General features: G+C 37.7%; 11 protein-coding genes and 1 pseudogene across 15 annotated transcripts in view; 5 read left to right on the forward strand and 7 right to left on the reverse strand.

Moving 5' to 3' along the window:
- The first annotated feature begins 699 nt into the window (after positions 1 to 699).
- On the forward strand, positions 700 to 3,986 carry LOC125196088 (annotated as a pseudogene).
- Positions 3,987 to 4,101: 115 nt separating this feature from the next.
- LOC125196087 (mitochondrial-processing peptidase subunit alpha-like) lies at positions 4,102 to 8,177 on the reverse strand. 2 transcript variants are annotated; one of them, XM_048094454.1, is made up of 13 exons: positions 7,992 to 8,177; positions 7,108 to 7,305; positions 6,688 to 6,984; positions 6,442 to 6,609; positions 6,161 to 6,328; positions 5,960 to 6,040; positions 5,750 to 5,834; positions 5,384 to 5,481; positions 5,154 to 5,226; positions 4,930 to 5,000; positions 4,789 to 4,838; positions 4,541 to 4,653; positions 4,102 to 4,461 (listed from the first exon to the last, which is right to left on the reverse strand). In XM_048094454.1, exons 1-13 carry the CDS (start codon positions 8,028 to 8,030, stop codon positions 4,409 to 4,411), a joined length of 1,494 nt encoding a protein of 497 aa, XP_047950411.1. In that variant the 5' UTR covers positions 8,031 to 8,177; the 3' UTR covers positions 4,102 to 4,408. The 2 variants fall into 2 exon arrangements, with proteins under 2 accessions (XP_047950411.1, XP_047950412.1); XM_048094455.1 differs by having other exon boundaries at positions 5,160 to 5,226; positions 7,992 to 8,175.
- Positions 8,178 to 9,052: 875 nt separating this feature from the next.
- Positions 9,053 to 11,781, forward strand: LOC125193365 (AP-4 complex subunit sigma). Its single transcript, XM_048091136.1, has 4 exons — positions 9,053 to 9,269; positions 10,149 to 10,235; positions 11,319 to 11,387; positions 11,460 to 11,781. Exons 1-4 carry the CDS (start codon positions 9,129 to 9,131, stop codon positions 11,592 to 11,594), a joined length of 432 nt encoding a protein of 143 aa, XP_047947093.1. The 5' UTR covers positions 9,053 to 9,128; the 3' UTR covers positions 11,595 to 11,781.
- Positions 11,782 to 12,182: 401 nt separating this feature from the next.
- Positions 12,183 to 14,699, forward strand: LOC125196789. Its single transcript, XM_048095413.1, has 7 exons — positions 12,183 to 12,315; positions 12,380 to 12,505; positions 12,627 to 12,682; positions 13,050 to 13,173; positions 13,268 to 13,374; positions 14,200 to 14,269; positions 14,357 to 14,699. The coding sequence occupies exons 2-7, from the start codon at positions 12,424 to 12,426 to the stop codon at positions 14,434 to 14,436; spliced, it is 519 nt and encodes a 172-aa protein (XP_047951370.1). The 5' UTR covers positions 12,183 to 12,315; positions 12,380 to 12,423; the 3' UTR covers positions 14,437 to 14,699.
- A 772-nt stretch (positions 14,700 to 15,471) lies between these two features.
- Positions 15,472 to 16,434, reverse strand: LOC125196790 (probable calcium-binding protein CML13). The gene is made up of 2 exons (XM_048095414.1): positions 15,873 to 16,434; positions 15,472 to 15,648 (listed from the first exon to the last, which is right to left on the reverse strand). The coding sequence occupies exon 1, from the start codon at positions 16,313 to 16,315 to the stop codon at positions 15,878 to 15,880; it is 438 nt and encodes a 145-aa protein (XP_047951371.1). The 5' UTR covers positions 16,316 to 16,434; the 3' UTR covers positions 15,472 to 15,648; positions 15,873 to 15,877.
- Positions 16,435 to 17,378: 944 nt separating this feature from the next.
- LOC125192070 (glutathione hydrolase 3-like) lies at positions 17,379 to 20,328 on the reverse strand. The gene is made up of 7 exons (XM_048089524.1): positions 20,117 to 20,328; positions 19,479 to 19,801; positions 18,890 to 19,408; positions 18,584 to 18,819; positions 18,169 to 18,436; positions 17,953 to 18,090; positions 17,379 to 17,734 (listed from the first exon to the last, which is right to left on the reverse strand). Exons 1-7 carry the CDS (start codon positions 20,244 to 20,246, stop codon positions 17,489 to 17,491), a joined length of 1,860 nt encoding a protein of 619 aa, XP_047945481.1. The 5' UTR covers positions 20,247 to 20,328; the 3' UTR covers positions 17,379 to 17,488.
- A 2,400-nt stretch (positions 20,329 to 22,728) lies between these two features.
- Positions 22,729 to 36,124, reverse strand: LOC125191828. 2 transcript variants are annotated; one of them, XM_048089248.1, is made up of 23 exons: positions 35,141 to 36,124; positions 34,782 to 34,897; positions 33,678 to 33,886; positions 32,951 to 33,070; positions 31,961 to 32,089; positions 31,747 to 31,872; positions 31,251 to 31,306; positions 31,067 to 31,166; positions 30,808 to 30,925; positions 30,317 to 30,526; positions 29,400 to 29,721; positions 27,884 to 27,977; positions 27,553 to 27,661; positions 27,210 to 27,326; positions 27,055 to 27,122; positions 26,820 to 26,947; positions 26,409 to 26,643; positions 24,879 to 25,067; positions 24,480 to 24,766; positions 24,222 to 24,405; positions 23,871 to 24,113; positions 23,221 to 23,306; positions 22,729 to 23,106 (listed from the first exon to the last, which is right to left on the reverse strand). In XM_048089248.1, the coding sequence occupies exons 1-23, from the start codon at positions 35,968 to 35,970 to the stop codon at positions 22,959 to 22,961; spliced, it is 4,224 nt and encodes a 1,407-aa protein (XP_047945205.1). In that variant the 5' UTR covers positions 35,971 to 36,124; the 3' UTR covers positions 22,729 to 22,958. The 2 variants fall into 2 exon arrangements, with proteins under 2 accessions (XP_047945205.1, XP_047945204.1); XM_048089247.1 differs by having other exon boundaries at positions 27,055 to 27,326.
- A 3,198-nt stretch (positions 36,125 to 39,322) lies between these two features.
- On the forward strand, positions 39,323 to 42,614 carry LOC125195682 (asparagine--tRNA ligase, cytoplasmic 1). Its single transcript, XM_048093829.1, has 6 exons — positions 39,323 to 39,842; positions 40,598 to 41,206; positions 41,428 to 41,681; positions 41,787 to 41,916; positions 42,043 to 42,101; positions 42,184 to 42,614. The coding sequence occupies exons 1-6, from the start codon at positions 39,354 to 39,356 to the stop codon at positions 42,365 to 42,367; spliced, it is 1,725 nt and encodes a 574-aa protein (XP_047949786.1). The 5' UTR covers positions 39,323 to 39,353; the 3' UTR covers positions 42,368 to 42,614.
- A 678-nt stretch (positions 42,615 to 43,292) lies between these two features.
- Positions 43,293 to 50,598, reverse strand: LOC125193602 (zinc protease PQQL-like). 2 transcript variants are annotated; one of them, XM_048091432.1, is made up of 20 exons: positions 50,351 to 50,598; positions 50,155 to 50,285; positions 49,863 to 50,000; positions 49,630 to 49,764; positions 49,256 to 49,513; positions 48,939 to 49,076; positions 48,757 to 48,826; positions 48,459 to 48,672; positions 47,850 to 47,955; positions 47,193 to 47,426; positions 46,342 to 46,506; positions 46,114 to 46,263; positions 45,942 to 46,033; positions 45,674 to 45,755; positions 45,432 to 45,515; positions 45,238 to 45,354; positions 45,060 to 45,170; positions 44,360 to 44,440; positions 43,999 to 44,175; positions 43,293 to 43,765 (listed from the first exon to the last, which is right to left on the reverse strand). In XM_048091432.1, exons 2-20 carry the CDS (start codon positions 50,194 to 50,196, stop codon positions 43,688 to 43,690), a joined length of 2,472 nt encoding a protein of 823 aa, XP_047947389.1. In that variant the 5' UTR covers positions 50,197 to 50,285; positions 50,351 to 50,598; the 3' UTR covers positions 43,293 to 43,687. The 2 variants fall into 2 exon arrangements, with proteins under 2 accessions (XP_047947389.1, XP_047947390.1); XM_048091433.1 differs by lacking the exons at positions 49,630 to 49,764; positions 49,863 to 50,000; positions 50,155 to 50,285; positions 50,351 to 50,598 and having other exon boundaries at positions 49,256 to 49,324; positions 49,407 to 49,473.
- Positions 50,599 to 52,718: 2,120 nt separating this feature from the next.
- On the reverse strand, positions 52,719 to 57,383 carry LOC125193604 (histone acetyltransferase type B catalytic subunit). The gene is made up of 10 exons (XM_048091434.1): positions 57,250 to 57,383; positions 57,115 to 57,156; positions 56,446 to 56,555; positions 55,301 to 55,369; positions 54,678 to 54,716; positions 54,511 to 54,587; positions 54,332 to 54,419; positions 53,899 to 53,974; positions 53,662 to 53,813; positions 52,719 to 53,553 (listed from the first exon to the last, which is right to left on the reverse strand). The coding sequence occupies exons 1-10, from the start codon at positions 57,326 to 57,328 to the stop codon at positions 52,912 to 52,914; spliced, it is 1,374 nt and encodes a 457-aa protein (XP_047947391.1). The 5' UTR covers positions 57,329 to 57,383; the 3' UTR covers positions 52,719 to 52,911.
- A 1,254-nt stretch (positions 57,384 to 58,637) lies between these two features.
- On the forward strand, positions 58,638 to 61,496 carry LOC125193605 (deoxyhypusine synthase). 2 transcript variants are annotated; one of them, XM_048091435.1, is made up of 7 exons: positions 58,638 to 58,909; positions 59,167 to 59,334; positions 59,698 to 59,916; positions 60,227 to 60,313; positions 60,689 to 60,794; positions 60,869 to 61,104; positions 61,211 to 61,496. In XM_048091435.1, exons 1-7 carry the CDS (start codon positions 58,703 to 58,705, stop codon positions 61,298 to 61,300), a joined length of 1,113 nt encoding a protein of 370 aa, XP_047947392.1. In that variant the 5' UTR covers positions 58,638 to 58,702; the 3' UTR covers positions 61,301 to 61,496. The 2 variants fall into 2 exon arrangements, with proteins under 2 accessions (XP_047947392.1, XP_047947393.1); XM_048091436.1 differs by having other exon boundaries at positions 58,768 to 58,909; positions 59,171 to 59,334.
- Positions 61,497 to 61,696: 200 nt separating this feature from the next.
- Positions 61,697 to 66,731, reverse strand: part of LOC125193601 — a 5,435-nt gene continuing 400 nt past the window's right edge. The window contains exons 2-7 of the mRNA XM_048091431.1: positions 66,591 to 66,723; positions 65,570 to 65,673; positions 65,137 to 65,308; positions 64,918 to 65,037; positions 64,577 to 64,787; positions 61,697 to 64,484 (exon numbers count right to left, since the gene is read on the reverse strand). Coding sequence (XP_047947388.1) covers positions 61,942 to 64,484; positions 64,577 to 64,787; positions 64,918 to 65,037; positions 65,137 to 65,308; positions 65,570 to 65,673; positions 66,591 to 66,723 — 3,283 coding nt within the window. The 3' untranslated portion in view covers positions 61,697 to 61,941. The remainder of the gene's footprint in view (positions 64,485 to 64,576; positions 64,788 to 64,917; positions 65,038 to 65,136; positions 65,309 to 65,569; positions 65,674 to 66,590; positions 66,724 to 66,731) is intronic.

A 66,731-nucleotide genomic window follows, 5' to 3' on the forward strand; every position in this document is an offset into this window, starting at 1 on the left:
AAAAAGCCTAGAATAAAACTTTAAAAAGTAACTCAATCTCCAAGATTCCACCAATAGTAAAAACCCTCACTAACAATAGTACAAATTAAATACTCCCAATTACTCCCTCTGTCCCAGATAATTCGACCCAGTATTCTATTTCGGACCGTCCCACATAATTGGTCTCACTTCACTTTTACCATTTTTGGTAGTGGATCTCATATTCCACTAACTCATTCCTACTCACATTTTATTATAAAACTAATACTCCCTTTGTCCCCGAATACTTGACACAGTTTGCCATTTCGGTCCGTCCCCGAATACTTAACACAGTTCACTTTTTCCATTTTTGGTAGTGGACCCCATATTCCACTAACTCATTCCTACTCACATTTATTAAAAAACTAATACTTTAAAAGTAGGACCCACATCCCACCAACTTTTTCAACACACATTCCATTACATTTCTTAAAACCCGTGCCGGGTCAAACCGTGTCAAGTATTCGGGGACGGAGGGAGTACTTTAAAAGTAGGATCCATATTCCACCAACTTTTTCAACTCACTTTCCATTACATTTCTTAAAATCCGTGCCGAGTCAAAGTGTCCCAAATTATCTGGGACAGAAAGAGTAATAAACTAACACGATATCACAAGTGGACTCACTCTATACATATCGTGCCGAGATATCGAAAATGATCATTTCTAGTTGCATCCCTTCTCAAGCCTATAACTATTCCACTTTCACACATCCCATTTCATACACACATAAAAAGAAAAAAAAACACACACACATTCATAAATTTCTCCGAAACCTCACCAAAAAAACACACACAATTTTCCAGCCATGGATCCATGCCCCTTCGTCCGCCTAACCGTGGAATCCCTCGCCCTCCAGCTCGCCGCCGCCGCCCGCCCCTCCGGCTCCGGCATCCACCCCTCCTCCACCCCATGCTACGCCACCCTCAAAATCAAAAACTTCCCCTCCCACCATTCCCCCCCCCCCTCATCACCTCCTCCGCCGCCGCCGCCGCCGCCGCCGCGCCGGAGACATTCTCCGGCGCGGCGGCAGCGTCGTTCGACATCGGGCCGGAGGCCCTGCGGGGCCTCCTGGCGTGCGGCAGGCCCGTGCTGGCCCTGAAGATCAGGGTCTTCGCGGGGCGCACGGGCCGCACGTGCGGCGTCGCCAGCGGGAAGCTGCTGGGGACGCTGCGGCTCCCCGTCGACTTGACCCACGCGCAGGGGCGCGCGTGCGCGCACCACGGCGGGTGGATGAAGCTCGGCGGGGGCGGGGAGGCCCGGCTGCACGTCGCGGTCCGCTCCGAGCCGGACCCGAGGTACGTGTTCCAGTTCGGGGGCGAACCGGAGTGCAGCCCGGTGGTGTTCCAGATTCAGGGGAATATTCGCCAGCCGGTTTTCAGCTGCAAGTTCACGGCGGACCGGAGCAACAGATCACGGTACGTAGTACGCACCTCCGGCGCACTTTTTCTGTTTTAGAGATTAAGTCTGCTAACGTGGGCCGTGTTGTGTGTTTGTGGGACCCGCTGCCGTTGCATGCCTCTCTGGCAGTTATTATTAGTATAATCCTATCTGGAATTTCTTTTTATTTCCTTATTTTTCAAGAAATGTTCGTGGTCCCACTTTAATTACTCCCTCCGTCCCCTCGGATAATTCCTCTCACAGCTTTTTCATTTCTATTCCGCTCCACATAATTTGTCCATTTCACTTTTATCATTTTTGGTAGTGGATCCCATATTACACTGACTCATTCATACTCACATTTTATTATAAAACTAATATATTTAAGTAGGACTCACATTCCACTAACTTTTTTAACTCACTTTTCATTACAATTGCTTAAAACTCCGTGTCTAGGCCAAAGTGACCCGAATTATCTGGGACGGAGGGAGTACTTTTTTGTGTTAAATTCTCCCCCCGTCCACGATTAAGAGTCTCATTTTCTAAATGGCGGCATTACGATTTTAAGAAATGTTAAGAAAAGTGGGTGGAAAAAGCTTATTGGATTGTTCACACTTGTATATATTAGTTTTAAATTATATGCGAGTGGAATGAGTTAGTGGAATGAGTTAGTGGAATGTGAGGTCCCTAAAACGGGACTCTTATTCGTGGACGGAGGGAGTAGCATTATTGAAAAATTAGAGTGAATATTCATATTTTTTTTGGTGAGAATAAATGTTCATGATTTAGTAAGGGATTGTGTTAACACAGAGAATATATTTCTGGAATTTTAATGATTTTTTAATTATTTCTTAAGCTTTGAAATTTTTATCAATTTTATCTCGATTTTTCGATGATAAAAATTGACTAAAACTGAAGAGTTTGTGATAGGATTAAAGAATAAAATGATAGAATTGGAAACTTGACAAAATTGAAGCAGTGCTGATACAATTATTAAATGTTAGAGATAGATTTGATAAAAATTTCAAATGTTAAGATAAAATGACTGAAAATTGGATAGATAGATTTAATTGTCTACTTTTTATTTAGATATACTGTTAGCTATGCATCACATTAGCTACTTTTTATGTATCTAAAAGTTTCAAATATATATATGAATTTGGTTTATGGAAGACAGACAAAATCGATTAATAAAAAAAAGAGTGGTGCTACTAGTTTTAATGAAGATTCTGAAGCTTGCTTCATCGCTAAATCTGCTAATTAATTTGCTGTTGGGATCTGATAAATGTGTGGTCAAACAGACAAAAATTAAAGGCTTGTGGTTAGTTAATTAACTGTCTTAATATGCAACCACCGTCGATTCTCTTTTTCCATGTGCAAAGATCTTGTCCTAAACTCAATCTTCTTTTAACTATTTTACCTTCATATGCATTTATTATTATCTAACTAGTGTACATTTTATATGACTTGGGTTTGTCGTCAGCAGCGGACGCAGAAAATAATATTATTGTCTGACTCATTGGGGCCAGGCACGTAAGATTTGCAATTGCTAATTTGTGATCCTTAAGGACAGGATAAGGATCACAAATTAGCAGTTGCTTCATTTATTGTGTATCGTTGCGTTCGTTTGTGTGCGCCTTTTTCGTTCCGAAAGCCGGTACTAACAGTTGCAATCATTGTGTGGAAATTAAATTTCAACAGATCGCTTCCAACTGATTTCAACATTAACAACAACAGAGGGTGGCTGAGAAGAACCCTCTCTGGCCACAAAGACAGAGTAGGCAGAGAGCGCAAAGGGTGGATGATCATAGTCTACGACCTCTCGGGCTCGGCCGTGGCGGCCGCTTCCATGATCACCCCGTTCGTCCCGTCCGCAGGGTCCGACCGCGTCTCCCGCTCGAATCCCGGGGCGTGGCTGATCCTGCGGCCGAACGGGGTCTCGATCAGCAGCTGGAAGCCGTGGGGCCGCCTCGAGGCGTGGCGCGAGAGGGGGGCCACCGACGGCCTCGGCTACAAGTTTGAGCTCGTGGCCGAGACCGGCGGGATCCCCATCGCCCAGGGGACGATGAGCGCGAAGAAGGGCGGCGGGTTCTGCATCGACGACTCGAGCAAGGACTGCGCCCTGAGCGCGATGTCGCCCGTGAGAGGGTTCGTGATGGGGTCGACCGTCGAAGGGGAAGGGAGGGTCAGTAAACCGGCGGTTCAAGTGGCCGCGCACCACGTCACGTGCATGGCCGATGCCGCTCTATTCGTCGCGCTCTCGGCCGCAGTGGACCTCAGCGTGGACGCTTGCCGCCTATTCTCGCACAAGCTAAGGAAGGAGTTTAGTGGCGACGGCGATGATTTGTTCCTTTGAGTACAGTGTCGGACGCAGAAAATAATATTCGTAGAGAGAAAAAAAAAGATTGTGTGTGGAGGACAAAATAGTCTTTTTATTCTTCAAACGGTTCGCACAATGAAGACTTGTGAGTGAGGAGTAGGTTTTTTGGAGGTTTATTTTGTATTCATTGATTCTTTGGTGAGAAAGGATTTTTTTTCTTGAAATGATGTCACACATACTCAAATTGTATAGATTCTTTTTGTTCTTTCATATTGATTTTTCATTCATTTATTTATTTGATCACTGGTTGTAAATGTTGAATACGATGTTTTATTGGATGCTACATTGATTGTTATGCCTCATCAAATATGATGCAATGCCAATATCCAGAAAAATACAATTACTTAATTGTATTATATAAATGTTTATTCCATATGACAAGTTAAGACAATGAGAGATCAATCACTCAAAATCATAAATTTTCTATGTAAACTACAAATCATGTAGTATAATGAATCAGGAACAACAGTGATTTATGCAAATATGTACGCCAATTATTGTTTCAGCAAAGCATCCTTATTTTCTCTTATATGGTAAGGCCGTTCTTCGTCTTCAAAAAACGCCACCAGAAACCGGGGACAAGGGGGAGCTTCTCCGATCAGTTCTCTGATCTCAGCATTAACAAGGGTGACTTAAATGCGGCTGAACCTTTTGCTAACAGCATCGTAGCATGGAAGGTGATGCACTGCATATACGAGGAGGGCATGAGATATATCGAATGCTTAAATACAAGGAAGAAGAAATATTGAGAAAATTTTAGTTACCATCGCCATAACATGCCAATGTAAGGGGAGAACTGAAAAGCTTTTTTGCAACGGTAACAATATCATTGGCCGTGATTTGATCAACAGCGTTCAGGTATTGCTCCACGGGTTTTCTGCGCATAAAGAGAGAGATACTCTTAATGTTTTACAAAACCAAAAAAAAAACCAGAGACAATCAAGCAATTTCGTGGAATTGAAGCAAGCTATAAGTTTGAAAGAAACTACTGTAGTTACTAATTGACACACACCTCTCTCCATATGTCAAAATTTGTTTACCGATGTCTTCAGATGCGTTCACCTGCAATGATAACCCGGACAAATAAGTTGAAAATTTGGCACACATCCATATGAAAGGTTTAAAAGCACTGATGCAAGGCGAGATCGCATACTCTGGATTCCAAGTTCATCAAAATGGCAGATTTTGTTGCTTGTTTTGCACGAGTTAGCTTTAGTTTATCAACTACGATACTCAAAGGAAGATAAGTTCAGTGTGAATACATGATGCATAAGAAAACAAACATATGAACTGGAAAGCTTTCACAATCAGCAGTAATCATAAAACAAGGGCTTTGATAAATAGTGGGATTCGTTCCACTGAATGAAAGATATTCACCATCACCTGGAGAAGTCACAGCAAGTAGTTCTCTGCAGACAATATCCATAGCCTCTGGCGCAGATTTAGTTTCCTGTACTCAAAGGCGTAGTTTCATCAGTTTAGCTTCAAAATTGACCAGAAACAAGAAATCTACCACCCAAAACACAATACAAGTACTGAACAAATAAAGCAGTTTCTTATATTCCTTCAGAGCTTAAAAAGACTCGAAAATCAAAAATATTCCTTACAGCAGTAGCTTGAATTCCAAATAGTCCAGTGTGATTGTAGATACTGCTGAAAGCAGAAGATGATCGGATCTGAGGATGCTCTTTCAAGGGACCGAGACCTGCTTATCATTAAAGATGAGAACGCATGAAACTCTATTTGAAATAAAAGTGATTACAGAAAAATTTAAGACAACTTATTGGTGTTTTATTGGCATTTCAATTGACCTAGACACATAACATTATAAGATGTTGCCAGAAGAGTCTTTTTCAGCACACAAAGTAACTAAACAACACATGCATCTAAAGTTTAAACACGACTCAACTAAAGATTTTTGGTTAAACAAGAGTTTCCCAACTTAGTTTCAAAGTATTAAGAGCAGATAATACCTGATGTCAGGTACACCGCCTTTCCAGGACCACTAGCTGAGAAAGGGCTACCAGCTGAGAAAGATCTACCTCCGCCCATGAGCATCTACAAGATTAACACAAAAAGGGTCTTCTTACAAGATGAAAATCAGAATTATCCCATCGCCCATTTCTTCTGAAGGAAAGAGCAGTTGAGGTTAAATTAAGGATAGTCCAAATGAGCAAGCGAACCTTAAGAACGGTCAATGTCATAGCATCCTTCTCCTTAGTCCAGCCACCGGGAAGTTCAAAGGCCATAGCAAAGTGAGTCAACTGCTCATGCATTCAAAATGATGTATTAAAGCCTTATTTCCAAAATCGACAGTCAAAGAATTTGGCAGGAAATAAAAAATGAAAAATACATAGGTTATCCAGGATATTGCTGGTACACACCCCTGAATCACCTTGACGGCGAAAATCTCCTCCGGTGTATGTTGGCTTTGCAGGCACAGACTTAGAATCTTTAGGCATATCAGATAGAAGTGGTTCGGCATATTCTAACAGTTTTTCATGCTCAACACCTGATGCAGCAAGAACAATCCTAGGGGCAGTGTAATGTTCCTAAACCACATAAAATCAGATATGTAAACCAATTAGAGAAAAATAAAATCAAATGCAAACAAATTACGATCAAAGGGAGTGAAAGAAGAAAAAATATGATATTCAGGACTTACAGAAACAAAGTTCTCCAAAACATTGCTATTCAACCTGCTAACTGCTGCTTCTGAAGCCAAAAGGCTATTTGCATACGCACCAGAGTAACCAGTTGAATGAATAGCCTCCAGAAGCAGGTGGTGAGGGTTTTTGGAGCATTCACTAATCTCAGCACGCATCTTGAGGAGCTGTGGAGGGCATATCAGTATCAAATTGCAATATCCAAACAGAGGGGGCAGTGAGCCTAAGAAGACAAACAAATATACCTGTTCATTAACTTCCCAATCCAACAAAGCTTGGTTTCTAACACAGTCAACAAGAAGCTCAACCATCTGAGGTACATATGTTTTTAGTGCACCAAAGGTGTAACTCATACGCTCCCGAGAGGAGGATGCAGTTATATTGCCACCGATTGCCTCAACTTCTCGCACAACGCGCAAGTGGCTCCGATTAAAGGTAGTTTTAAAGGCCATACGCTCCAGGAGATGTGTGGCTCCATAAGAAGCTGGACTTTCATAGATTGATCCAGCATCGACATATAATCCAATCGAGGCTGCAGAGCTCTGATCAAGAAGCTTAATTGATCACCATTCACCAGAATTTTAAAATGAAGAAAATGGGATGGGGAGTGGAAGGTGGATGAATAAAACCCGATAGAGATGAATAAACACAGTATCAACCCCTACCGCTGATGTTTCTGAAGCAATTCTGAGGCCATTTGGAAGAGTGGTTATCTTGGTCTTCCCAAGCTCAACAGAGTCTGGCAACGGAGGCGGAAGTACAATACTCTCAAGTGGAACGTCTAGTGGTGGAAGTGAAGATGACTTAATTGCAGAAGCACTTGTACTTGCATATCTAGCCAATCCTCTACACCCTGTTCTGGCCTACCATGTAAAAAACGAAAACTAAATCCATCGATTTTCTTTGTAGATGATTCGGAAGTACTAACAACCTCCTCTAAATAACACTTAACACAAAGAAAATGAAGCAGCAGGACTGTAATATTATTGAAAATACATCCTAGCATCTCTGTGCATGAAAATATAACACTGTCGGATAAGAATTTTTCGCTATAAAGGAATTTCATATTTCTAAAAACTAGAAAACCAACAGCACTTGACACAGCAGAAAACTGAAGATTAGCTTTTTATTCTAAGCAATTGAATTATTGAGATAAATTATCCATTACTAGGCAACAAAATCAACTTTAACAACAGAATCAGCTAATTTATTGTAAAGACTATTTCTCTCCCAATATCATTCTGTTTTAGGAATCTGGCGCATATAACATGATCAAGCTATTAGCAGCTTAAGGGAGCTAAAACTAAGCACAAATCATAAAGTTCCAATCAATTTTACAGGCAGCTGGAATTTTTCATCTCCAAATTCAGAGTAAAACGCGATCAGCCACAAATTAACATCTGTGATTCATCACTGAGCAGTTTTCAGATCTAAACAATAGAACGGGGGGGATAACTAACACATAACGAAAAACAATCAGCGAATGCGGGGCATTGTTTGATGAATTGGTGATCGGGTTAAAAGAGGGGGAGAAAATGAAAATGCAGACCTTGATAGCCCTGAGTCGAGACGACGCCGTTCTGTACATGCTTGGAGAGGGGATGACTTCGATCGGTGGGAATCGAAAAAGGTGAAGATGTGAGAGAAGGAGAAATGGTGAGAGTTTGAGAAGAATAGCTCAAGCGCGACGACGGAGAATCAGGATCCCCGCACGTGACAAGTTCATCTTTCTCTCTTGGATTTACACGTGCGACCTCAGATAATTAGACAATTCATACAAAAAAAACTTATTCAATAAATTTAATTCTATCTCAGTGTTATTATTATACATTCAGTCACTAAATGGGATACTTACACAATTTTTACAAAAGATTTAATCATTATTTCATGAAAATTTCAAGTTAACCTATAGTAATGGATACAAATTGATTCAAGAATTAATTACTGTCTACATGGCATTATGGCAATCGAGTTATCGCCTATGTGATATTTGGGTCATCAATTTAAATTCTCCCAACACGTTATAATTACACAATTTATATATTAAAAAAAATAATCTATAACGTATGTTGGTTAAAAAAATTTGATATAGCTAAATGTTTTATCAGGTTCTCGTTGTGATACATTACATTTTATTTTAGAGCAATTTATTGATAACTCAACTAAGACATGCATCTATGATGGCCTTTTAAAAAAATAATTCACAATTGCATAATTGTAAATCAAAAGATTCATACGAGTAAAGTACATGTGGAATACGATTGATGATTTTAAAGAGCAAAACAGTCTTTCATATAATAACGGTAGAGAGATTTTTATTCGTACTCGCATGTCTAATCGACAAGAGCGTCGTATTTATACATTTCACTTTGAATATCATAATCATAGAGTATTTAGATAATAAACCTCTAGTTTTATTATTTTAAGTTTCATTCATAAAAATATTATTCAAAAGGATATCTACACAAAAACTATAAATATTTACTTGTATAAAACAATTGTATAAGACCAAATGAGCTAATTCCTGATTTATTTGGTAAATACATGAATAAATGAATAGTTGAGGGGCTGAAACCGAAATTACAAAATATGGAGAAGAAATAGGAAGCTCAAATCTGGCTGGGAAATTTCTTTCACCTGTGGCAGTAGAAAGATTTGCAGAAATTGGAAGAGGAGAAGGCCAATAATGGGGATCAGATTCGTATTAATGGTGAACAAGCAAGGGCAGACTCGTCTAGCACAGTACTACGAATACCTTAACATCGAAGAGCGACGAGCACTCGAAGGCGAAATCGTTCGCAAATGCCTCACCCGCAACGAGCAGCAGGTATCCCTCTCTCGTATTTTCTCCTGAATTTTTAATCGTTATTATGTATTCTGGTAAATTCCTTCGCAATTCCGAGTTTATGATTTCCTTTTCCCGATCAGTTAGTGAAACCGTAGCTGAATTTAATGAATTTGCCATTTGATTGACTTTAATTGATATGTCACCGGAAATTGCTTGATCGAGGCGATTTGTTAGAAACCACATCGATCGGTGGAAGTTTGATCGGTTGAATTGATTTTTAAGTGGCTGTGATTGGAGATTTTGTTGCAAAGAAGATTTTTTTTATTAGTTTGACATGTAATTCTCGAGGCTTGATCAGTATGAAGCTGCATTTTGAGTTGCCTTAAATTTTTAAGCGATCTAATGTAACTGAATGAGGTCTGTTTATTGTATATACATTGAAAAACTCAACCATGAAGCAGCTTGGTAGGAGATCTAGATAGGTTAAAGTATAAGGTTGATTGGTGGCTATTGCATCATTACTGGGTCTTGCTAAAGGCTAGAGTTGTTTCTGGGGATTAAATTTCATCTTTGCTGAAGGGATTTATTCCTATGCGACTTTCGCAGTTTAAAATTTTCCATCAGATATAGTTAATTGTTAATTAATTTGTGTCATTGTCTGCTAACGAAGTTGCCCTTGTTCTTTACCTCAATATGTACTGGAATTCTCCTGCTGATTGCAGAACATTTTTGTATTAGAAAAAAATAAATATTTTCCCTCATGGGTTGTTGATATTGCATAATTGGAGGAAAACACAATTCTTTCGATTTCTTATTCTCATTCTTCCTCTTTGCTCTCTCTAAATTTTTAAAATTTTTTTTCCTGTGTGTGACTTGGGTTCTGTTGCTGCAAGCTTATTTTGTTTCTGTATCAAACAGTGTTCATTTGTTGAGCATCGGAACTACAAAGTGGTGTATAGGCGATATGCATCACTGTTTTTCCTGGTTGGAGTAGACAATGAAGAAGTAAGCCATTCTGTCTCTTAACTATAAAAAGAAGTCTTATTGTCTGTTTACTAGAAAGTCTTACTGCCTAGCCTTTATTTGCTTGAGCTTGTAATGCCTTTGTCTTCCAGAATCGAATTATATGATGCAACTGAATGTGAAGATAAAGTCTAAAATTTTATGGTTGCTCAATTCAATATATATGAAGTGTGTGGACTACAGTGAGTTGTTTGACTTGAATATTAGTGGAGATGTAGTTTGCGTATCGAGTGGTCTATTTTCTCAAAGAAAGAAAATAAACGGAGAGTAAGTGGAATCTGATGAAGGTTGTTTCCTCATTCTTCTAGGATATCTGAGTGAACATCTGCATATAACTTTGTTGATGATTTAGAACATGAATTGCATTTCTTCCAGCTAAAGTTATGGTTCTTCACCACGCTATTTATCAACTAACAATTACTGGCTAATAAAGTACCGAAAGAAAAAGTCTCTTGGTTGTTATGGACAGCTTTCTGATGTAATCATGTAGATGATGTGAAAGCCCCAAATGTGGTTACTACTATTGATGGTATTACGAAGCATCATCTTAGACTTCATACATAGGATCTTTATCCACGTACCAAGGTCATGTAATTTGAGAAGCATTTGATACATGTCAGAATAACCATGTGTTTGTCAAGTTGTGTGGCTAACTTATACCCTCAGCACAATAGTATCTTGTTTATTTTTATTGCATTTTATTCCTTCAGAGAACAAATAATATAGACAATGAAAGACATGTGGAATCTCAGATTTGTGGAAGTAACTTTATGCAACTTGAGATGTACATTAGTTTGCTCTTGTTACTTACTCTAGGTCTTTTTGTGTTTACATTTTTCTAGTAATCAAAACAAGCTCAAAGGTATTTAACTACATTGAGAAACTCCATCAAGCTTCGGAAACTGTTTTCTCTGGCTTGAGTAAATTAACCTTAAGTTTAGAGACGGCTCACAGAATTTGGTGCTAAGCTCGTGTAAAACATTACATCTAATATGTGAGTGAGCAACTTTGCTTGTAACTATATCAAAATGAACTCATCTCCTTGTTTGGTTATGTTTTTTGCAGAATGAACTCGCTATTTTGGAATTTATACACCTCTTAGTCGAAACTATGGATCGTCATTTTGGCAATGTGGTAAGTTCATAATCCCCCCTAAGCAGATTATGTTGTCTCGACTCCTCGTCACTGCATTTGGACTTTTTGCAGTGTGAGCTGGACATCATGTTCCATTTGGAGAAAGCACATTTCATGCTGGAGGAAATGGTTATGAACGGTTGCATTGTGGAGACGAGCAAGGCGAACATCCTCTCTCCGATACAACTTCTGGACAAAGCATCATAGTATGCAAGTTAGAACACCTTGGCTTGGAGAGAGTCCTGACAATACTCTGCTTGTAGCATTGCCATCTTTGCAAATTATGTTTCACCAAAAACAAGATTTACTACGTTTCTTGAGCTTGTAATCATTTTTCTTTTATATACCTTTGTGATCATGGAATTTTATTAATTTAGAGAAACGTTACCCTAAATATCTTTGTTATGACTTGTAACGTGACCCACCCACACAAATAGATCAAACTGAAAATAAAATGAAAAATGACATTTAATATATGTACTACTCCTTCCACATCGTTAATTGGGTTTATTAAAAAAATGGTAGTATAATAACAATTTTAAAATTAGTTTTAATTAAATAATTGTTTCCCTTTTTCTTTTTATTTCTTTCACTTTCCCTTTTTATTTTAAATAAATAATAACATTAATGAAAAATGCCGTTCTATATGTAAACAAGATAATTGAAAAAATTAAAATTTTATTACTTAATAAGTATTCTTTTCTTTTCTAAATCGTAGTTTGAGAACCACAATTTGATCAAATTTCTGAATAAATGGATTTTATTCATAGAAATTAACAAATCACATTAAAATAACTTAAATTCAAGAAATTGTATAAAAATAAAATTGTAAAATGCAACACTTATATCATCAAAATCGGAAGAAATCCACAGAATCAGATCGATCTTCTTCCTCGCGCGATTTCTGCTTCAAGCTCTCTTCATCACGGTATTCATGCTTTTGAATATATACACATATACATACAGATTACTTGATATATTTTCAATTGCAGTTGAAGATCAATTAGAGTAGTTAAACCGCACAAAAGGGGAAGGAATGAGTCAGAGAAAATCTGTTAATGGGAGGCCATCGGGGACCGACGGCTCTGATTTTTCATATCGAATGGTCGTCGATTCCAGTAAGCTCACATTTTTAAATCATTCACCTTTTTTCCTGGTTGATTTTCTCGAAAATTTTGGGAATTGCGTTTTTGCTGCTGTGGAATTTTAGTAATCTCCGATGCTATGTTGATTTTGAAGGATACCAAAGAGTAGCTGAAGGAAAATCTCGCCTCAGCAAACTGATATTTATCCAGGTAATTTCAGGGTTTTATGGTTTTAGCTGATTTTATTGTTTAATTTTGAGTTATAGAGTAAAATTGGGGGAAATAGAAGCCAAAATTCAAACAAAATTTCTCCTTTTATAATTTTAGTTATGTATCTGTGTTTCTCCTTTTTTTTCATAAAGAATTAATGGGTTAAATACAGTACATAATTTTTACAAGGCAGCTAATTGTTCAATCCATTTGCTTAAGCAATAAGCCTACAATTCTTATTCAATTAGCATTAGATTTATGTCAGCAACATTGCATCTTTTGCTCTTTAATGTTGTTTCTGTTCTTGTTCTTGTAGATTTGTAGGATTTATTTTTGTCTGTGATTTCGATTTCTGAATTTGTTGCAGGGCTTTATTCAATTGCTTGCTGCGGTAGTTGTATTTTTGCCTACGATGGAAGGGGGAGCTCTTGATAGGCTTTCAGTCTCTTCGAGTGTCATTTTCTTTGTTTCTCTATTGATAGGAGAATTAGGTAGGCTGAAACATCCTTTGTTAGTTAGTAATTCCCAATGCAGATGCCGGGGTCTAATTTTGATTTTTTTTTTGTCTCAATTGATGTTGTGAAGGTCGAAAGCGTAGCCTAGCTAGCCTTTTGAAGCTGTACTTGTTTGGATCTTCGGTTGCTGTTATTATCTCAGTTTTCTCTGTGCTTCAGAGTAAAAATTCACTTAAGGTATGATATCTTCTTCTGTATCCTTTGTTGATATGTTGTGCTTATGAATCTTTTAGGAAGAGAAACTAGCTACCTATCCAGATAAAATTGATGGTTATGCTTGAGTTACAAAACTCCATTTCTCCACAGAAAAAAACTTTCTTTTCCGCTGTGCTTGAGTTATTTCCTGGTGCGTCTATAGACAAAAAAGTGTGCAGTAAGTGTGTACAGCCATCCTGTGGTATTTGAGCTTTTTGAAATCCAGATCTCTACAAGTCAATTTGTTAAGGAAGTTGCATGAAACTTATCTGGTGATGAGGAAAGTCAGTTGAAGCTGAACTCGTATAATAACCATGAAAAATGGCCAAGTCGACACCCCCCCCCCTCCTAATATTCAAGTCACTTTTCTGATTTGGAGTTGATTTGTAGACACTTATCATGATTCTTAATATCCATATGAATTTGAGCAATTAGTTTCACAAAATTCACTTTCATTATATTTGTGGCCATGCATGAATAACTGGATCACTTCCGTACAAAGGGATAATATCTCGACAATCTTAAGTCTTTTCATGACAAGTAGTATTTGGCTTATGAAATGTTTCAATAATCTATCTTGGTGCCTCTTTCCCTCTATGCACATAAGGAAACATGTTGAGTCCTCTGTCAGTTGAAATTCGAAAGGTTTCTTAAATACATTACAAATTATTATTCTTGTAAATTGAACATTACATGTGACTTTTCTGTATAATTATTTCAATAATCGTTGAGTGTAATCGTCTTGTCAAATTGTATCCAGCTTCTACAGAATATATGAAAAACGTTACTTATGGCGCATGTGAACAGGTTATCAAAGATTTGAGTCGGTGGGCGACATCAAAGCTGGAAGTTTCACATATCGGTGTTGTTTCACTTGGTAAATTTCTTTAATGTGATGTAGAATGCTGAAAACAACGTGGAAGTATAATAAGTTGTTTACGCGTATTGCAAACTATGGATGCAGGACTAGTGGTGCAAGTATTTGCTTTTGCAGTGACGACCTCCCTCATCCACAACATGGCTCCTCCCAAGAGGTCCTCGTGATCTATTTCTTTGGTTTTAGTTCTAGAGGAGAGCAATCACATCTGGTTTCAACTTCAACATCATCCAAGGCGGAAACGGACTCCTTTCTTGGAACACAAAGGTGTGTGTATCGGATGTTCACGGTTCTTGTACTGTGTTTTCTTATTAGTCATGCGTCCAAGCTAGATACTGTGTGGGTCAGAGTATGGGATCATTTGACGGGTCGGGACTCGACTTGTCCCACATTTTATTTTACTATATATTGGAAAAGATTTTGACCTCCATCTCTTTGGGACATCTTCTTACTTGTGAACTTTCCTCGATACGATATGAAGTCTAGCATATAAGGGCATGAGCAACGGTGCGCAAAAAACACACACACACACACAGTGTAACAGAGATTTGCTTGTAGCCTCACGCAGTAACGCACATGGCTCAGCCCCACGACCGGGCTTCGTTTTATCCTTTAATTTAATTTTTTCGTACGCCGATTTTTATTTATTTTTGTAAAATCGGCTAATCAGCCATTTGAAAATTAGAATTTAAATTTTTTGGGCAATTAGTCGTTGCCAAGGGCCATTTCATTTTTTTTTTAATTCCTTTTCATATCTCTAAATACCCCTCACAATTCATCTCAGTTTCACACTACAATCCCACCTATTCTTCAATATCTCTCCAATTATCATGGTTATTATTATTTTCTTCCCTATGAATTCTAGTCTCAATAAGAATGTTATTTCTTAATGTTCATATATTATGATATGAATATACCACACCAATTCGTTATGTGTGGGTGATGAGATTCCATTAATGCAGAGCCAATTCCAATAGACTTATTGGAGGGTCCCATTGGCGTCCCATTCAACCATGGATGCTTAACAGGAATCCTCGTACGTGGTGAATAACTAAATTCCAATTGAAATGAAATCTTTAGGATAAATCAATGCAATTTAGGAGGAATCAATGAAAGGACATCAATTCCAATCGTGGATTTTCGATGCCTAGCCAAAATACGATGTTGTGTATAGTTAGTTGCCATTTTGTAGACAATTTCGATGAGAACAGTTAAAAATATTCATCAATCGATCTGATTATCTTAGGACTAGGTGATGAAATGAAACAACGTCACAAACTGATGTAGCAAAGAACTTCTAAATCATGTAAAATCAATAACTAAATAAAAAAATTCACATCTTCAAATATAGATATAAAACGAACCACCATTTCGCTCACCTGCAAAAAACAGCATAGATGTGCATCAGCTTAATCATACCATCAAACAGTTTGTGAGCATCTTCACTTATAATAAGAAAGAGTTTTGCACTGTTTTTTTGATCAATCTGATTCACAATTATCAAATTTCAACAATTCGATTGATCATATCCTAAATCGGACTCTGAATTGCGAAATTAGGCAAAATGCAAACAAATCAAAATTCGTGAAAATTAAGTGCACACCTTCCTCATTTGGCGAGCATTCGCGCGATGAAATCGTCGTATTTGATCTTGCCATCGGATCCGACGTCGACCTCCCGGATCCACTCGTCGAACTCCGCCGGCTCCAGTTTCTCGCCGATGTTGGTGAGGATGTGCCGCAGCTCCTTCACCACCACGAATCCGGTGCCCTCCTTGTCGAGCACCTGGAACGCGTCGCGGAGCTGCTTGTCGAACGGCTCCGCCTTGAGGTGCTTCGCCATCAGGTCGAGGAACCTCTGGAAATCGAACGGCGCCGTCAGCTTCTCCTCCGCGATCACCGATTTCAGCTGCGCCTGCGTCGGATTGCCGCCGAGGGAGCGCATCAGGATCCCGAGCTCCGACGCCGCGATTTTGCCGTCGCTGTCGGCGTCGAAGAGGTTGAACGCCTCCTTCATCGATGCTACCTGCTCGTCGCTTAGCCCCATTTTTGCGATTGGCTTTGATCTGATTTTGAATTTCTGATTGTGGTTTTTTTGGATTTTGGGAAAACGATCTGATTGAGCTGCTGATTAAATGCGAAAAGTGTGTTGCTCACCACTACAAAAATGGGCTATCACTACACTCTATGACTAATTCCACAAATTATATTTCTCATTATATTTAATTGAACCTAAATAAAATCAAAATTTCATATAGTATTATAGTATATATGATTAACGGGATGTGATCAAATGAAAACTCTAAATATTTTACAAATTCAAAACTATGATTTGGACCATTGAAAAATGTCAACAAATCATAAAAAGGCATCAAAAGGAAAATATCAACGTAAATTTCAACGGTAGTCAATAATTGATGTTGTGGTGATATTAAAATATTGAAATTTTACATGATATTGATACTGTATTGGAACTGTGTTGAAGCTGTGTTGAAAGTTTTGAGTTTGTACAATATATAAGTTTGCATTTTGAATAAGTCTAAAACAATATTACTATATGTCTCTTCACTCTTGTTGCGTTCACCGATGAAGTTCGTTTTGGCATGAGGTTGTAGAGACGGTGCAAGATAGAGATTTATTGGTTGTAACCATAAAAATCAACTAAGGGTCGGAAATAGTTGCTACTCCATTTTTAAAGGACGGAGGTAGTATAATAATAAAGGGTCGTGTTGTGATATGGACACCCTATGTGCCGACCAACGTGTTTACCCTTTGTTTGCTTTCTAGTTTCTCGTCGAAACCTTTTTCAACCCATTAATAAATCTTACTACCTCCGTTCCCCAAATATTGGCATACTTTGACCCTGCATGGATTTTATGAAATGTAATCGAAAATATGTTGAAAAAGTTGGTGGGATGTGGGTCCTATTTTTAAAGTATTAGTTTTATAATAAAATATGAGTAGGAATAAGTTAGTGGAATATGAGGTCCACTATTAAAAATGATAAAAAGTGAAGTGTGTCAAACTTTCTGGGACGGACCGAAATAGTAAACTGTGCCAAACTTTCAGGATTTAGGTAGTATTTCAAAAAAATGGAGGGAACCCAAACATAGGAAATTGAAAATTTTATGAATATACTCCATTTTTTAGTAGCAATGCACCACCTTCTTTGTGGAGTATGTACATTTTGTATCCAAATGTGGTAAAATATGAGTATGATTCAGACAGCCGCCGGCCAGCCGCCCTTCCTGGGATCACTTACGCCGGTTAACATTCCGTTACTGTTCTTCACTTTTCTCCCCAAATTGGTAATGTTTTGTACAACAAGCTGACAGATTGCTCCCCCTGCTTTAGCTTTCACTTGGTGCCCTCTGTCTCTCAAGAACTGCTGTCTCTCTCCAGACAGTTCAATGTGCTCGCCGTCGATCACCGTCCAGTTCTCGTAGTATACGATATTCGGAATCAGCTGCACCACATCATACACGTTCACTATTAGTGAATTAAACAATGTCACCTATTCATAAAATAAGTTAGATAACATCATCGTTTAATTGAAAAATGTCAAGAATATTATTACATTTAAGTTACGGAACAAATCAGAATTTGACTGAACTTCATGGATTTTCGGACAATTTGGCGATAAATGAAATATTTTTATATGTTGGGGTGAATTTATATACTAACCTTGTGGTACACCCTTGGGCTTTGAATAGCTGGTAGAGGTTCCATTTTCAATATAAAATGGTTGAGGAAGACTTGTGTGACTGCTGGAATGATATCCATACCACCACTCCCACCAAGAACTCCAACTAGTTCATTATCCTAACATACAGTATATGAATATTAAATCAAATATCATGAATCAAATAAAATATGATCCAATTTCAAATTTGTTGTTACCTTGAGGACAATGATGGGGGTCATGGAAGACAGGGGTCTTTTGTTTGGCCTAATGAAATTGGATGGAGAAGGTGGGAGCTCATCAGGTGATGATACCTCACTTGGTATTGAGAAATCATCCATTTCGTTGTTGAGGATTATGCCGGTGGAGGGCGACAGCACCCCTCCTCCGAACGCGTAGTTCACTGTCGATGTCATCGACACCGCGTTCCTCTCTGAGTCCACCACGCAGAAGTGGCTCGTCCCTTCGTCTCTCAGCTGACTCCATCTGAAAAATAAAAGGAATCGTCATCTGCATCGCTAACGATTCTTTGTCAGCTGCTAAGGACATGCTTGGTATGACAGAATGAAATGAGACGAAACTAGAAAATGAATGACAAATGTATCATGACTAAGAGAAAAATGAATCACAAACCTAGGCAAGTAGTATTCGGGCGGGAATGTGGTGTTGTCGAATATCCTCTCTCGGATCCTCTTGGCGAAGGAAGGCGAAAGCATGTCTGTCACAGTTCTGCTTACGTCCACGAACTCGGGGTCTCCGAGGTTCATCCTGATGGCGAACATATGCTTCAAGGCTTCCACTAGTCGGTGCAGGCCTAATGGACCTTCAGCAGCATGGCGATTCCCATAGCTGTTGAAGATGTTTAGAACCTGCACCGACCAAAAAAAGTCAATATATGATGAATGCTCTATTGATTAATTCAGTCGGGATTTGGCTCACCAGAGCAAGCCCGACCGTCCCACTAGAAGGCGGGGGCATTCCAAAGATCTTATACCCCAATGCCTCAGCCTCCACCGCAGGAGTCACTCTTGCTCTGTAGTTCCTAAGATCCTCCATAGTCAATATCCCGCCCGCTTGCCTCACGTCCTCGATCAGCCTTTCGCCTATCAGGCCGTTGTACAGGGCCTCCGGGCCCTGCTCCGCAACGGCCTGCAGGGTGTTCCCGAGCTCCACGTTGTAGCAGATGTCGCCATATCTGAGCAGCGTGGAGTTCGGGGCAAAGACCCTGGTCAGACCAGGGTCAGCCCTGATCTTTTCTTCATTTGCCTTAATCTTCAGCCCGAGATACGGGCTCACCACGAACCCGTCTCTCGCAAGCTCGATCGTGGGCTCGAACAACGCCTTCCAAGGCAAGCGCCCGTACCTCACCCACGCCTCGTAAAGCCCGGCCACCTCGCCCGGCGTGGCCATCGCCAATGCACCCAAGAGCTTAGCATCCTCATTGCCCTCATACATGTCCTATATTAATTTTAAAAAAGCGTTTGATAAGTAAACACTAATTTCAATGATTTTCGCCAACCGAGCCTACCTCCGAAGCAGCGGCCGGGGCGGTTTCCCTCATGTCGAAAGCGACCGCGCCCGGCTCGGACGAGGACCGGACCACCATGAAGGCCCCGCCCCCGATGCCGCTGGACATGGGGCCCACGACTCCGAGGCAGAGCGCGGTGGCGACGGCGGCGTCGACGGCGTGGCCGCCTTTTTCGAGCATGGAGACGCCGATTTCGGAGCAACGGCCATCGTCGGCTGCAACCACCGCTTGCTTTGACTCTACAACGTCGTCGTTTCGGGCAAAATGTCTTGATTTTAACTCCCATGGATGATGACCATCATCATCACTTCTCAAAGCAAAAACTGGTGCCAATTTTTATTCAAAATATTTAATAAGCTAATTAAGAATCAAGATTTCACACAGATCATGATCAAATTGATTGAATCTACCATTTTCTCCCCCAAATATATTTTTAAAAGAGGATTATTAATGGTTCCATTTACAGAAAAAATCAGACATGTGATACAAATTTTGTTCCATCCTAAATTTACTTTGATTGTGTGTCAGAAATAAAGTGGAGTTGTAATTTGTTGTGGAAATGTGTAAGAAGAAACAAGAAAAAGGAGAAAACAAAAAAAGGGAAGAAATAGGATAAAAAAAAATTGAATAAGACTCACAGGTTAGAGTTGTGGCTGAGAAAGCAAGGAAGATGAAGCAGAGAGCTATGCTTCTTCTTCTTCTTCTTCTCTTGCAGTTTTCATCATCACTAAATAGTAGAGAAGCATCCAATTCATCATCTCTCCCCATCTCTTTCTCTCTCTAATGAAACTGAGAGTTATGAGTGATGTTGAAAAGGGAATGATTCTGAATCAGTAACTAGAATCGTATCGTTACAAAACAGACGGAATCTTGTCTGTTTGTTTTGTTAAAAATATGTACTAAAGTACTGCTCCCTCCGTCTCCGATTAGGAGTCACAATTTGACCGAGCACGAATTTTAAGAAATGTAAAGAAAAATTAGTTGAAAAAGTTAGTGGAATGTGAGACTCATTTTTGAATATTGGTTTTATAATAAAATGTGAGTGAACTGAGTTAGTGGAACGTGGGACCTACTTACTATTTATGGTAAAAATGAAGTGTGACTCTTAATTGGAGACGGACTGAAATGGAAAAATGTGATTCTTAATCGGGGAACGGAGGGAGTATGTACTACTACTATGTAGGTATAAATATTGCCCAAATAAGACATGATGCTCAAAATTTAAATTAGTAACATAGACTTTGTGTATTAGTGTATGTGTATATATAAAAAAGAAGTCGTCACACTCGAGGATTAGGTTGCGTGCACTTAACCTTTTTTATATTATTAGTATCCTATTTTATTTGTAGTTTTGGACAAAAAATTGTATTACTATTATACTTTGCTGAACCAAGTAAACAAAATAATTTCAGGCTTTTTTGATGATAAAGCGTAATTTAGTTGGCGTTGGTTATTTATTTTTTAATTAATAAATTAGAAGTTCGAGTTATGAAGAAAAATAAAGAATTAATCTTAATTTTTTTTATTACAAATTAAAGAAAAACGATTATTAATGTTTTACTTTATTCCACGTATTAATTGCATGATAACTAATCTACCCTTGGTTAGTAGGTTATAGACATAGTGAGGGTAGGTGATGAGAATACTTTTCATAAAACTAGAGGTTTGGATAGACACGTTTATTAAATTTGAATTTTAGAATAACAAATAGTAGTAGTAGTATTACATTTTTGTATACTAATTTATCCTTTTTCACAAAAGGGTGGCCAAATGAAATTACTATACCTCTTTCATTATTCAACTCAACTCGTGCATTCTTATAAAAAAATAGTTAGGAGATCAATTTTTACCTTTGGATATGAAGCAATTTTAAATTTTTAGGACAGTTATCTTACTCATAAAGATGCCTATAAATTATTGCAAGAAATACATGTATACTCTTATTCTTATAACCCAAAGAACACAAAAAAAAGTTGTTTGAAAGTCACCTTTTATAGCATGACACCAAATTAATTTTAGTGGGGCCCACAATTAGTGATAAAAAAACCCCACCAATATAAAGTCCTTATCTTAAAAAATAGATACTGGTACGTCTTCTTGTTGTTCTTTAACATAGTCAGCGAACACTATTTTTATTTTTAGTATTATCATGTTATAATTGATTTGATGGAATAATACATAGTACTTATAAAATTCCATATAAAATAGAGTTTACATACTTTTGCCTTCCCCACATATAAATTTGAAGCGTTTAATTCATGTAATTAATTTGGTAGGTCCATTGAATGGACTAATTTGTTCTTTTTCCTCAACATGATTTTCTCATTTATATCATTTTCATGAAAATACATATGCTTTCTTAAACTTGCAATTCAATTAATGCTTATTTAAGATGATAAGAATTGAAGATGGAACTATTCTCTTTCTAATAAATTAACTGAGACGATATTAAAAAACTATATTGATTTCAAATATTTATAATGGCAACAATAAAGTAGGTAGGACATGTGGAATCCACCTTAAAGGCCCATGAAAATAAAACTCTTAAAATGTATAGATGGTAGTTGCATTTTATAGAAGCTACCTATTTGAGGTCATTTGTAGAATGGGGCTGAGTTTTAATTTTTCACGAAGGCTATAAAAATAGCCTGATTTTGAAAAGTATAAATGGATGATTTGAACTCTTATTGAAGTTGATAAAAGCCATGAGCTTCGAAAAATACAAAACAAATCTTGAACTTTCAAAATTTGTGACATCCCTTCAAACATATACAAATGGATGATTTGAACTCTTATGAAGGTTGATAAAAAGACTTGAGCTTTGAAAAATACAAAACGAATCTTGAACTTTCAAAAATTGTGACATCTATTCAAACATACATGTGTAATACTCCCTCCGTCCCCTATTAGGAGTCACTCTTTGACCGGGCACGGGTTTTAAGAAATGTAAAGAAAAGTTGGTTGAAAAAGTTAGTGGAATGTGGGACCCATTTTTTTATATTGGTTTTATAATAAAATGTGAGTGAATTGAGTTAGTGGAATGTGGGACCTACTTACTATTTATGGTAAAAATGAAGTGTGATTCTTAATTGAGGACGGACCGAAATGGAAAAGTGTGACTCTTAATTGGAGACCGAGGGAGTATGTGGGAGAAAAATTTGTGTGATTGTGTTATGTAAAACTCCACTTTTTCATGATTATTTTGCACTTTGAAATGGCCCCTTTACACAAAATGTATCTGTACTATATCTGTATCTGAATTTTTCAATGTATATATATGAAGCTTGAAAATATACTCTAATCCTGTTCAATTAACAAAATTGCTGCACATATTCACAAGGCAGAAGCAGCAATAAAAATGTGTGAAAAAAATATAGTATTGGTTATATACATCTCCTACCCACCATTTGATAAAATCAGGGAGCAATGAGACTTAACACAAAAACAAGAAAAGAGTGTTCAATTTGATGCTTCAGCCATTCATCCCTGCCAGAAAACATTAGGATCACTGCTGTACAATGACCTGTCCTGAACCTCGAGGTTTGCGACGTGATAATCTATCAGCCGCGCTTGGAGAGCTTTACAGATGAGGAGTCCACACGGCAGCATCCACCAACCACTTTCGTCCCTGCAAAGTGATCACGGGCCATATGATATGTATACATGATCGGAGCTTGAGATTATAAAACTAAGGTTTTGATAGTGGAAAAAGCGAAAAATAGAGGTGGATAAGGTTTCTTACATGCTAATATTCCAAACCTGAAGGTTTGGATGTTTTTTATTTGGTGAAGTTTTGAAATGAACTAGTCCACAAATGAAGGCCACAACCTGTTTCAGTGTATTAGAGTAAGCAAGTAATGGTGAAATATTACTGTTCAAAGAGCGAACTCGAGCCCTTAGCATTATCCTTTTTGCTCAGGAAGAAAGGATGGCAAGAACAATAACGGGTCCCTTCTATATGTTACACGGACAGTACTGATAATATTTATCTAAGAGTGGGTGGTAGAGCTGCCACACATTAATTAGGTAATGTCGAGTGATTTCCCTTTAAAGAAAAGCTATACAAGAATGAATACTGGTTCCTACTATATACGATTCCACCTCATTATTGTCTTCATCATTCTCCAACAATATTTTAAACCCGTTATTAGTGATAGTTATAGTTATAAGCACACTAGACATTTGCTTATGGGGTATAGCACTAAAGTTCATGGATGACATGCTTTTAAAGTGAGATCCCCGGAAGAAAAATCACAAATTCATGGTCGTTCATGGCTCAGAGCTCATTCCCATTATGGTACAGAAACTCATCTATTCATGTATAACAGGACTCGAGTAAAGTTCATGGACAAAATTTGTGGGGTAGGGAAAGCATGAGTGATGCCAACTTACAACGTTCATCACTGAGGTAAGATTCCACAAAGCATATACCCGTGCAAGTCCAGCTGATCGCCTAGGTCCGTGACTGAATAATGCATTGATCCCAGTTGGAAATGGAAGAATTAAGCCAAGTGGTGGAATAGACAAGGCCACGAAGACAACCATCATGGACATGGAATAGAGCTGAAGCAGAAGAAGCAAAACTAAACTAAAATCTCCTAAAAGCAGGACTGAGATGATTAAACCAACAAGATCCTGCAAAACCAAAGGAACACAAGGCATAGGAACAAAAGAATCTCAGTGGTCTCGAATATGAGACTACATATGAATAATGATTACCACAAAAATGAAGCAAGTGAATACCTGATGACAAACTGGCATAATGTTACGAATTATATAGTAGAAAGGATAAGATAACATTAAGCTGTCTTGAAGTTTCTGTACATTATTCAAATGTAGAATTTCTCCGCATATCCTCTTTTGCAAAACAGCATGTTCGTTGTGTTTAACTAGATTCAAAGCTTTCTTCCAACGATTAGCAGGCAAACTGCACAAGTGAAACAAAGTCGTCAAGTCACCAGCAACATCTGTAGTTCAAAGGAATGCAGGAAAGTGATTTACCGTGACTGGTTCTCAGATATAGACTTATCTTGCTCTTGACTAGATAAACGAGTAATATCATCATCTATTGAACATAAAATCAGTCCAAATTGGCAATATCCACTAGCTGAAGGTTGAAAGCGAGTCAAACCAACTTGTACACCATGAGTACGCAATTTTCCATTGACATGTGTCTCAAGCCAGGAGACAACTGGATGAAATGTTGCTCTTAGATGTCCGCGACGAACCAAACGAAGTTGAGCATTAAGACCGGCCACTAGTCGGTACCAAATTGTTGGGGGAAGGGACTGCAATAGAGAGCAAAGAACACAAAAGGGACCTGAGTAACTCCATGAAGCAGTTGCAAGTGATTTAGACTACCACTTGCACTTAAATTCACGAAAAATTTATGCAGCAAACCTGGCTCATTAGGTTAGTTAGAATATTGTCACTGTGAAGAGAGAAAGGGGCCATGTAAGATCCGTCTCCTCCGAACACCAACGAAAGGGGAAACCTCTGACAAAGTCGAGGAGGGAGATCAGTCCTCTTTTCATCACCTCCGAGGAAAAAATCCATGTAGCCTAACATTAAATCCGAACTTGTAGCAACCTGCAATATAAATGCTATCCTTATTCAGATAAAATGTGGCATGGGAGGAGTGGGTTCACTCAGAAGCAACAGATTGACCAAACAACATCACTTTTACAATCAAGTTGATCCATAAAGCCATTTAATTCCAGGAATATGCTATTGCCAATGCCAGAATTCTTTGCTTAACTTAAGAAATCAATCAGGCAAGCCATAATAATGCTGCTGCTATAGTTATCCAGGCAGTTGTCAAGCATCAACTATGTGAAGAGGAATAGCAATGGAACTGTGTTGGTTTAAGTATGCCCATCCTGACCCTTAGGGGCATGTGCCTACCTTCAATATTGTACATAGATTCTTTATGTAGTTAATCTTTATATATTTCACTATACATGATAAAAACTAATAACATTGGGGACTCAAATAACAGTTTTTTTTACAACAAACCATTTTACGATAAATATATTCTTGTGTACGCATGTGTAAAGAATCGTGGCAAGGTTGAAGGACGCAGTCCCTTACCTGCCTCATCGGTATAGTAGAAGTGAGGTTTTCCTTTGGGTGTCAGGTGGGAATGGTTTCCACATATGGGCGATGGGATTTTGGCTTACATTTTTAGGTTCCTTTAATTATTAAAAGCAGTGAGAGGAGTCGAAGAATGTTTTTGCCATACTTAAGCGTGGTTGAAAATAGACATAATTTTTAAGTTATTTTCTAAAATTAATGTTCGAGTATAGGACTTTCTCAGTTTGTTAAGTGCCATTTTTATTTTACAAGTTAAAATGGTTATTTTTTTACCATCTATGAAACCCAATGTAATAGGTATAATCTATAATCATCCATACCCTATCTAAGTTGTATTGGATAATGTATTTCTTTGTAATAATGCAGTTGAACAACCATAAAGTGCCTTAGTGGTGGAGATGTACTTTTACATTCACAGAATTAGTGTGCATGTATATTTGAGCAAGGTGAAAGATTGGGTACCTAACTTAAGATATGAAGGTACCCTATTGTGAGAGATACTACTATTTATGCCCCTTGTGACACCAAAGACTCAACAACAATGGTCTGGCTCATTGTTTCATAGATGGAATATTGAGTTAGAATAGAATCTACAAGATATGGGTACTCATTTCATGTTAGTTTAAAAGGTTGACTGCTAACTGTTAATCATTGGACGATAAACTTTTCTTTCCTTATTTTAAAAAAAATCATAGCTGATCACTTGTCGTTTTGAAGAGACTCCGCAGACTCTTGGCACTATAAAAGTTGTAGAGGTGTTCTACTTCTATAACTCCAAAGATGCAAGTCGCTACTATAACAAACAAGCTTTTCTATTCGGGACTAATACCAGCATACCTTTAGTCCTTCATAGAGCGCACGGGAACGGCAGGAACGCAAGCAAGCATGATCATATTCTGAACGTACGTATTCGCGTAATTGTTGTACTTTTTCCTTTCGGCGCCATTGCAACCATGATGTTGCAAGTGGATATGCAATTATACGAAGAACACCGTAAACCGACCCTTCCCACCACTGATAAGAAGCTAATGCATTTATCTCGTCGACAAATATGTTGAATGCATCCTCATATCTATCAATAAAACATGACAAAACATGTCAGATTAACCATGTTTAGCTTAGGATTGGTCATTAATTGATAGAACCACAATGACATTAGCCACACATTTCAACAGGTATTCCATAAACTTTATAACACATCCACACAACTAACAACATAAGCATGCACTCAAGAAATAGAAATCATACACTATCTCTTTAACTTCTTTAGGAGGGGAATGAAGGAGGTGCCAAGGTTCACCAAAAGTATTAGCCCCCAGAAAGTGCATTCGATGGACATGAGTTTGTGATTCCTCAACTCTACTAGTTTCCAGAACCTAAGCCAAAAAAAGAAGAAGAATGAAGAATGATCTAAATAAAAGAATGCCAGCCAAAGATTCTTCCCTTCTTGACATTGACAAAATATTATGTGTAAAGGGAAAACCTCATTTAGTGACTCCAAAAAGGGGAATGAGCGATCGATTGTAGCACGTCGGCGATTTGGCACCAAACCTGGCAATTCATCTCCACCAGTAAATTTCATCCTAGCTACACTTAGAATAAGTGCTAAGAGGATGAGGAGACTGAAGAGTATGAAACCAAATAACCAAGGCCCTCCAAAAGTATATATTAGCTCTTCAAGTGCTGTATTACAATGAGGCATCTTGAATCTCTCAGATATACATTTGTATGGACATGGTGTCTCCATGACACCTCCTGTAAAGTTAATGGTTATTAAGGGTAAGAAAGTACTTGAAATTAGTAAGTATGAAAGATCATAAAAGTTCTTAACACACACACATATATACGTATATATACCATTATCTGACTTAAGGCCATCAAGGGATCAGTCGAATGCTCCATAATTATATACTATATATAAGATAACTAGATAGAGGGTAAAAGCTAAAAGCTTGCAAACTGAAGCAAAATAAAGATATACCTCGAACGGGAACATATACAGCACGATGTGGAAGCTCATCTGATGGGCAATCAATACAAAGGTCTCTGTCAGACCCAGTCTCATTCTTATACGTCCCAAGAGGGCATTCCTGCATATAAAACATGCATTAAGAGTTTATAGAACTTCAGATCGAACAGTAGGTGTTCCATTGAATGAATAGCTTGACAAGGTCATGAAAATGGAGACAGATCTGAAGAACAGTTAATAGTGAGGGGTTGTTCCCTGAATAAAACAGGTGGTTTCAATATATATGTTACAGATTGATGAAATATCATTGGTATTAGTAAAAAGGCATACATATACAGCTTACCAGACAAAATGTCCCAAAAAGGCCTTTCGGACAGGCTTTTCCACTCAGAGTCCCATTTTCGCCTTCTTGGCCCAGACCTCTACCAATCCCTCCTCTGCAATCCATTTATCATAAGATCAGCAATTTCAGAAGCATGAGGAAAGATTATTGCAAATGCATGGGTATGTAAGTGATTGTATGTCTGATTCTAGATAGTTGTTTGTTGCATATTCAAATTTGTTTGCTCTGTGTTCTTTAAGGTGCTGAGACAAAAAAAGAAGCTCAATAAGAAGAATCACAATATTGGGTTGGGGGGGGAGAGAGATGACAAAGAAATGATTTTTTTGGATGATCTCATCCTTCAATCACTTCACTAGGAGACAAATTCTCACACCACTGGAAAAGGGAATAACACATAAAGATGATTGTGAAGTTAAGTGCTTAATAATAATTTGAAATTTAAAAGGTTCTATTCTAATCTAATTACATGTCTGTTATATTCCAATTAGATGGTCTAATTTAAGTAATAATCAAATTTGCTGATGTTTAAACGAACAGAAAAGAAACTAAGGAGATAAAAGAGTGTTTCACAAACATATTTATAACACTTCTTCATAGGATATATTATCATTCAATGATGAACACTAAGTAAATCTGGTAACCATCCATCAGGGTCTAGGCAATTCGTTTGACAACATCATCTCTTCGCATTCTTGTTCTCTCTTCAATTCTTATTTCTTAATTAAAAACTCTACAAAGAATCTCACCCACATTGTAGAGCATTATTTTATTCATTTCATGTTCATTGTATATTTTATGCATAATATCATATGCAACACACATTTCTCACAAGTCTAATTCGATCAAGTTCAAGATTTATGATAATAATAGTTCTAAATGACGTCATTTCTAGTTCTAGCTACCACTTATACAAGAACATGGCTAGGATTTTTTTTATCACCGCTATCTTAGTAGAACACTCAATAAGGACCACAAGATATTATCCTGCCACCAACTTGGAAAATTGCAGAGAAGGTGATAATCAAACTGAGTTTTAATAATGAATAGCACACTATTAGTTAACAATAGAAAATGAGTTTATCTTTTTGATACGTCAGATTTCTTTCATACCTCTCACATCTGTATTACACGTATACTACCACAGGGACAGAGATAAGATAGAAGTGATAACCTTACAGCCCTTTTGACACTTTGCATTTACATGTTTATGTTCTTGTTTCTTTAATACTTATACTTCCAAATGTGAATTGCGCAAAGATCTCCAACAAAGCCACTTATATGTAAGCAGAATATAGCCCTTCTGCTTTACAAGAAGTTGTATTTTATAGTTGGCATTGACAAAACTACAAGAACAGATGTCAAATGCAATATGTAGTTTTGCTGGTTACATAAACAAAATGATTTATAGATGCTCTCTTTAGTTTGAATATGATTGAGGACTTCAAATCTGTAAACCAATATATTTACTACTGTATTTACTAACTAATAGGTGCAAGTGTTCCAAATTCAAACAAACCTGACATCAATAGTTCCTCTGACAAGGGCCCTAGGCAAGAATTCATCTCCAACAGAAATGTCAGACCAATGAAAGTGAACCCTTCCACCTCCTCCACCACCAGCATTAGGGGAACCATGCCCTCCACATATTGAAATGGTAGAAGTCTTATGAAGGATGAGATTACTAAGAAACAGAAGTATAGTTCCTCCAGATCCACCCCCTGGGCCTATATCTGAAAAATACCCACCATCTTTTATATATTTTCCATAACTTTCTCCATTAGCTTCAATTTCTCCATGAACAACCAATTTGGTCAACGAATGCTGTAAAGAACCCATCACTGTTTGAGGCAACAATTGAAATTGATAAGAAAGACAGTAGAAGCATGTCATCACAATATCTGAAGAAGCATAATGAAAATCATTAAATGAATGGCAGCCTTTAATCTGAAAATCAAGCTTTATTTTAGCCTCAAAGAAAGAAAAGGAGAGAGAAAAAAAAATTAAAGTAACAACACAGGGAATATTTGGTTCTACTATTGGTGTTTCAGCAAGAACTGTTTAATGCTGAAAATCCTATTTAGAGGAAAATAAAAAATGGAAAATGCATTTGAAAGTACCATTATTTGCCAAATGTATACCATACAAGTGTCGTGGAAAATGTAATACTTTGTGTGGAAATGATTGTGTATATGATACCAAGTAACAAGGTTAAGACTAAGTGAAGCTCTTATAAAGAATTAAGAGTTTTACTCTTACAAATAATTAAGAGTTTTGCCAACATGGATGCAAGTAAAGACAATAGGTCATACACAAAAATATATCAAAAATATTCAAATAGTTATGACTACCAATAAATAGTTGAACCAAACTATGCACAACTTTAGATGCATAAAACCTGAAAACCATTCTGAAAGTACGGAATTTGAAATTTACCAATAATTCCACCTCCTGAAGTTACACCACTCAGACTCGCATTCCCACTTCCACTACCAAGTTCACAGGGCAACTCAACATTGCCATATGAACTACCACCTCTGATATAAGTTCCATCAAAATAAGCATCCCCTCCTCTACCACCATGTCCAGCACCACTACCAAGACCATTAGGCAGAAGTTCACCATGGCCCAATCCGCCAGAGCAACCTGTAGACATCCACATTAAAATTTCTAACCTAGCAACCTTTAGACCTCTAATTTAAACTTTCAAATCTGGGACATAAATTTTTGGCAACTTTGAAAGCAAGCTGGTAACAGAACCAGTTAATAACTTTAGCATAAAACACAAGAAATAAAAAATTCAGAAAGAAGTTTGAAGTAATTAAATATTAGAGCAAGTCACAACAGTCATTTACCGTTGTGACACAAAGCCTCATTTATTGCTCAGTGAAAAAAGGGAGCAATGGCTAAAGGGAAAAGTCACGTACCAAGTGCAGATGCACTTATTGAACCAGAAGATTCCACCACCACAGTTCTAACCATGTTAAAATGAACAACAGAACCTTCTATATAACCTTTTACCACAATGTCGTCAACTCTACATATCTGCAAAGAGAAAGTATCTTAACCTTCTGAAATAGGAGCTTTATGAGGCAAAAGAGTAAAAGACACAAACTTTTATGACTGTTATTAGCAACTTCTAACCAAAAAAACTCCTCAAGAGTGTTGGATCTGAGTATTGGACACCTGGAGTGTAAAGGATAACGAAGCATTCACATTGCAATCCTCATGTGGGTGAAGGAGTTCAACAGGGCAGTAAGTCTGTTCACAGTAAAGCCTCGGTGCCCTACAATGGTAAAAAATGTAAACATATAAAGAAGTGTAGTGTGATGATAAGTTGGTCTAATCTATTTTATATTCAGAAACTTACATGGCACTATCACTTGCATTTTTCAAGGGACCTCGCAGAACAGATCCAGGGCCAACCTTCACAAAAGAGCAGTAACATTGTGAGCAGATTCTGCTTATAATGAGAAGTTACCTAAAACAAATAATAACCAGAACTTATTTGATAAACAATGAAACATGGAGTACATAATTATAATAAATAATTGATTTTTTTTCATAATTTGACTAATCAATTTTGTGATAACTCATAAGGTGCTGGATTAAAATGCTTTAACTTCAACTTGAATGCTACCACTTCTAGGAACTTCGCTTTTAGAGACGAGATAATTTTTAGTTGCAAAACGGTCAAACTGTTAGTCTATAAATGACCAAAACTTGGAGTATTTGATAATCATCTCTGCTCTTCAGCATGAGTTGATTGTAAAGTACCACTGGAATGATCTTTCCTCATTGAAATACTATTAAACTGACCAGTAAACACATTGTTAGATATATCTGAAAGTTCTGATGGGAATTACACTGATGGCATAAAATAAGGATATAACCAAATGCTGAGCTTCAATAACATCTCCTGGCCCCGATAAGTTGAGTGACCCTTGTCCATGAAGCCCTAAATTAGCAGTTGAATGTATCATTGATGACCCCTAAGAACAGAAGGTAGTAAAATACTGTAGTCACAACAAAAAATAATCAGCTCTGTTGAAAAACGATAGCAGATTTGGAACAACTTACCTTAAGAACAACTAAATTGCTGGCTTCAAGCAAGGAAGTTGCAACAATCGCATCACTCTCACCAGCTATAAGCATTTTGGAATTTAACATTAAGTGGATTTTGACAGACATTCGCAAGGCCCCATAGACCTAAAAGAAATTCCCATTGACGTTTCATGTCACTGAACTGAAAAAATAAATGCCACAAAGAAAGCATAATGTCATTGCATCACACAAGAAACCTATTACTTAATGTACCAAATTTGGTGCCTAAAGTCATTAGAAGCATACAGATTCTGTGAAATATAAAAGCACATCCCCAGCTTTCAGATATTAGCAAGCACTTGAAAAGAAATGGGATGAGAGAACAACGTAAAAGTTCTAGTTTTATTCTAAACTTGATGTTCATGGCTCAAGATTATGCAGCTATAAGGTTCGTTAAAATGATATTTATAATATTGGTTAGTATGTAAATGGACGTACTATCATCAGCTCGAATAATAGAAAAAATGCCAGGAGGAGATGAATAATTATATTTATCTTGCTCTGCTTATCAGGTGTTTTTAGCATTATATAAGTGCACACTAGTCACAACAGAAGGGTATTAGAAGGTAACTGCGTGTAGTAGCAGGCTGGCACTGTCATCAGCTAGCAACTAGATTGCCGTGCTTGTTTAAATTATGAGAAGCAATGTGACTAATGGTAGTTTGGATAAAGTCATCTCCTAGTTCTTCAGAATTCAATACCTTTCAGAAAGGATCTAACACAAGGGTGAGTGATGATAACCTGACTTCTTGACCAATAGTAGTACATTTGACTAAGAATATCAACTCCCTCCTTCCCATCAGGGAATAAACAACAAACATTAAGTAGAATTATCAAGGGCAAGAGCATGGAAAGAGAAGGGAAATGGGACTAAGAGGAGTATAACCCTCCTGGTAATAAAACATAAAATTTAAACAATGCAAATGAGAACTAGATCCAGCATAATAAATGACTGACAGAACGTGCCTTTATTATTGAGTCACTCATTAGAAGCTCTTCAGCCATCAGTTCAAACTCCGAGAAAGCATAATGGACTAGTCCAAAGCTCAGGGTTGATCCACGTGACAAACTAAGTTGTCCTCTTACCTATTATTTAAGCAGATCAGGCAGTCAAACATAAAGAAATGTAAGGACAGCGAGTTGTGACATAGCATTATCAAACATTTAGAACAGAAGAGAACATACAATTAGTATATTGCAAATAATATACAAGCCAGCATATGGAAGCATTCAACCAAGGCCCAATAATAGAAACATCATGCTAATCCTCAAGATGACTATCATAAGTTGTAATATTAAGCAAACAAATCAGTGGAAGTTCTGGAAAGCGGCTAGAACAGTATATAAATTGGCAGAAACACAAGATCCACAAGAAGAAACAGGACCAGAACAACCTGTTTCAAGCACAAAATACAAACATAATCTCATGATACATGTCAGTTGAGAAAAACCTCAGATGTTTTCTGGTTGCAGCACCCAAACCACTCCATTTATCTTGTATTTGACTTAATATATGAGACAAGTACTGAGGAACCATAATATTATTGGCTAATCACATAGTCTTTAAATATGACAGAAATGATTTTTTTAATAGTCACCACCGTAATGTATCATAAAAGAAGAATAGCATATAAAATAGAAATACTCAGTGAAGATAAGATTTGTTGGGGTTTGAGTTTCTTTACTTGACAACCTGAACACGACTCCATAATAAAGGAACAGTTGCTTGAGCACGATTTTGAACATAAACATTTGTCCAGAGTGGCTGGTTCGGGAATTGCAAAAGAAGTGTGTAAGTGTCTGTTGATATATTGTGGTTGTTGATTATAAGTCGTCGAGGAACAGCATCAAAGAATGTCCCAGCAGCACCTGCATTACTGGGGCAGCCAAAGCTTCTTCCCCCTGTCAAAAATAGTACAAAGTCGGACATAAGAAGGGGATCATTAAGTGTGTCTGTTTCAAACTTCATTTGGAACGTTACAAGTTTGCAGTGTAACAACAGATTTTTGATAAGGAAGTCTAGGATACATAGGCTGGCAACTAGGTCACAAGCTTAGCATAACTTTCCAAATGAGTTCACATGAGACGAACAAAACACAGGACCGAAGAAAATTTCATAACTAACAATAACTAAATTGTCTACCCAAAAAGACACGTTAGCACCTAAAGCGCAAGCTTAGCATAACTTTCCAAATGAGTTCACATGAGACAAACAAAACACAGGATCGAAGAAAATTTCATAACTAACAATAACTAAATTGTCTACCCACAAAGACACGTTAGCACCTAAAGCGCAAGCTTAGCATAACTTTCCAAATGAGTTCACTTGAGACAAACAAAACACAGGATCGAAGAAAATTTCATAACTGACAATTAAATTGTCCATCCAAAATGATCGTTAGCACCTCAAGCGCAAGTTCCCGAAGAAAGTCTCCTCAAACAAAAGTAATATGGAATTCTTAAGATTCCCCCTAGAATTATAAATAATGGGATGTATCCATTATACAACACAAGATCTGAAATTTATGCAAAGAAACCAATACAAGCAGCAGAAGGAAAGACAAATTTGGCAAGCAAGGGTATCACTAAACATGCTGCACACACATTATTCTGAGAGAAGTGCCAAGTCGGCTTTGAGGTAAGCACACAGGAGTCAGATATAATGCTCGACTGGTGCATTCTTAAGACTTTAGAGTTCCTACTTAGTTCGCTGGATAATAGCCTTCTCATCTAGACTGGTATGCAAATTATGAGTGACCAAAACTATTAGCAAACTTTGTTCACTGACAGACCATACCATGTACCAAGAATACGGGTTCATCGTGCCTGCTGAAAACATCAACAGATACTCTTCCACCACCACCTCCAGCAAATCCGTCACCTCCAGACGCACTTATTGTGCCACTTCCTGTCCTGCTCTTCACACAATAGTCAGTAAGAATATGATTAAGGCTCTTGATTTCGACCACAACACGCAGTTCCTCTGGTGAAATATACATTAAACATACAACTTCAGTAAAAACACACTCGTGCAGAAAATCACACGCCACTGCAGTGCTATCAATTCAACAGCATATAGTAAAACTAATTCCATCACAGATGAAACTCGGCTAAATTAGGACTCGATTTAAACAAGTTTGAACTGAAGCACATTACATTTTCTTTGAGGTGATATAAATGCTACCACCGGAGCCTCCACCGCCTTTAATCCCACCATCCCCTCCATCCGCCAAAAGCGTCCCACGCATCTCGATAAGCTCAGCCGCCTCCAACCAAATCCTCCCACCCCCGCCCCCTCCATATTCCTCCTCTCTCTTCGTCGTACCCCCTTTACTTCCGTAGCTCCACGGCCTATCCAAAGACTCCCACGCGTAAGCATCCCCGCCCCAAATCTCCTCCGGCAGCTTCTTATTATCCATCACGCAGCTCGCCCCCCTCCCCCCATGCCCCCCGCCGCCTCCCTGCGCGTCGTCCGGCGTCCCCGTCGCCGGCTCCGGCGGCAATCCAGCTCTCGCCGTCGCATTAATCAGCGAACCCCCCGACACACTCGCGTTGCCGGCGACTATATAAACCGATCCGGCGACGATCTCCACGAAGGATTTCAGCATGACCTCCCCGGTGACATTAATCACGATCGAGCAGCCGATCATAGGGCAAATCAGCTCCACGCCTTGCAAAACGTAGAAATTGCCCCTTCCTTCGATGTAGACGTCATCCGTGAAATTCAAGTTGGAATTGAGCTCGCAGGTGGTGCTGAGCGAGCCGATCCCCTTCAGATCGTCGCAGGTGAGGGACGGCGGGTGCGGCGGCGGCGACGGGGGAGGCGGCGGCGGGGGAGTGTAGCCGCCGCCGCCGCGGAGGAGCTTGGGGGAGCGGGCGTAGTCGAGGATGGAGAAATCGGCGGCGCGGGAGGTGAGAGCGGGTGGAGTGGAAGCAGCAGCGAAGAAGAGGAGGAGGAGGAGGAGCGAGGGGAATCGGGCGGCCATGAGAGTTCATGAGGGGGGAGAAGAGAGTGGATCGAGTGGGTGAGGGATTGGATGTATAGGTGGGGAGGGGGAGAGAGAGGGGGAACAGGTGGAGAGCGGGGAGAGAGGGAGAGAGCGGCGAGATCGGGAATTTTCTCCGGCTTTCATTTTCATCCAAGAGTGTTCTCTCGTTTTTCTTTTTCGCGCCTTTTTCTTTGGTGTCAACAGATGAGAGCGACACCACTGCATGCAGATGGCATGCATAATCACAACTTAATCATAACTTAATCAAGTGTGATAAACATATAAAATATTGCCACATCCTCCATTTTTATTCGTCTATATCATTTTAAATTTATATTTATCTCTGATTTCTCAATTTTGCGTCTACATTTAGTTGTATGCAACTCCTATTCTCATTCTCTTTCTTATGTTTATAAAATGATGGCGTTTTGCATTATGCTAATAATTGGAAAAAAAAATTATAACTTAGTAATTCAATATGCAATTTTCAAGCTTTATGAGATTGGTCGTAATTTCATAATTTGAATTACTAGTGTTGTTTCATCTTATAATGTTCCCAACTTCAAACAAACTTAAAAAGTTTCCTCTTCAAAAATAAATCCTCAAATTTTGATTCGGTAACAAAATATCATGTATCAACAATATAAAACATCATTTTATTTGTCATATCAGACTTTAGTAGTACTATCTTTTTGGGACATTTCCAAGTAATTGAGGCATTTTCTTTTTAAACAAAAATCAACACTGTTAATTTATTTTTGTTTTATTCTCTGTTTTTCTTTTGTTCAACCTCTTACTTAATTACTTTCCACTTAACCAACAAATTAAACAAGCGGTTTGGAGTAGAACTCTTGGAGTAGAGGGATTGAGGCATGGATTGTCATGAGTTACGAACAAATGAACAGACTTGAGCATGAAAGGAAGTCCAGAGAGGTTTACTTCAGTTTGATTTTTTAAAGTGCTATGTGAAAAATATATGATCAGAAGGCTACAATACACAACCAAATCATAAATAGACAAGAATAAATCTTAAATCTTGCAGAATAAAAAGGAATAAAAATGATGAGCCATTGTGAAGGAAAGAGATTAGCAGCCCAAAATTTCACATAATTGTGTAATTCTGTTCAAGACATCAAAAAAAGAAGAAAATGGTCCATAACTATAAAACTAAAACATAGTAATTCAAAACAAGTGAAACTGCTACACTCTACTTCTCAGATGAGTTGGGTCCCCTCTTCTTTCCAAATCCAACAACTGCAAAAAATACAACAATTATATGCATCATTAACATCTGCTATCCATCACAAAGATCAAAGCAACCATATTCACATCAACAAAATTTCCTCTACAAACAGAAGGTTAATTCATTCATGATGATACCACTATGCATCATTAGCTTCTGCTCTAAAATAAAATCACCAAGTTCCAAGCAGCTCAATACACATTTACAGAATTCCTCTCCACAGACAGTTAACTCATGGTGATTCTACTATGTCACATTAGCATCTGCTCTCAATCACCAAGATCCAAGCAACTCAACTCACATTTACAGAATTTCCTCTACATACAGAGGGTTAATTCATGATGATACCACTATGCATCATTAGCTTCTGCTCTAAAATTAAATCACCAAGTTCCAAGCAGAGGTTTATAGCTAAATCTATACTAGTTATTTTAGATGGCGTTCGGTTTCTCTAGATAAATAATAAGTATCAAGAATCCAAGATATTCTCTCTCGTCCGCGAATAGGAGTCTTATTTTTCCATTTTGGTTCCGTCGCGAATAGAGTCCTGGTTCACTTTTACCATAAATGGTAATAAGATCCCACCTCATTCCACTCACATTTTATTTAAAACTAATTTTATTTAAAACTAATATATACAAGTGAGACACCTATTCCACTAATTTTTTTCCACCCACCACATTTCTTAAAATCCGTGTTGCCCACAAATGGGACTTCTAATGGCGGACGGAGGGAGTATAATTTTGGAATGAATTGTGAGACTATTTTAGTCATAAGAGATTAGCTATGACTAATTATCTCATGATTATCCATCTAGGATTGAGTTGATGGACTAAATCTCATGAACCAAGCACATTACTAATTTAATTCGGGATACAATCTTGCAAACCGAATGCCCACTATAATCAGTAATGACTTTTCATGTATTTCCATATTGATTTGAAAATTAATTTATTGACTTGAAGAAAAATCTCCAATCCAATTATCAAGCCAAAATATAGTACAGTATTTGTTTAGTTTACAATCTTCATTTTAATTCATTTTCTAACAATTTCTTGCACTTCATTGCTACTTTTGGAGAAATCCATAACATGTTTCATGTGCTAGTGACATTTTCCCACTGAGTATTATATGCAGAGCTCACACTTTTCTACAAAGATTGTTGACTGTCTGAAAATTCACCACCATTTGAACACTAAAGATACAAAATCCTAATACCCACCCCCTTTATCAATTAGACTCTAAATAACTTCCCAACTAATCAAACACCCTCCTCAATTTCTTGCCCCTTTGCCCCAAGATAATTTCATTTGCATTTGGATGGTGCGACTTGCACCTCTTTTGACAATCTAAAGAATCTAAGATAATACATCGGATTGAAGATGTATTATCGGACCTCTTCATTTCCAATCTCAGTTCATTCAAAAAAAATTTTAAATTGACCAATAGTTAACTGAATATTTATGCCACCAAGAGAAAAAGGAAAGGTGGGAGTGGCCCTCTTGTGAGTTGTGAGTGGTGTATCTAGAAAATTTGACTTAGATGCGACTAATAATTATATTACGCTATATTGAGAAAGTGAATGTCGTATACCATCGTGCTGGCGTTGATAGGCAAGGATACAATGACACTATGATAGTCATCTTTCCTTCTTTTTACCTTCCCTTGATCTTTTCAGTTCTCAAAATATTCATTTTCATATTTTCATATGCTTTTTTTATGTCACGTGAAAATACAATTAAAAAATATATAGCATAAATATTTGAATTTGATAGTGAGTTATGAAATTATAGATAAATGACTTTTGGCAGGTCTTCTTCTAATGCCAACTCTTTTCTACAAATATTCAGAGTACGTGTGTTTTATTGAAAGAATATTTATAGCATGTTATCAATTATACAATTGATACAAAAATAATTAAGGAAATACGTATATTTGATATATAGAATGAAATCCAAATAATTATGGAAATACGTATAGTTGATATTTAGAAAGAAATCCGAAACTTCCCGGGTCAAGCTTCAGTCTGAATACCGGACGACCCGATTCGCTGGAATATAGCGACCATATAAATAGCTTTCAGTCAAAACGAATTAGGGTTTATCAGATTAATTCCCAATTCCTCTCCCTCACAAAAATGTCAGGTGATTCAGCTCCGCCGCCGGCGATGGATGGCCTCACCCTCAGCGACGCCGTACCGGAGGCGGAGTTCTCGAAGCGCGTCCCGATCAAGTCCATCCTCGGCCGCCCCGACAAGGGCGCCGGGCTGAGCGGCCAGAAGGTCCGGATCGGAGGATGGGTGAAGACGGGCCGGGAGGCGGAGAAGGGCACGCTCGCCTTTCTGCAGGTGAACGACGGATCCTCGCCGGAGAATCTGCAGGTGCTCGTGAAATCCGATGTGTACAAGGTGAGCGACGTGGTGGCCACGGGGACGTGCGTCCACGTCGAGGGAGTGCTGCAGCGGCCGCCGGAGACGGCGACGCAGCAGAAGATTGAGCTGCAGGTGAGCAGTGTTATACGCGTGGGGACTGTTGATGCGGCAAAGTATCCGCTGCCGAAGTCGAAGGCGAGGCTTCCGCTTGAGCTGCTCAGGGATCTTGTGCATCTTCGCTCCAGGACCAACATTGTATGGTTTCCTTCTTACTTTTTGTTGTTTTTGTAGAAATTGCTGAAGATTGAATTTAGGTTTTTGAAAATAGTTCTCATGTGCTTGTGAATAATTTGATTTTTGAAATTTGTGCAAGACAAAATGTAGAGAAGCATTTGGGGTTTTTGTGTTGTTTGGCTCTTAAATATGAATGTTTGGTAATTCTTGTTGTGATGTATGTGTGATCTAATTTCAATTGCTGTTGGTGAAGTGACTGTGACTGTGCCATGATTTGTGTTTCATAAGTTTCCTTTTCCCTAGCTGATTGGTGCAAGCTTTAAATAGGTTTTTGATTGTTTTTTCAGGGGGTGTATATTGAGTGAGGTGATCGAATTATAAAAACATTCAAGCTAATCCTTTGTTTACTTTGATGGATTTTGATGGATTGATTGAATTTTTGCTTGACTATCTTATCCTACAAAACTAAATCATATATTTATCAATATTTCTCTTAACTCTAAGTAAAAGCCCCATAATAAGTGGAATAAACTGGGTCATATTTCATGGAATTAATGGCATCCTTTGAAGCATAAACTTATGGTGAATTTCAATAAAGTGTGTTTTTTATCTGGAAAGTTGGAGCAGAAACAGAATTATAACCATTGTTTTGCAATGTCATTATCTCATGATTCATTTAATGTGCACTGGGCAGCAACTTATCTAGTACCCTCTGTATATGCATTTCTTTGATAATCATTTCCCATGCTAAATAAGCTGTTTATTTTGTCATCCAGATATCTGCAATTGCCAGAATTCGCAATGAATTGGCTTATGCCACACACACATTCTTCCAGAACCATGGATTTCTTTATATCCATACACCTATCATCACGACCAGTGATTGTGAGGGTGCAGGGGAAATGTTTCAAGTTACAACGCTAATTAACGATGCCGAGAGATTAGAGAAGGAACTCAAGGAGACCCCTCCTCCTTCAGAAGCCGACTTAAAGGCTGCTGAGCTTGCTGTTAAGGAGAAAGGTGATGCTGTGGCTCAACTAAAGGCTGCTAAGGCAAGTAAAAGCGAAATTGCTGCTGCTGTTTCTGAGCTGACAAAGGCTAAGGAGAACTTCTCAAAGCTTGATGAAAGACGCAAGTTGGCAGAAAGATTTAGGCTTCATGGTGGCATCCCCAAAAAAGATGGAAAAATTGATTACACAGAAGACTTTTTCGCCCGACAAGCCTTTTTGACTGTCTCAGGGCAACTACAGGTTGAAACATATGCTTGTGCCCTCAGCAGTGTGTATACCTTTGGGCCCACATTTCGAGCAGAAAACTCCCACACATCAAGGCATCTTGCTGAATTTTGGATGGTGGAACCTGAAATTGCGTTTGCTGATATACAGGTATGATAGTTGTTCATATGCTAATATAGACATGTGCATGCTATCTTACTCATCTATCTGGGATTGGAAGGATAAAGATTAGTTAATCTTTCTGCATGAAACATTAAAAGAAACCCTATTTGATTGTTAAATTAAAGTAACCACTTGTTTTATGCACAAAACTTCTGAGGTGTGTTTGAATTTTGTAGCTTAACTGATAACTGAATTGATCACCTCTGCAGGATGATATGAACTGTGCAGAGGCATACGTGAGATTCCTTTGTCAGTGGTTACTTGACAACTGCTATGACGATATGGAGTTCATGACCAAGCATGTTGACAAAAGTGCTTTGGACCGGCTTAAAATGGTTGCAGGATCCAAGTTCGAAAAGATTACTTACACTAAGGCTGTTGAAATTCTTGAGGAAGCTGCTAAAGTGAAAAAATTTGAGAACAAGGTCGAATGGGGCATTGATTTAGCTTCTGAGCATGAAAGGTAACACTTCTTGTATACGATCACCTTATATCAAACCAAGTAATCTCCTCTAGTTCAGACTGCAGTTTACACATAAGTAGGACATGTGACCAAATACTAATGTAGGTACTTGACGGAGGAGAAATTCAAAGCGCCTGTTATTGTTTATAACTACCCAAAAGAGATCAAAGCATTCTATATGAAGGTCAATGAAGACAACAAGACTGTTGCTGCGATGGATGTCCTTGTACCCAAGGTACCCTTAACTTTTTTCTATAAACCTCTCAGAAACTTATTTTTGCCCCATTGCAGATTAAGTTGTTGCTTTATATATTTCACTTTGTCAAACGTTTACATAAGCTGGTATTCATGTATTGTTTAGGTGGGTGAACTTATTGGTGGAAGCCAAAGAGAAGAGAACTATGAGGTGCTGCGGCAAAGGTACAGCAAATCTCAAAGCTTTGACATAATAATAATAGAATCATGTATTGTAGAAGTCTTTTGACATTGTTTTTTTATTCAGGATATTGGATTTGGGTCTTCCACTGGAACCATATGAGTGGTATCTTGACCTGCGAAAGTACGGGACAGTGGAACACAGTGGGTTCGGCCTTGGGTTTGAGCGGATGATTCTCTTTGCTACAGGTGTTGAAAACATAAGAGATGTAATTCCTTTCCCCAGATACCCAGGGAGAGCAGATCTTTGATCCCCCGTTCTTGACACGAACACGAAGTGTTGAGACCTTACCAGCACCTATACACAACTTTGTTATCAAGATAGAGTTTCTTTAAAGTGTGAAAATGTCCCTTTTGCTGTGTTCTTTTCTTTTCTATTTTGATATACTGTTTAGATAGTTCGTCTAGCGAATTAAGACTTGAAACTTTCCATATTTCCAAATTTTGAAAAATCTTATCTTGAATTCACCTGAAATGTTTGGCATTGCTCTTGTTTAATTTATGTTTGTTTTGTATATATATTTTTATATTAATTTCTAAACTACTATTGATGTTGTTAATTCTATATTATTATTTAAAATTAAATTTCGATTTATTTATTGATTTACTTCAAATAAATGATCAAATTAACAAATTGAGATAACGTAGTTCATAAAACTAATAGTGCCAATGGTAAATTTTAAAGTATTAAAATTATGTTCAATGTAGTACTCCCTCGTTCCACAGTAATAGAGACGTATCGTTTTGAGCATTCATTTTAAAAAAATAATAATAAATAGTTAAAGTGGAGAAATAGTAAAATAAGAAAGAGAATATTGTAGATAAGACTCTTCACTATATTATTCTCTCTCTTACTTTACTCTCTCTCCATTTTAAATATTTATTATTATTTTTTTAAAACGAAACGCCTCTATTACTATGAAACAGAGGGAGTATAACGTAACAAGCAATTATGCTAAATGTGAATGGTGATTACAAATGATATTTAGACATAGAAGATGATCACAAATTATGTTCATGTAGATGTGTTGCATAATATTTTTTGTTCTTATATAATCTGTTTGATTAGAAAAGTTATTTAAATTGCTATCCAATTTCAATATTTATAACAATTTTAACTTCACCCCATAAATAAAAAGTGCATGACCGTAAAATTAATAGCCAACATGTTCTATCTGCAACATGAGAATATTACTGTTTATTCTTTAGCTTCACCGAAAATTTAGTTCCAACTCTTCACCATTCACAATTCTTACCTACCTCAATAATTCTTATCACCTCTCTTTGGTACAAATACTAAACATAAATCAATGGTTCAAGCTTTGCCGAAAATGTAGGCAGGGATGGATGCACTGCAGAGGTCAAACTCAGCCACAGTGGCGTCCAAATCGAGCGCCTATAACTAATGAGTAAGCAATATGACTAGAGATATGTTCATCGCGTTCTGAGACTCTGATAAAGAGCGCTCTTTGTTTCTTCAATGGGAATGAAGAACAAAAGCATTACAGGTCCAATCATACTCTTCCATTTTGCGTAAGGATAATCGAGCCCATATATGTGCATGCCCATTCCTATGATCTTGTTTCTCTTCGAGAGTATCTCCATACACCAAGAGCCAAAACTGTGATACTGGCAATGCCAACCAAAATCTGCAGCAGAAAAATTTGGAAAGGAACATATTGAATAAAATTAGAAAATAATTGTATCTTTTAGTATAAGACGGGCCAGTTAATGTGAGAATGCAGGTAGAGAGTTGTATCGGTTCCCGTATCGTGACTCAAGCTTGAAAATGGGTACTAGTCATTTTCATGCGTTACCAAGAGCAAGTGTGATATGCGATTCCTGAAAGGAGGGGAAAAAAAGAAAAGGATCTAGCATTTACCTTAGCATCATTGGAGCCAAGGAGTGATTTAAACCTCTTGAAAAGGGGTAACTGGGGCATTAGGATCACTACAGTATACTGCTTTTTGCAAGGACATGGTATAATTCTTTGTAATGCTGACTGCACTGTTAATGGTGAAAGGCTACTTCTTACTCTGGTACGCCCCTCGTCTTGAACCTACAAGTATAACCAGAAGATGACATCGGAGAGTTTCATGCTTTAGTGAAAATATAAGCCCAATCTACCTTAGTGAGCACAACTTGGGGAATGTCCCATTAATATTGAATTTGAAAATATACCATTCCGCAACTATTCTGCAATTGATGAATTGTGAAAATAAAATAAAAACACAACTTGATACCTTGAATGAAGCACCAACATCACCAGAATAATTCCTTGACTGGTAGCTCCGCAGAATTTTGTCCAACCAATAGTAGTTTTCCTGAAATGACAAAATTTAGCGAGAAGAACTGACCGCAAACTAGTACTCCACTATTAGTTTATTAAATGCATATTTTGGACCTCCTAGTAATTTTATGATGATACGGCATGGAATCTCAGAGCTGCTTCAAGATCTAAGAATTCTTGTTACTAACACTCTGAAGATGTATTGTGACAGTGAATCTACTTTTAGTTTCTCAAAGGACTCACCATGACAGGGACACATCATGTGGGGATTAACTGCCACTCTGTTGACAGAATCTGGAGGAGGGTTTCAAAATCTCATTGCAGATACATTCACTAAGTCTACCAAGAACAAAGTTTAAATATTTTGTATTCAAGCTAGGTCAACTTACATTTAAAGCTCACTTTGAGGGGGAGCGTGGAACTCTTCAATAGAAAAATATACTCAAAATGGGTTCCTAATAACGCGGTCCTGATTTATGATCCATGTTATCATCATTTAGGTCTTTTGCCAAGCTAAGATGATTTAATATGTTTAATCAGTCTTTTACTTTTAGAGGGAGACTATTTCCCTCTTAATCTATATACAGCATGTACTTCATCTAAAAAGAATAAGAAGAAATTTTCATTATGAAATCTATTTCATAAAGAGTAACCTGCAGTCCATTTTCATGGGCTCTTTGCTCAATTTCTAGGATGGCTATAACATCATCATCTGAAGGTCCCTCATCTTGAAGACGTTGGATTTCATCCAAACCAAGACTAACCTGTACAGTGATTTCCCAAGTAAGATACAAGTTTTAGAAACAAATAAGTGAAAAATAGAAGGCTCACCAGAGTTGACGAGATATCGGGATCGCAAGAAAAATTAATACTTATATCTCCCCGAATGTCACCTTCTCTTGAAGGTTTGTTACCGCCAAGAAAAACAGAAACTCCAGCTGAGTAAATCTGAAAATTATTACAATGAGATTAGTTCAGTTAAATGTGCATTTTGTATAATAGAGCAAAATATTTCTCAACCATACCTGTCCATGCTTAAAACGAAGGACTTGTAGCATCTTTGTTTCAAGGAGCTTGCTCACCAGTCCAGTCAAGTGAACATCTTCCATCTACAAAACATACAAGATCAATGGAAGAGTTTCTCATGTATGAGGTTATGCTTGCACTTTAAATATTATAGAAGAGGCAAAACACATTAGTCCCCATTTCTTACTAAAGCATAAATGGTCTATAGCATAAACTACTTGAGCAAACGCCTTAACAGTACCATATTTTCATACTTAAGCTCAACCGGAAAGCACAGCTGAACCGAGCACTGAGCTTCCACCATGGGGCTCCGAACAACTTCCCTGCAAGCCAAATTATTATGTCAGTGTAAGGTGCAGAAACTTATGCATGCATAGTGTGATAACTAATAACAAAACTGCCCTGTGCAACTTCTGCTGTTTGACATTTTGTTACAGGGAAGAGAAAATCGCTAATGAAACATCATTTTCAACAGCTAGCAAATAAAATGGAATATAGAGTAGACCTACCTAATTACAGTGGAAGGAAAAGTAAATGGCAAGCCTTTGAGTTCATCGCGTTTGAAATTCATAATAGGCTCAGGAGGTCTTGGGATCCCTCCCTGAAAGAAAATTCAAGAACTTACAATCAGCAAGAGATATGCATGATGAAGAACCTTATAGATGAAGATATACCACTTACCAAGTACTGCAGCATAAGAGGGCAAGCAATGGAAGGATCAATATTTCCGACAATGACAACAGTGAAAGTTGATGGGTCCTTGAAACAATTGTTGAAATATTCACAAGCTCTCATTGGATCAACTTTCCTCAGGTCACCAATTTTTATTGGCTGAGTACAGTATTAGCCAGGTAAGTTTCATGTTATACAATACAGAAAGAAAGGATTTAAGAAGAGGAAATAGCTTACCCTAAAAAAATAGGAATTTCCATAATTGATCTCCCTCACACGGTTAGAAAATGCAGTGTAAGGATCTCTCTCTTGAGCACGAACAGATTCTTCGGCCATTTCCATCACTATTTTTACATCCTCTTCCCCTGGTTGCAAGTTTGTCACAAAAAGTTGGTAGACCAACTTCGAAGCAGAACGAAGACCAAATACACAAAGCACAAATATTAGTTGGATATTACATGCTATCAATACCAATACAATACAGATTAATTGGCAAGAAGATATTCTTGGAAGGAATTTTGTATAACCCTCTGAAATCAATAAGTAAACAACATTTGTAATAAAATAATTTTCTGATCATCCTGCTGCATAGAAATCTACATGAAAATATTTCAAAAGTCCCAAGCTAAGCTAAATGTTACTAGCATCATCTGGTTAGACCAGACATTCTATAATAGGGACTAATAAAGAGCTAGAGTGGGCTTGTTCCTGAGTACTACTACCCAGAAATGGATCTGCATGTTACCTTAGCCAAGTTATAGTTTATAATCTTATCGAGATACATAATTATCCACCCTCACAAAATCATCATAGGAACTAGTTTAAGCCTGACTCCATGCAAAATCTAAGTTACCATTCTGTTGAATTGAAATAACCCAAAATGAATCTACTTGAGAGAAAATTAGCACTTGATAGCACATTTGTTTTAGAACCAGGTCCAGTAGAACGCATATGTTAGTACCTGACTTTTGTATCTTACTTTTAGAAATGGGAAGTAGGCTAGTAGTAGTAGCATAACTAAACTTTTCTATTAGATTTAGACAAAGGGGGAAAGATTAGTAGTTTCATCAATCATCATTCAAACAAACCTGCAAGGCAGTTTCCAAGTCTGAAGGTGAGCAATCTCCAGAAAAGCTTCGCATATATGCTCCAAGACTTGTACCTACTTCAGCTCTTTTACCAGCAAGCATATCTGATAGCACTGAAGGTCTATGACCAAATACGCCAATCTCGCCAGCAATAGTGGGACCCATAGAACACGAAAAATATTCATGTTCTTCGAGTTCAGATAACCCCCCATATGAGAAACCAGTGAAAAGAACCTGTTTAAATAGCGTGTTAGTATTAAGCTAGATTTGGTGTAAGCTAATACAAGCACAATAAGGCTGAAGTGAGATAGGTGAAAAAGAACATTTAGCATCAGTTAAGTCCCTTTGATACTTCTAGAACACTTGATGCTGAGTGAACTATTGCATAGAGAACTGTAGCTAAATGAAAAAATCTTGCAATCTATAAAACGAAGCCTCACAAATAGCACCCAATAGTACCCAAAGATGCCATTTTAGTGAATGTGGAAAATGAAAAATGACACCTCTACCATAAAACCATAAATCAACCATCCAATTGATAAAATGAAATCTCTTCAATGAATAGCATCTGAAAGATAGGATAACTATATGCATACAAGTACAAACAAATAAAGATTTCCTATAATATCTCTATACTGGTTTACAACATTAGTATACCTGATCATTAAAGAAATCCGTGCACTTATAGCAAACTCGCATGCCATTTGAAAGAATCAGCTCAGAGGCACCGATACTGGAATGCTCAAACTGCTGCACCACAGAACTGAAAAAAAAAGTTGCGGCAGAATTGGAGATATGAAACCCATAAGACAACTAATTTCTCAGGGGGACACAGTATATGCCAAACGACACAACTTGTCAAATCTGATATAAGTCAGCAAGTGATAAAAAGTTCTCGAGTAGTTAAGTAATATGGCTGCAAAACATTTAGAAATGGTGGGTGATGTTGAAGTCTAAGGAACACTATGTATTCCAAATGGCAAAACTTATCAAATCTGGAAAAAGGTTGACCAGTATAACTGTGTAAGAAGCTCCATGTTTGTTAATATTAACATGGCATAAAAATGCAAAGAACTGGATCTTTTGATCGGATAAGAATGTTGCACATGTAATAGCCCTTCTTGGAACTTTACTAGGCTTAATCTGTCAGAATAAGAATATGCGCAAACATTGGAAGAATGGGAGTATAATTAGGCATCGAGGAAAGCTTAAGAGTAGGACCACAAATTTTTGGAAAAGGTGATGCACAAACAGATGTCAGCTTACCCTGGATTTGGCTCTACACTAATAATTTCTTCGGGGATCCGCTCATCATCCCATGTGGAAATACGTCTTTCTTGTTCAAAAGAATTAACCCTTGAAACAACCCTTCTTAAACCATCCACTGTTGCAGCTGCTCGAGGCTCAATTGTTTTTATGACACAGCTACGTGATGTCCTAAAATTCTCTGAATATTTGGATACCTCAGTTGCCGATATTTCTACCATGGAAAGAAACAGAAAATATTAGCATAAGAGTTTAATTCCTCCAGAGGACCATTAAATATAGAAGCAAAAGAACTCACGGGGTAAAAGAGTTTTATGTAGCTGGGCCTCATACTCGATCCCAACAACAGGTTCATTTCGGAGAAAATGCTGCAAATTGAGATGATGCAAGATGATGACATGTTTGAAATACTTATGTGAATGTTAGTACATGTGTGTGTGTGTGTGTGTGTGTGTGTGAGAGAGAGAGAGAGAGAATCACTTGTATGTATTCATCCCGTAAGCTAGTAGATTGCATCTGATCTCTCTCTAGATAGGCTGATTCAATCTCTGACATTAAAAGAGCACGGGCAACATTTACTTCCCGATCAGAGAACCCATGAGAACGAACCCGAGCAACCTGAAAGATCAAGAATATGTGATAGTGAAGAATAACAAGTTGGTCCAGTGGCAATAGAAGAGAATGTGAACAGATTGTGATCTGAAAACTGAAGAATGCAAACCCTAGCAAACCGAAACACTAAACACAAGTAAAGTGAAGAAAAATGGCTAGTGGGTTAATTGGTATTAAACTCACACCTCCATCAACATCGATTCAAGTGCCTCAGTAGTCCCATTTTGCTTGCAGGATGAAGTCATTATATAGGCCTTAGTTGGACGAACAAGAACATCAGCAGCAGCTGAGCACGAAAAGTAAGGGGGGTCCTTATTACGGGATAATTTAAAGAACCTTTGGTTCAATGCGTGGAAAAACATTGATTCAGCAAGTATATTCCTGTAGTCCTTCACAGTTTTCAGCTCATCAACTGGAACTTTACAACTGATCATTACTGCTGACTGTCAAAAATCAGTTATGAAAATAGTTTTAATACATGATTACTTACACTAAGAAAATATGGCAGAAGTAGCAAGAAATAAAAACTAAAAAGGAAATTAAGGAATCCAGAATCAACCCCAGCTGCCTCAGATTCCACAAAGCTTGAGAAACGTGGCTCCTCGTGTGAAGGGACTATAAACTGCGGTATCCGTGGGGGATCAACTGCTGGAGTCTTATTATTAAAGTGAGTCTTTATCAACTCTACAACACCCTAAAATAGATAAATATGAGAAAGGAAAGAACACAGCTAGTTAATATTGTTCCAAGGTTCAATGTAGAAGGAAAATGTATATAGATAAAAAAAAAAACCTGTGTATCTGGAAAATCTCCAACAGCAATCAGAGCCATATTCTGCAGATGGTACCACTTATTGTAGAATTGCTTCACAATCTCAGGGGTAACTGTACGGATCACCTTTTCGAGCCCAATGGGTAAACGATCAGCATACTGCAACCGCAGAAGGAGATTAGGTCATTTATATAAGCCAATGTTATGGTGATACAAGTAACTGACCTGAAACTTTCTTTTTTATTTCCAACGCAGCGATACCAAAGAAAAGGGTAAATGTGGGAATGGAACTATAACATAATTAAGACCTTACTTTTGAACCTTCCATCATGAGAACCCAGTGAGCATCCTGCATCCTTCCATTAGCATTTCTGCTTCCTCTATACTCTTCTAGTACCGCACCTCTTTCTTTTTCCAAGTCATCTGCTGATACACGAACCTGTCCTACACAAGATATGAGATTGTTTGAGTAAAGAATATTCTGAGGCAATAACTAAATAAACCTTTACCTCAGAACTGAACTCCGCCAAAACAGAAATGGACTGGGATAATATTTCAGGCTTGTCTACAGGAACAAATAACTCGTAAATAGTTTCATCAGCAGATGTAACGGCATTTTGGCAGGCACCAAACTCAGCCCCGATACTTTCAAGAAATTTGACAAGATCATGGTTTGTATATTTCTTGGTGGCACTGAAAGCTAGATGCTCAACTATGTGAGCAACTCCACGCTCTTCCTCCTCCTCTAAAACTGAACTGCCAAGTCAAAGGCTAAGCTCAGCAAATGCATTGATATTATAGTAAAGTGAGCTGACAATAACATGTATCTTATCTTAAAAGAAAAACTACATAGGTCAATTGCATAGAGAAATAAAATGTACTTTGGAATGTGTCACAGATCCGATAAAAATATAAAGCATGCAAGGCTGTTAGTATAATGGCTATATTTTGTTAACCGTCATCTACACCTAACATGTGACATTCGCATCTGACTCCGGCAAAAGGTCGTCGCCATTGACGGTGACGAGCTTGAGCGAGCGAAAACGCCGCTTGCTCTTCCCCAAGATCTCCGGCGACTCCGCCGGCAGCAAATCCATGCTCAATTTCCCGAATTTGCAACTAGTTTTAGCTCTGATTGGGAGATTTTTGTTCAAAGCAGCTGAATTTTATAGTTGGATTGAAAAATAGAGTATTGGGGAAGGGGAAATGACCGGTTCGGTATCTACTGTAATATTCGATTAATTATTTGTATCCACTTTATATACTATGATTATTTTTGGTAAAACTATAGTACTTGCTAGAGGATTATTAAAGGTCGGCGGGTTATCAATTTTTAACTAAAAAATAAGAGTACAATTTTTTCGTTTTAATAGGTCATTATACTTTGATTATAAATTTTATTAGGTCCTTATACAATTTTTTATTTTAAGATATTTTTTTACTTTTATATTAGATGATAATTTATATTTAATTAATTAATTTTAATGAACCTTTTAATTTTTTAATTTAACTTTTCTTATGATTATAAATATTCAGGGAAACGTATCTTTCAATATAAATATAAATAATCAATTGAAAATTCGGATAGTTATTCTAAAAAAAAACTTCGATTTTAATCTTCAATCATCACGGTTAATCTTTTTATTATTCTCTACAACTTATTGAGATTATTGGATAACAAGATGATATTATCTTTATAGACTATGCTAAGTTAAATAATGGAATATTAAAAAGTTCATTAAGTTTAATTAAATTTAGATTATTATCCAAGATAAATGTAAAAAAAGTCCCTAGAATAAAAGATTGTACAAGGACCTAATGAAAGTTATGATAAAAGTATAAGGACCTACTAAAACGAAAAATCGTACGAGGACCTGATAAAAATATTGTGAAAAGCAGCTGAATTTTATAGTTGGATTGAAAAATAGAGTATTGGGGAAGGGGAAATGACCGGTTCGGTATCTACTGTAATATTCGATTAATTATTTGTATCCACTTTATATACTATGATTATTTTTGGTAAAACTATAGTACTTGCTAGAGGATTATTAAAGGTCGGCGGGTTATCAATTTTTAACTAAAAAATAAGAGTAGTTAATTTGAGTTCATCGTAACTTTGATATTTTTTTGGCAACTGTCCCTGCAAATTTGGAAATGCTAGTTTAGCAATTTTTTCTTACTTTATAAGAAAATAAGATATTTACAAATTATAATATAAAAAAAAACTTCTAAATAAAAAATTTACGGTTGCGAACTTGCCGGAGAAAAGCCAACCATTATTTACCATGTGGATACTTTATAATACTAACTTTTCTAAATCGTTAACTCATGAATGTAATGTATTAAAATTACAACATAAATTTTTGTTGACTATACTGTATTATTTTAATTGTCAATGTCAATTCCCTCCAACATTCCTTTAAACACCTATATGCCTGCTCTACTCATCGTAATTAGAATATGGATAATTATTTTATACTACGAAAATTCCAAGAAAAATACTACTCATTCCGTCCCAAGTCCGAGCTAAGTTGAGTCAAAACTTTTAAGCACGAAGGTTAAGAAATTGTGTTGAAAAGTAAAAAAGAGGACCCAAGATAAGTGAAACACTTCTTTTGGACACGAGATTTAAGAAATTGATAGAGGAGAGAATAAAGAATAAAGTAGGTGAAGAGAGAATAAAATAAGAGATATGATATTTTTGCAAAAAAGGAAAATGACTCACTTATAGTGGGACATCCCAAAAAGGAATAAGACTCGCTTATGTTTGGGACAGAAGGAGTAGGAAAGATGAAAAGAGCTTAAGGTAAGTGATGAAACAAAGTAAGAGTGATTTAATGTGTTGTTACTTTATCAAAAAGAAATGACTCAACTGAATTGGAACGGAAGAAGTATTAAATCCCAAAATGTGTTAACAGAATCACGTAACAGGAAACTAAATGTTGTCAACAACTCTCCCTCTTTCACTATACTGTCCTAACACAACACTGGTATGGGCTTGAATACACATTCTTGCTTCCGAACATCAGTTAGAACTTAGAAGTCAATTCAACTGCCAGCATTTCTTTTTTCAAGCCCGATGCGCAGATACCTTCTGCACGACGGACTTGATCTGTTCCATCCTGTCATCGACCAACTGGCGCAGCTGCTCCTCTACATTACCCTGATCGGCTTCCTTCTCTATGCCACTCGAGTCATCGCCTGCAGATTTGAACATCGCGAAAGACATATCTTGGTCGAACTCAGATGGGATATCAACCAACTGCTTTCCGGCCCCTTCAGATTCTTTCCCCAAGACGTCGGCCTTCACGCGGTTAGAGACAATAGTAACGTAATTGTCCATGTATTTGTCGATGGGATCTAGTCTGAGATAGATTAGTATCTCCCAGCACTGCAGGAACTGTCTCTTGTTGATTTTCAAACTTTTCCGGACATCTTCAACAATACTGGCAGGAGGTTCGCAACGATGTGGCTGGCTTTTCTTGGAGAGGTTTTCGTGTTTTAGCTGAGAGATGGCCGGACCAAGCGCTTCATGGATCGGCTTGAAAGCAAGCAGGCGTTGCACATCGATGCAGGTCCTCACGTGTTGAAGGGCGTCCACTGGTTCTTCAATGGTGAGGTCGTAAACATTCTCGGAAAGTGCAATACTGTTGAGCGTTTTGAGAAGTCTAGCACCATAACCCTTTCTCTGGTACGGAGGTATAATGAGTATCTGCCATCAACAGAAATTATTTGAATGTAATGGAAGAATAATATGATATGCTTCCTTAATCCAAGGTTATGAGAATCTCAAGTTGAAGTCAAACAAAGGCTCACATACCTGACCAAGTCGAAGCCTCATAGCATCGGGGTATCTGTGAAAACGATAAACAGCAGCAAAACCAAGTAACCTCATGCAACCATCCTCTTGGCCTTTCTGCACCAGAATATAGATTTCCCATCTCGGATCAATAACATCAATAGGATTGCTACCTGTGCCAGCAGGAAATAAGAAGAAATTAAAAATCATTACAGTTACTATCTGAAAGTGTGAAGCAGACAGATAAATCATAAATACCATCAACTAGAAGAAGAACGAGTGGCACTAATCGACTGTAAAGTAGCCCCACTCCAGTACCAGTAACCCGAAAAATCTGCAATGAACAAGAAGATAATGGGGGGAAATTTAGAACGGAACTTAGAAGCTGGTAAATGACTGATAACACATTCAGGAATAAGATTCTTAAGAAAATAAAATACATGCTTGGTAAGATCTTATTTGTATCATTATACGAACACTAAGGGTATCAGCAATCAAAACCATATGCAGATTTCAGCCAGAAATATCATTGCTGAAACAAAAAGCATCCTGAATTTAATTTTGGAGGCCGTACTTATATATAATCAATCTAGAGAGAAGCTTTAACGTCAGGTAGCATGATGAGAGCAACTAAAATGTTTTACCATAACATGTATTGTTTTCATTTGTAAGGAAGAAAGGAATAAACTACCTCAGTATGAGCAGATTCTTCTTGTTGGCGATCAGAGTTGCCATTATTGGTGTCTTCATGTAGACCTTCTGAGTTGGAAACAAGGGATCTGAAATGCACACAGTTAGGAGGTACTCGCACCTTACTAGGAAAATATATGTGCAGCATAGAGTAAAAGAGAATGTATTGATTCAACATACTTTACATAGTGTTGTTCGGTTGAAAATGTTTGAAGGAAGTCATCTTTCACATCAACAAGATTCTCAGCAAAGATATCCTGTAAGAATTATGGTAACAACTACATTTCATATATATGACTTTTGCAGTAAAGATCAAGCAAATTGTCATAAAAGTGTGTAAAGAGTACCTGAAGCGAAGTCTTCAGATCTGTTATTCCCTTGCCACCCTATAAATTTACTACGAACAGTCAATAAAGCTTGAACATGGAACCCATAACCAAGGATAATAACACACTTGCTAGTGCTACAGAAGTGAAAAATCGGTAGTTAGAAAATCAATAAATTGCAATCTACAGTTTGGGGTAGCTTGCATCCACAATCGAATTATGTATCTGTGCAATCAGCTCATATGGTCCATGACAAAGTTTTCTGATATAAATGAACTGCTGCAATGGACGACAATGGGATTGGGGGCATATTAATTAAGTCCGAATGCAGCCAAAAGATTTTACATCCATCACTGTTTATACTTTATACCAACTCTATGTAGACGACCGACCCTAAAGCAGAAAATGAAGCATATATGATGGGTACTTCAAGCAGACTATTTTTACTCGAGCTTGGAAAAATCACTTTTAAAGGTGGAATACATCCCATATCCAGAGGATCTGATGACATCTAATGTGCTGTCAACTATTAGAAATCAAGAAACCAAGAACAACAACTCAGGTGGAAACTTATCTTCTTACAGTTTCATCATTCAGTTCACCCTATAAAATGTCAGGCATCACAAAAGACCAAGAATACTTACATCTGATTTGCTCTCAAAAGAAATATCAGCATATGCATGAAAGGATACACTGCTAAGCCAAACAGTTATCTGCAAAATACAAGACCTAGATATATGAGACAGATGACTAAAGAAAATAGATCATGTTATTTATTTCCAAAGAATCCACAAGTATAGATTAGAGTATCTTTCTACAGAGCTTATCTCAATTATCTAAATAAATTGGAATAAGCTCCATCAATAACTTTTAAAACAACTATGTTTTCACACTCTAAAATTTTTGGTGCATACCCTGAAGATCTTATTTTCAAGCAAAGCCAATAACAAACCCAGTAAATGGTCTATAGGAAAAAAAACAACAACCAGATGATCCCTTGTATTCTTTTACCTGATCAATGAATGTCTAGTTTTTTGTCTGCATATTCAGACAAAAAAATTAGACATTCATTCATCAGGATATGTTAAAAAGTTGACACTTCGTTTTACCTCCCTTTCCTTTCTTTGACTTGCCTTTATTCTTATTTTTTCCTTTTCCCTTGTTGTTCTTTCCCTTCCCCATATTACTTGGATTGGATTCAACTTCCAGAACTACTGAATCCTATGTTTTATCATCTTCAACATCACTTACACAGTATTTGCCATTGTCCTTCTCCTTGGAGTCGATGTATACACTATCATCATTCCCCAAGATCAAACTCGTTAATGCCTCGAGCTGAGGCCGCCTCACCTCCATGCTCGAGGCATTAACGAGTTTGCTCTTGGAGAATGATGATAGTCGCTGACTCCAAGGAGAAGGACAATGACAAATTCTGTGCCAGTGATGTTGAAGATGAAGATGATAAAACAAAGTTCAGTGTAAGTTGAATCCAATCCCAGCAATATGGGGAAAGGAAAACAACAACAAAGGAAAAGGAAAGAATGAGAATAAAGGCAAGTCAAAGAAAGGAGAAGGAGGTAAAAAAGAGTAGCCAAATTTTTAACATATCCTAATAAATGAATGTCTAGTTTTTTGTCTTAAAATTGTCTGAATAACAAAAAGTTAGGGCTACATAATAACAAAAAATTAAACCTACCTAAAAACAAAAATTTAAAGATACTAAATGACACGCTTTACAGAGCATATAAAGTTTAAGAAAATTATCAAATTATAATATTCAGAGGTTTACCTTCAGTCCCTGATAGCCATATATCTTTCCCTCATCTTCAAAAAAGTGGTTTAAGTCAACAGGTTCGATTCTGAAACTGTTCTGTGAGTCCACTTCATCCTTGCTAGACACTGTACATTCAGTTGGATGTTTGAGGAAAAGAGTAAAGATAAACTTAACATACTCAGCCAAACAAATGACCCAAAATTCGACCCAAAATTCAAAGCTACATGCCAATTTAATTTTCAGAAACTCAAAAAAGGGACACTGATTCAAATCACAGATGAGTACTTTTGATAGAGTCATTTTTATTGTTTTAAAAATGTGAGCATGTCCATACTCAACAAAAACATGAAGTTGGTTACAACCACTTAGCTAGCTAAGCTGTTCTTAGCATCTTCGTCGACAATATTTATCCTAGACTAATGCAAGCATACCAATTGCCAATCAGAACAAAAAAATCAAAAAACCTAGCGCATATCAGTAAGCTGCCAACTACCAGAGAAAATCATAATAATACCAAATTCAACTAGCCAATAAAATTCGGTATAATTTCAAGTTCTTCCAAGTGCTACGAGACACAGAAACAAACCAAAATGCATCCACTCAAACTGAACAACAGTGAGGGGAAAACACTGAAAATGCAGCTAAAAAGCAACAAATTAGACTGAGAAATTCACCGAAACGTACCCAAGTATATCTTAATGCACTCATTGGCTTCAATTCCAGCATCTGCGAAGGAATTCAACGAAAATTAAGCAAGTAAATAAAAAACCTGAAACTACATTTCGGAGAGTAATGCGAAATCGGAGGTCAGTGAAGTACCGATTTTGGAGAAGGCAGCACGGCGTCGTTTCTTGTTGTCGGAGACGAGATCGGAGGAGGAGTGGTGCTTGGTTCCCATTTCGGTAGATTAGGGTTTTCAGCTGGGAAGCGGGAGATGTTTGCTGTTGGTGGCGGGAAATGTGAGACGCTGCTGTTTGGGTTCACTATTTATATGGCTACCTTGTTTTGGGGTCTTTGAATCCACACGCTTTCCACGTTTAGATTTCATTATTTTATTATTACTACTCATTTTTGTCTATTTCAAAATATTACAAATCAGTTAATCAGTTTACTCGCTTGTGGTTGTCTATATTAGTATTCTAATTTGAGATTTAATTAAATTTTTTTATCGGTTTAATCCATATGACAATAAATTTAGGCAAAATTTCAATTATTTATAATTTTGGGACAGTATATTCAATATTGGGAACTTAGTTTCTATCAAATACTCCCTCCATTCTATACTAATGGAGGCAAAAATTTTCGATACGAAGATTAAGAAAAATTGTGTTTAGGTGAGTTAAGTAAGGAAAAAATAAAGTGGAAAATGAAAAAGTTAATAGATGAAGAGAGAAAAAAGTAAGATGGAGTAAAGTAGGTGTGAAAAAATGTGTTGACTTTTACTAAAAAGGGAAATGACTCTATTACTTATAGAATTGACGAAAATGGAAAAACGCCTTGATATTACTATGGAACGGAGGGAGTAGTGAATAACATCAATTTCAGTGAAATTGTTTGTATATAATTGTACAGTTTTATCTTAAGAGTATCTCCAATGGAAGTTAGTGGATAGGCTAGCCGATCTGCTAGCCTCCATTGCGGCAATTTAGGCTAGCCGATTCGCAGGCGCTAGCTGATCCGTTGGCCGATGCGCTAACCCCCATAGCAAGCTCAATTTCGGCTAGCCGATTTCATTTTTAATGTATTTTTTATGCATTTTTTTTAATTATGTAATTTTTTTGAGGATGTATTTTTTTTTCATTTATATAAAATTATTGCATTTTCCCGTATCTAGGTCGTAAATTTAATTCCATATTCCTAAAATATTGGAGAAGTTTTTTTATAATTTTGCTGGCCTATGGCTAAACTATTGTTTGTCCAGTTTATTATCCTGATATGGCGGGGGAAGTTTTTGACTAGGCTATGGCTGACCTATTGTTGGCCTAAACATTGGAGATGCTCTAACACATGACTATGACTAATTTTTCTAATTATATTTTTTGCAAAATCCGATAAATTATTGAAACTTAACTCGAGTAGAAAAAACCACATGGATAATAAAAAAATGGGGAAAAAGAATTTTAAATTGTGTGTATATAATTGTACATTTCACTATTCCTAAAAAAGAAAGTTTTTATATTCAGCAATATCAGAATTGCAGAATTAGTTGCTTTCTGCTAACGCTGTAACTAAACGCTCCTCCTCCTCTTCCGCCGCCGCCGCCACCGCCGCCATGGGAGAAGCTTCAAGGTACACTCTACCCGACACCGTGCGATCAACAGTGTTCAAGGCGTCCGAGTCACTGGAAGGCACCTCCGCCAAAATCGAGGGCTACGATTTCAACAAGGGCGTCGACTACCACGAGTTGCTCAAGTCGATGGCCGTCACCGGCTTCCAGGCCTCCAATCTCGGCGATGCCATCCAGCTAATTAATGAAATGGTTTGTCTTCGACTATGTGCTCAGTTACTCGATAATATTTCAATGTGATTGTTGGTATATGGGAAAATTGAGCTTCTTCGAATTAGTGCTTGCTGAATAATGAAATTGAGCTTATTAATCTTCCTAAAATGTTGATTAGATGGTGTTAATCTGCATCCTCTTAAAGGCGAGGGTTATGCTGTTCGTGTATGAATATATTTGCAGTTGTAGGTTTAAGTGATTTTTGTAGCTTACTGTTAGTTTGATTGTGGGTGAAGCTAGATTGGAGGCTTTCGGATGAGACTCCGGCGGATGATTGCAGCGAAGAGGAGAGGGAACCTGCTTATAGAGACTCTGTGAGGTGCAAAGTGTTTCTAGGTTTTACTTCGAATCTGACCTCTTCTGGAATTCGAGATATTATCCGCTATCTCGTCCAGCATCGTATGGTGAGTGTTGTTCAGAGATTGCTATAGTTATGTGCTTTCAAATTGAAAATGAATTGATTATTTTGAAGTTTGACTGTGACTGCATTTTGGTTAACTCAACACTAGTTGTGGTGGATTTTATATGAGTGCCAATTGATTTCGAAAGAATTAGAAGCTGAACAAAGGATTATGAACACGTTAAAGAATTTTGTATGTGATGATTCAGCCCTTTGATAATTTTCTGATGTTGATAGCCTTATATTCACTGTTCCCACATTATGATTTCACACAATATTACCTGAATTTCACACATGGGATTTACTGAATTTAATTTTTGATTTCCCAAGTCGAGAGAGTCGGGCTCTATTAATAGAGTTTTTTCAGGTTGATGTTGTGGTAACCACAGCAGGTGGTGTGGAGGAGGACCTTGTTAAGTGTCTTGCACCGACTTATAGAGGCGAATTTTCTCTGCCTGGGGCAGTTCTACGCTCAAAGGGCCTGAACCGCATTGGTAATTTGTTGGTTCCTAATGACAACTACTGTAAATTTGAGGATTGGATCATCCCTATTTTTGATCAGATGCTAGATGAGCAAACTTCTCAGGTATTATGTACTCCATTGGGAATCATAATTTGTTTTTTCTTTTGTTGCCGTAAATTACAGTACCTACGGGATCCATTAGTTGTCTGTACATTTGGACTTTGTTATAGCTTAAGGGGTGGAACAGATATTCCAAGTCTCCGCTTGAGAAGACTAGGATTCTCTGGTTTTGCTTAAGATGTTGAGGATTATATCATGCTGCATAACCCATGTTTACTTGGCAATTCCATGAATGAACTTCTATGAAGGCATCCATTCCATATTTATTGATGATGCCCTTTCCTTGATTTCCAACTCCTACTTATTTTTGCAGAATGTACTATGGACGCCTTCTAAAGTAATTGCGCGCCTGGGGAAAGAAATTAACGATGAATCATCATACTTGTACTGGGCATATAAGGTACACATGTTCTAACAATTGTTATTTACTAAGGTTCTTCATATCTCGTAGTTTGCCAGTGTAACTTCACAGGCCTTGCATTAGCTAATTTTCTGGACTAAGACCATGTTACATTAGTCAGATTTTAAACATTTCTCTCTGTGACGTTTATGTTAAATTATATAGTATTACATTACTTTCCTTTGCCATTTCTTTGCATAACCCAGTCAATCATGGTACATTTTCTTTTCAAAGTTAGGGCTTTTTGCAGTTGTCTGTATCATGATATGTTTGGCATATTTGGTGATATTCGTTACAAATATTAGTTGATATGAGTTTTTTTAACATGTGACATCTACTTAATGTCGGATTGTTGGTCCTCATGCTCCCTTGCAGAACAATATCCCTGTTTACTGCCCTAGCTTAACAGATGGTTCACTAGGTGACATGTTGTACTTCCACTCTTACAAGAATCCTGGTTTAGTGGTTGACCTTGTCCAAGGTAGATCACTTCCCATTATATGCCATTCCAGTTTACCTCACTGGGTCGATTAATGCTCCTTTGCTGCATTACAGATATTAGAGCAATGAACGGTGAGGCTGTCCATGCCGGGGCAAGAAAAACTGGGATGATTATCCTCGGAGGAGGGCTCCCCAAGCACCACATATGCAATGCCAATATGATGCGAAATGGTGCAGATTATGCAGTGTTTATTAACACTGCACAAGAGTTTGACGGGAGTGATTCAGGTGCTCGTCCAGATGAAGCCGTGTCCTGGGGAAAAATTCGAGGTTCTGCCAAGACAGTTAAGGTTTGACTTCTCACTGAACATCACTGCTTCTTCATTAACCCAAAATGCACTGCATGAAAGGCAGCTTTGGTGTAGACTCTTTAATCCTCGGTCTTTGTTGAAGCAGGTGCACTGTGATGCAACCATTGCTTTCCCGCTGCTCGTTGCTGAAACATTTGCTGCGCAGAGAAAGAGATCTGCTGAAAGAAGCTCTTGATTATAGGATGTGTTGCGGGTCGTAGCCCCTTCCAGCCACATAGATCGAGACATAATTCGAGAGTGACTTGATTACATACTTATTTTGTACTACCTTAACCTGCTATTTTTCAGTTGTGAACTAGTTGGCATAATGTAGTCTTTCGGGAGCACGACATATGGATTAGCCCCGCGTAAAAACTACGAGTTCGATTGTATTTTGCGAAGCTGAGGCACCCAAAGATCCTCATTTGCTAGAGGTCTTAAATACAAAAAAAAAAAAAATCTATGGTATTTTGGCAGATTAAGCTGCAATGCAATCAGCTAAGCAGCATGTCCATCAGTTAAAAATAAAATCAAAATACTATTTCATTTATTATAAAATCAAAATATAATGTAAATATTATTCAAAATCAAATAATATAAACCGATTCTGATAGTCATATCCACTGCTGGAAACAAAATGAAGCTGTAAGGTCAATAAACGCTATATGCCGATTATTATAACTTTACAATAAATTCAATAGTCTAAATAATCATATTGGCTCTGCAGCCATCACTATAAACATAAAAAATATCACCAACTGCTAGATCTCAAGCAGGAAACAGCTCCGTGACCGTGTGTATGAAGAACAGCAACTGAGTCGTGCAATACGACAACATTCAGGATCGATTAATTCTCAGGGACTGTACAAGTGCATCATAATCTGGAAGCTTTGGATGAACATGGCTAGCTTTTTTGAGACTATCGTCTTTACTTAACGAATGCTTGTCCAGAGTTGATGCCTTCGGATTTTCACTGCTAGAAGATAAGCCTGCCTCTGTGTCTGCCTTCCGTAGGGGTTCTACAGCAGATGAACTCTGGGAGATCTTAGACTTTTGCACTGTGTTAGAAGTTGATTTCCCCGAGTTTGGTTTCTCTGCAGTTCCCCACGAACTTGAATTTGCAGGCTTAGCAGCTGCTTCTGCTGGTATTTGCTGCTCGGATTTTCCCACACGACTAGACTTCCCACTTGAGGGCTGAAACTCTTGTTGTTTATCAAAGGCATAGGAGCTTGAAGGTTGTTTTCCCAGGCTATTGTCAGAATCACGGACTTCAGGCTTAGGTCGTTCTACAGACTCCTGCTTCATTACAGAAGTTTTTGAAGAGGCGGGCTGCTCTGTAGATCCCCAAGTAGTTGATTTAGCAGGCACAGGAGCCACTCCAGAGCTAGGTTGCTCGTACGTTTTCTCTGTATCCGTGTTCCTCCTGTAGGACTCGTGTCTTTTTGGAGCCCCAGTGTCGTAGGATGTTGTAGGTTTTCTATCCACGCCATCAGAATCAAGTGCTTCAGATCTCGGATGCATCTGCTGATTAGAAGTTTTCTTTGAAATAGAAGTAGAAGCTTTTGTTCTTCGAGAGATCCCACTCCGCAGAGGACTTTTCTTGGGAACAGGCTCTGTTGGAGGCTGCTCATCCAAGTCGCTGTCATCAGAGCAAAAAGCTGAATCTGAAGATCCTAGTAGCAACTTTGTTCTAAGTTTGGCAGCACTACGAGGCTGTTGAGGACGGGAACTCTTTTGTAAATATTCTTCTTCAGAACTGTCACTATCTAATTCAGAATGCAGATTTTGAGTTGTTGAGGCTGTCTTGTGTTCTTGCGTTGTGCCAATACCATGATGCTCGACAAAAGAGGGACCAGTGGAACTTGTATTTGTGGCAGTAGTCTCTCCCTCCTCCTTGACAGAAGATGATTCATCCAATCGGCTCTTAAAAAAAGGCAGATGGCTGTGACCCTTATGGCGAAGCCCACCAGTCAATTTTCCGAAATTCAGCCCCTCTCCATTCTCAGGATCAGATTCATCACCAACATTGTTTGAGTTTATAAAAGAGTCATTAGATCCCGATGCTGGCAGTTTAGAAGATGGCTTCATATCTGCGTCAAACATGTTAACTTGGCTTCTTTTCCACTGTGTTTTGTCGGAGGCACTGAATTCATCATCTGAAGAAAAGGAAAACTTTCCACTACCAAATGCTAAAGCTCCTTCATTCTTAGAGGGAGATACAACTGACTGTACGGTTTCTTTCTCAAACTGTGAATTAACTAATCGACCTCTTTCATTTTGTTCGTGTGAAATGTCTCTAGAATCTTCTACCATACTAGCGTTTATCTCCTCGTCACTTTCTGAGGATGGCCCATCAGAATCATCAAATCTCACCGCTGGCGTACGATCCAGCTCAGAATCCTCTTTCAGTGAAGTGTTTCTGGAAATATCATGGAATGGACTTTCTCTTGTAAAATATAATGATGGAGAAGCAGACTCTACTCTATTGTTCGAGCCAGATCTAAGATCCCAAGGATCTATGTTTACTGATGTTCGCTCAGGAGATTTTTGCATATGAAATTCTAAATCCTGCTCGTCGTATACAGGTCCCCTATCAAACCCAGGATCATCACTCTCAGCATCAGATTGATCAAAAGTAGCAGCAACAAAGTCATGAGAGCTTGTGTCGGGGGTTTCGTCATGAGTGCCGGTCTCACCAATACTCACAGAAGGATCTTCACCAATATCAGTTTCAAATTTCTGTTCCTCATAATTTGCAAACATATTGGCGTAATCAGAAGTACCAGACCGAGAGTAAGAAGAGCTAAAACCTTCCTGTTTACCAATCATTTCTTCTCCAAGATTCTCAACTTCCTCTGGGTGGCCATTTTCATTTTCAGCCTCATACATTTCTGATTGTACCTCATGTGATGAATTTTCTCGAGTGTACTCATGTATCGATGGAATACCATGATCTAAATATTCATCATCAGCTGACGCTTTCGACTTGAAAGAAACTGCTTCAGATCTTGTATCTGTCATTGGATTGCTAGATTCAATTCCATCTATGTGCTCATTCCCTGACTTAGTATATTCTGAAGACGATTTGTTCGCTGATGCTTCAGAAACTCTTTCAAATGAATTCAAGTTGGGGGGAACTTCAAGCCCATCACCTTTTGAATTATAATCATCTGATTTATGTGATTCAGTAGAATACTGCCCCAAAATCCTACCATGAATTGAAAGTTCAGCAGCAGCTCGAGCAGCCATGCTTGCTCGTTCTGCTGACTCGGCAGCAGCCCGTGCCGCAGATGCAGCATCCTTGAACTCCATATTCCACCTTTGGTCGTTGAGATGGCTACTATGGGTATCTCCTTGATAAAATTGTGGAATATCCTCACCTATTACAGGAATTAAGAAATAATGCATTTAAGAAGGCATGCACCTGCAATAAAATTAATGGTTCTTACTCAATTGACTTAAGTATATGTACCTGCAGGCCCAGCTTTGGGTTCAATTTTGGTGCTGGCACTAGAAGTATGTGCAGAAGGTGGGTTTTCTGCTCCAGGTGTTTTAGCATGCTGTTGAACAGAGTTCAGTGGCGAACTATTCATGCTGCTGCTTGGGTGAGCATGGACTTCTGCATCTTCGAAACGAGGAGAATCAGAATACACAGTCTCATTCTTGATGGAACTTGTCCCGCCCTGATAAAATAGGAGAGCATACATGAATTCTTTTCAATATTTCAATCTCTAGAATATAATAATGCACAAGAATACTGTATGCAAAATCACAAAATCAACTAAACTATTTTGGCAAATCAGTGGCACATACCGAACGTTTCTCTTCAAATAAATCAGGATCCCATTTAACATTGTGTTCCTCTGCTAGAGCACTTAGAACTTTGATTTTAGCCTGTCCATCAGGAGCTATAGCAGATAACTTCTCCACCAACTGCAATTGCAAAAGAGAAGGCAATTAAAGAAAAGCCTCGCCAAGAATGTCAAATTGAAGGGCTAAATAAGAAAACTAATAATAAGATTCCAAATATACCAGACGGCTAACACCACACTGCGGACGGAGCTCTATGGCAGAAGTAATGAACTCTTTTCCATATTTTGCTGAAAATTGCTTCCTTACATCTAAAAGTTCAGGTACATCCCCACATCTTGGAGATGCAAAAACCATACTTGCTATTGCTTCCTTCATATCAATGGGGCAATTCCTGCATGAATGTTGGAAACAAATTAAAAAGAATGCCCCAGGAGCAGAACATGATACTGTTTCCATTTTCACAATATATGCAAATAAAAATTTGAAGACAAAGACAGCCATTCACTTTATATCCTATGTAGTGGAGTAGTACGTAATTTGAATATTTGGATGCAAAATATAGAAATAGAAAAGGTAATAATGAAAAGCATTTAACAACTACCAACCTTGTTAAAAAAGAAAACATGAACATTATAGGGCGTGATATACGTACTTTTGTGTCTCAATAATTGGCAGACGTGCAACAATAAGTTCACAATAAATCTCAAGAAGATCATATGCACCCATCATCTTCTCTTCCCTAATCACATGTTCAACCTGAAAATTATAACATTAGCACAAAAGGTCAATCTCTTGTATGGTTAGTATTGGAATACAAAGTGATAGTACAAAAGGTGATATACAGTTTCAAGTTGGCTACAACACTAAGTTCCTTAAGACACAGATTTTACTTTTCTTAATGTCAGATAGTAAATCAAGAACCAATAATCAATATTTTTACTACAAACATGCATGCATATGTTACAAATCACCATGGTCATACTTATATTGAGCAGTTGCTATCAGAATGCAAGTATATTCAGATGGACTAAATTAATATTACCACATAGCTACAAGAAATGTCCAATCCAACTTCCCAGTGCACAAAGTCCAGGTTCAATGCTAGCTAATTTGGCAGGACATAGTAAATGAAATTACAACTAATCTAATGAAAATAACGGTTCGACTACAAGGCCATCGGAATTTCTATTGCATGGGTAAACAACATAGGTGCACACTCAATACTTGCTATAGCAACAGCCAAGCAGTAGAAAATTTGTTATATAGACTTGACAGAACTAGTATTATGCAGTACTCCTTCCTATTCCATAATCAATGATAATATGTGTTTAAAAACATGAGTACATGACAAGAGCTCTTTATTTTTAGTATGAACAAGAATAATAAGTATAATATTCTTAGTCTTCCCATGAAACATTGTTTGTGAGGACCATAAGTAATTTTCCAAAACAGTCGTTCCAAGCCTATGCTTTGCAAACCCCGATTTCCCCCGGAGACTTTAGCATGTATAACAGCAATACGATACTATCAAACAAAGCCTAATCACAACACAATCTTAGTTAATGCAGTAATCCCCAAGCTTTACCCATCTTAAAGTCCAAACCACAAATCACAACCATTAGAAAGCCATCTACTTTAACACATCCAAAAGAAATAGTAAGCAGCATCATTACTCGAATTTTAGCCGTCTGATCCTGCCCAGTCTCGAGCAGCTGTGCTATTTCCCTCTTCATCTGTTTCACTTGCACCTCTTTCTTGTTTCTCAGGAGCTTCAACCTCGAAGCCGCCAATTTCAACGAAATCTTGCTGCAACC

This window comes from Salvia hispanica, chromosome 6, assembly GCF_023119035.1.
Source record: "Salvia hispanica cultivar TCC Black 2014 chromosome 6, UniMelb_Shisp_WGS_1.0, whole genome shotgun sequence".
NCBI classification, from domain to species: domain Eukaryota; kingdom Viridiplantae; phylum Streptophyta; class Magnoliopsida; order Lamiales; family Lamiaceae; genus Salvia; species Salvia hispanica.

Excerpts from the sequence above, each read along its gene's own strand:
- LOC125196087 (XM_048094454.1), bottom strand. The coding sequence starts at position 8,030 with ATGTACAGAACGGCGTCGTCTCGACTCAGGGCTATCAAG. Across the intron at positions 5,835-5,959 it reads TGACATTGACCGTTCTTAAG|ATGCTCATGGGCGGAGGTAG; the intron begins GTTCGCTTGCTC and ends TTAATCTTGTAG. Across the intron at positions 4,654-4,788 it reads ATTTTGACATATGGAGAGAG|AAAACCCGTGGAGCAATACC; the intron begins GTGTGTGTCAAT and ends CTTTATGCGCAG.
- LOC125193365 (XM_048091136.1), top strand. The coding sequence starts at position 9,129 with ATGGGGATCAGATTCGTATTAATGGTGAACAAGCAAGGGCAGACTCGT. Across the intron at positions 10,236-11,318 it reads TTGGAGTAGACAATGAAGAA|AATGAACTCGCTATTTTGGA; the intron begins GTAAGCCATTCT and ends TGTTTTTTGCAG. Across the intron at positions 11,388-11,459 it reads ATCGTCATTTTGGCAATGTG|TGTGAGCTGGACATCATGTT; the intron begins GTAAGTTCATAA and ends GACTTTTTGCAG.
- LOC125196789 (XM_048095413.1), top strand. The coding sequence starts at position 12,424 with ATGAGTCAGAGAAAATCTGTTAATGGGAGGCCATCGGGGACCGACGGC. Across the intron at positions 13,174-13,267 it reads TCTATTGATAGGAGAATTAG|GTCGAAAGCGTAGCCTAGCT; the intron begins GTAGGCTGAAAC and ends GATGTTGTGAAG. Across the intron at positions 14,270-14,356 it reads TATCGGTGTTGTTTCACTTG|GACTAGTGGTGCAAGTATTT; the intron begins GTAAATTTCTTT and ends CTATGGATGCAG.
- LOC125196790 (XM_048095414.1), bottom strand. The coding sequence starts at position 16,315 with ATGGGGCTAAGCGACGAGCAGGTAGCATCGATGAAGGAGGCGTTCAAC.
- LOC125192070 (XM_048089524.1), bottom strand. The coding sequence starts at position 20,246 with ATGGGGAGAGATGATGAATTGGATGCTTCTCTACTATTTAGTGATGAT. Across the intron at positions 19,409-19,478 it reads CCCCGGCCGCTGCTTCGGAG|GACATGTATGAGGGCAATGA; the intron begins GTAGGCTCGGTT and ends AAATTAATATAG. Across the intron at positions 18,437-18,583 it reads CCCGAATACTACTTGCCTAG|ATGGAGTCAGCTGAGAGACG; the intron begins GTTTGTGATTCA and ends TTTATTTTTCAG.
- LOC125191828 (XM_048089247.1), bottom strand. The coding sequence starts at position 35,970 with ATGGCCGCCCGATTCCCCTCGCTCCTCCTCCTCCTCCTCTTCTTCGCT. Across the intron at positions 34,898-35,140 it reads TATATCACCTCAAAGAAAAT|GACAGGAAGTGGCACAATAA; the intron begins GTAATGTGCTTC and ends TGTGAAGAGCAG. Across the intron at positions 29,722-30,316 it reads TTCAGGAGGTGGAATTATTG|TGATGGGTTCTTTACAGCAT; the intron begins GTAAATTTCAAA and ends TGCCTCAAACAG.
- LOC125195682 (XM_048093829.1), top strand. The coding sequence starts at position 39,354 with ATGTCAGGTGATTCAGCTCCGCCGCCGGCGATGGATGGCCTCACCCTC. Across the intron at positions 41,207-41,427 it reads TTGCGTTTGCTGATATACAG|GATGATATGAACTGTGCAGA; the intron begins GTATGATAGTTG and ends TCACCTCTGCAG. Across the intron at positions 41,682-41,786 it reads TTAGCTTCTGAGCATGAAAG|GTACTTGACGGAGGAGAAAT; the intron begins GTAACACTTCTT and ends ATACTAATGTAG.
- LOC125193602 (XM_048091432.1), bottom strand. The coding sequence starts at position 50,196 with ATGCAGGATGCTCACTGGGTTCTCATGATGGAAGGTTCAAAA. Across the intron at positions 46,264-46,341 it reads GAAATTCCTATTTTTTTAGG|CCAATAAAAATTGGTGACCT; the intron begins GTAAGCTATTTC and ends TACTGTACTCAG. Across the intron at positions 43,766-43,998 it reads TTGGCTCCAATGATGCTAAG|ATTTTGGTTGGCATTGCCAG; the intron begins GTAAATGCTAGA and ends TTTCTGCTGCAG.
- LOC125193604 (XM_048091434.1), bottom strand. The coding sequence starts at position 57,328 with ATGGGAACCAAGCACCACTCCTCCTCCGATCTCGTCTCCGACAACAAG. Across the intron at positions 54,717-55,300 it reads CTTTTGAGAGCAAATCAGAT|GGTGGCAAGGGAATAACAGA; the intron begins GTAAGTATTCTT and ends GTAAATTTATAG. Across the intron at positions 53,554-53,661 it reads TGAGGCTTCGACTTGGTCAG|ATACTCATTATACCTCCGTA; the intron begins GTATGTGAGCCT and ends TGTTGATGGCAG.
- LOC125193605 (XM_048091435.1), top strand. The coding sequence starts at position 58,703 with ATGGGAGAAGCTTCAAGGTACACTCTACCCGACACCGTGCGATCAACA. Across the intron at positions 60,314-60,688 it reads ACTTGTACTGGGCATATAAG|AACAATATCCCTGTTTACTG; the intron begins GTACACATGTTC and ends GCTCCCTTGCAG. Across the intron at positions 61,105-61,210 it reads GTTCTGCCAAGACAGTTAAG|GTGCACTGTGATGCAACCAT; the intron begins GTTTGACTTCTC and ends TTGTTGAAGCAG.